At 33.9% G+C, this 72,089-nt stretch overlaps 6 protein-coding genes across 7 annotated transcripts; 4 read left to right on the top strand and 2 right to left on the bottom strand.

Moving 5' to 3' along the window:
• Positions 1 to 12,116: 12,116 nt before the first annotated feature.
• LOC127790123 (uncharacterized) lies at positions 12,117 to 31,048 on the top strand. Of its 2 annotated transcripts, none has more exons than XM_052319415.1 (5): positions 12,117 to 12,931; positions 15,686 to 15,770; positions 15,873 to 16,042; positions 16,714 to 16,988; positions 30,698 to 31,048. In XM_052319415.1, the coding sequence occupies exons 1-5, from the start codon at positions 12,556 to 12,558 to the stop codon at positions 30,872 to 30,874; spliced, it is 1,083 nt and encodes a 360-aa protein (XP_052175375.1). In that variant the 5' UTR covers positions 12,117 to 12,555; the 3' UTR covers positions 30,875 to 31,048. The 2 variants fall into 2 exon arrangements, with proteins under 2 accessions (XP_052175375.1, XP_052175374.1); XM_052319414.1 differs by lacking the exon at positions 30,698 to 31,048 and adding an exon at positions 19,498 to 19,848 and having other exon boundaries at positions 12,118 to 12,931.
• LOC127790124 (polygalacturonase inhibitor-like) lies at positions 24,467 to 25,836 on the top strand. Its single transcript, XM_052319416.1, has one exon. The coding sequence runs from the start codon at positions 24,516 to 24,518 to the stop codon at positions 25,497 to 25,499; it is 984 nt and encodes a 327-aa protein (XP_052175376.1). The 5' UTR covers positions 24,467 to 24,515; the 3' UTR covers positions 25,500 to 25,836.
• Positions 31,049 to 34,560: 3,512 nt separating the features above from the next.
• Positions 34,561 to 35,927, top strand: LOC127790826 (polygalacturonase inhibitor-like). Its single transcript, XM_052320526.1, has one exon. It carries the CDS (start codon positions 34,607 to 34,609, stop codon positions 35,588 to 35,590), a length of 984 nt encoding a protein of 327 aa, XP_052176486.1. The 5' UTR covers positions 34,561 to 34,606; the 3' UTR covers positions 35,591 to 35,927.
• Positions 35,928 to 38,164: 2,237 nt separating this feature from the next.
• On the top strand, positions 38,165 to 39,517 carry LOC127789537 (polygalacturonase inhibitor-like). Its single transcript, XM_052318429.1, has one exon. It carries the CDS (start codon positions 38,281 to 38,283, stop codon positions 39,259 to 39,261), a length of 981 nt encoding a protein of 326 aa, XP_052174389.1. The 5' UTR covers positions 38,165 to 38,280; the 3' UTR covers positions 39,262 to 39,517.
• A 20,618-nt stretch (positions 39,518 to 60,135) lies between these two features.
• On the bottom strand, positions 60,136 to 62,516 carry LOC127790613 (60S ribosomal protein L6-like). Its single transcript, XM_052320191.1, has 4 exons — positions 62,195 to 62,516; positions 61,953 to 62,059; positions 60,598 to 60,779; positions 60,136 to 60,492 (listed from the first exon to the last, which is right to left on the bottom strand). The coding sequence occupies exons 1-4, from the start codon at positions 62,449 to 62,451 to the stop codon at positions 60,337 to 60,339; spliced, it is 702 nt and encodes a 233-aa protein (XP_052176151.1). The 5' UTR covers positions 62,452 to 62,516; the 3' UTR covers positions 60,136 to 60,336.
• Positions 62,517 to 65,293: 2,777 nt separating this feature from the next.
• On the bottom strand, positions 65,294 to 71,102 carry LOC127790612 (bZIP transcription factor TGA10-like). The gene is made up of 11 exons (XM_052320190.1): positions 70,437 to 71,102; positions 70,139 to 70,239; positions 69,470 to 69,546; positions 69,240 to 69,365; positions 69,010 to 69,084; positions 68,819 to 68,878; positions 68,489 to 68,566; positions 68,294 to 68,366; positions 67,928 to 68,199; positions 67,100 to 67,342; positions 65,294 to 65,681 (listed from the first exon to the last, which is right to left on the bottom strand). Exons 1-11 carry the CDS (start codon positions 70,664 to 70,666, stop codon positions 65,532 to 65,534), a joined length of 1,485 nt encoding a protein of 494 aa, XP_052176150.1. The 5' UTR covers positions 70,667 to 71,102; the 3' UTR covers positions 65,294 to 65,531.
• Positions 71,103 to 72,089: the final 987 nt, after the last annotated feature.

Here is a 72,089-nt window from a genome sequence, read left to right as displayed (position 1 = left end):
TCACCAGGAAGGATTGAACAAAAGATTATGTATTTAGCTTTATGATCCATTTGGTGTTTTTTAATATATTCTTCGGTTCATTTATCTTCTTTAGTTGAAGTTGTGATAAAACCATCTCTAAGTATTTTCCACAAATAATAGTTTATTGAAAATAAATATGACTCCATCATCATTTTTCAATAAGCAAAATTTGTGCCATCAAAGAATGGTGGTCTGGAAAGTGAGAGTCCTTCGGCTATAGGTTGGTTGGTGAATGCAGCCATCTACATCTCTTCTAAATTAAAGTAAAAACTAAGGGTTTAACTATTTTAAAAGCCTACTCTGATACCAATTGTTGGTCCTTAAGGTATAACTACTCAAGAGGGGAAGTGAATTGAGTGTTTAAAATTTTTCTCCATTTTGATAAATACTATTGATTAATTATTTTTTTTAAGAATATATAAATTATTTTCTTTTAATTAAATTATTATTATTTAATTTTAAATAAATTAAGATTTTATAACTATGTATACGTGAATTTGAGATTAATAAATTACAAATCACGAGATATAGTAAGAATAAATAAATGAGGTACAAGACAATTTATAGTGGTTCAGTATCTCCACACACACCTACTCCATTCTCTCAAGGTCTCAACCACTCTTGAGGTTTCACTAATTTTACCAAGGTTTTTACACTAACTCACATTGGAAACTAGATACACTCCTAGATTACAATGGGTTCTAAGAAAACCACAAACACTAAGGTTTTCTCCCTACCTTACCTTGAAAACTAGATTCACCTAGATTTTAACGATTCTAGGAAACCTATACAATCTACAATAATAATTTAATTGTTCACAAATAATTATCCACACTTGGACACAAATAAGCAATTAAGCACAAAATATACAAGACAATAATATTTAAATAAATAAATAAACGGTGACCTCAGTATGAATGGAGAAGATCATATTCGGCTTTGCAATCTCTTTTTCTCCTTTGGACTTGTGACTCTTTAGTGGATGTGCAACGAATCTTTAAGAGTTTTAGAATTCTTGGAAATTAGGTTGAGAGGTTTTGGAAGCTTTTGAGTGCTTTGGATAGGCAATATGAGTAAAGAATGATCTCCAAAATGAATTTGGAGCTGTTTATAAGTATTCTGAAAATTACTGTAGTGGCATTGTAGCAACGGTCAAGTTCACTGTAGCAACGGTAATGTGTACTGTAGCAACGGTCAAAAGTCCAAAAGGCAGGCACTGTAGCAGTACTGTAGCAATAGTGAAAAATTATTTTTTTGGTTTAAATTTCTCAAAATTATTTTTTTATACATTATAGAAATATTTTGAAAAATAATTTTAATGGAAAATGACATTTTTGAAAATAAATACACTTATGAAAAAAATGTTTAATAAATTAAATTAAAAATATATTTTTAATAAAAAATAATATTTTTGGTAATACATATACTATGAAAAATATTTTATAAATTAATTTAAAAAATATTTGTAATAGAATTTAATAAAAATAGTCTTTTTATTAATCGCTAAAAATACTATATTTTGTATATTGAAAATTCTCTTTTTGTTAATCATCAAAATTTAATTAATATGAGCAAGTTTGCTCAACACTGAACACCTCCCCTTTCTCATTCCTTTCTTACTCATTTCTCTGCCTTTTTTCTTCTTTGGTCGACGCTCCGAATCCCAATGAGAGATAAATAGCAGTTTTGGACAATTGGGATAGAGCTTCAGAAAAGTAAGATGGATGCCTAAGATTAGATCGTGCAACACAATGAATATTTGCACGAAAGAGAACAATCAGGTGCTATTTGGATGCAAGGATGGTTGCCATGTGGCCCTCCATCAAGTGCCATGAGGCAACTCGAGGTTGTCGGAGGTTGTCGATCGTGACCTTCCACCTCCTTAGCTCAAAACGATATCGTTTGATGCTTCACCATTAACAGAGAACATTTTAATAGCAGTCAAATTCAAAATTATAATTAAGGTTAAATTAGGAATCTCAATCTTAGCTAGATTTAAATTCTCAGTTACAATTATAACAAAAATGAAAATCTAAAATTAATTACACATGTCAAAAGAAATGATTTTGCTATTTTTTCAGGATAATGCTATTTTTTTAGGAAATGATTTGGTTACTATTACAGTTGCAGTTTTTTTATTATAGTTTTGAATCAATTGCGGTTTTAGTCGTAACTTTTAGTTATGCTTCTAAATTGGTTATGGTTAATTTTTTTTTTATAATAATAACTATAATCGATAACTTTTTAATTGTTTTAACTGTAATTATGTTCGCATCTATTTTACTCAATATCAATCATAATCCCCAAATATAATTATGATTTAATCGATGTATGTTCATCGTAAATATTCTCAATACTTAGAAAAAAAAAAAATAGGGAGCTCTATCTTCTATACCTCAAGTTATAAAAGCGGGTCCAGATGGGGAAATTCCGTCAGACCCCATGTCTGATGTCTGTCCAGCCTGATGACTCCTAAATTTGTTGAAAAATTTTAGAAAGACTGATAGGGTTATCGATCGGGTTTGTTCTGCCCCTACTGCTCTTGTCTCCCCTGTCATGATCGTTGTCATCGTCTCGTCTCGCCTCGCCTCTTTGCCATCGCTGACAGTTGCTGTATCAATTGTCGACGAGGCAAGACGATGATGGCAGAGAGGCAACGAAGACGAGACGAGGCGACAGCAACGAGACACGGCGATGAGGCGACGGCAGTGGCCATGACAGGAGAGATGAGAGCAGCAAGGCGGGGGCAGTGGTCCGCTTTGCAAATTTACAAAGCGAGCGAGGGCAAAATCGTCTTTTTATCCCTTTTCTGTGAATCGTTCGATAGGCCCGTTGGGCCTTATAGAATGACTCAAATTTATTATATCTACATAATCGTAGGGCAGAGATACTTATAGGGTAGAAATAATGTCTTAAATTGATTATCATAATCAGTTATTTTTTAAAAAATATTATAATATTGAGTTAGTTAACTCTTTAATAATATATTTTTAATTTTTTTATTCTAACTTGTCCTCTCAAATTTCAATACTTGGTATTCATCACAATTGATTTGAAGCAAAAGGCGTTTTTCTACGTTGATAAGGATTTAGTGTGCACGTATTCACACGTTAATGTATCTTTAGCATCACGGGCGGAGTTAAGTGAGGCACAAGGGCCGGATCTTTTTAAAAATAAAAAAAAAAAGTTTTATATTATTTTTAATCCAATCTTAACTCCTAAAATCAACCCAAAATTATTATATTAAAACTTAGTCCAAATAAGCCGAATGGTCCAAATCCACTAATGTCTAAGTCCTAATCCATTTCATTTTCAAATTTATTCCATTTATTGCTTTATTTTCTAATTTCCACCTCTCTTTTTTTTTTCATTTCTTGCTTTCTTTTTTAATTCCCACATGATTTTCTTTCCTTCGGTTGCTATTATTATAGGTGTTCAAAAAAACTGGTGCATCGCGAAAACTAGCCAAATTGAACCGGTCGATTTTTTATTTTTACAGTCGAAAACGGTTTGGGCGCTGTACAAACCACGCGGTTCGAGATTTGTACAGTTGGCAATTCGATTTTAAACCAAACCGCCAAAGAAAATATAAAAAAATATATTATTATAAAATTCATAGGTTAATTTGATTGCATAATTTATAATTCATTGCTAAACAGGTTAATTTGATTACATAATTTATAATTCATTGTTAAACAGATTAATTTGATAATTTATTTATTTTGTAAACAGGTTATTTTTTGCTTTCAATATTAAAATGTTGTATGTTGAATTACACTGTTTTGTCTTTATTTTTTGCTCCTATTTATTTACCTTTGATTGTCTTTATTTACCAATATTTGTGTCTTTATTTACCATTTTTAAGTAGCATTTTTAATGATTTTTAATGAAAAAAATATATATAATAAAAAATATTAAAATTGATGATGTGAAAATAGAAGCCGCGGGCTCATTATGATGATGTGTGTACCAACCGAGTTGGAAGCTCAGGTTGAGACTCGTGGCCCAAGGATCGGGATATATGGTTATGGGCTTTAAAAGTGAAATTCAAAAGGCATGCATGGTTAACAAGTGTACTTGTCTAAGGATTGATGAGTATGGTCAAGGGTTTTAATTTTGAGATGCACGATGGCATTCTCAAGTTCGAATAGGATATACGTGCCAGAAGTCTTATGAATAAGAGATGATTATAGGCGGTATAGTTTATCTTGGGATATGTGATCGCCTGTGAAGAGCTACAACGAGTTATGAGGTATGTTCTTTCTTAGTTATTTAATCAATTAGGTACTAATTTCGAGAATAGAATTTTGAGATTTAGAAGATATGGAAAATTTCGAGGACCAAATTTTTGTAAGGAGTGGAGAATGTAATATCCCAAATTTTCTAAAGTTTTAACTTTGGTTATAGGTAAAATTATTAAAAGATTAATAACTTAAGTATAATTTTTTACAGTTATAAGTGTTGAATCGACTGTAGGGAATGCCTCGGATTGTAATTGTCTAAGAAAACAGATATGGTCTCGACGAGCATCTCGAGATTGGATTTATAGTATTAAAAGAAATCAGAATTGAGACGATTTTTGGTACAGCTAATGTAACAACCTGATTAATTGAAATCTAATGGCATTTTTGGATGAAAATGAGCAATTATTTTTTATTAATTGAGGAGGGAGAGGTCGCGAGATCGAACCCGTAGCCAAATAAGTTCAAAGCTGAGTTTATGTAAAAAAAAAAAAAAAAAAATTGGAGCAGCCCAGGTGCACACCCTCCACGTGGGTCATATGTGTGCGCCACATGGGCCGCATGCGCGGGGCCACGCAGGTCGCATGCAGGCCCCGCGCGACCCTGCCGCAGGCCCACATACTGCCTCCTACAACCACGTGTCCAGCCTATTTTTGGTCCCAAAAAAAAAATGTAAAATTTCTCCCATTTTCCCTACCACCTCTCCTACCCCCCGTGGCCTATAAATAGGCCATTGATGCTTGAGTGAAAGGGAGTTTGGGGGAGGGAGAGAAGGTAGATTCTTGTTGGTTTGGCTTCGGTTGAGTCACCAACGATCCCGGCACGCTGCAAAATTAAGGAAAATAATTAAAGTAAGTTCTCTTCCTAGTTTTTGCAAGTTCTCTTCCTAGTTTTTGCAAGTTCTTATTCCTATCTTGCAAGTTCAGTTTCTCCCTCTTCTCAAGTTCATGTTTTTAATTTGCAAGTTCTTATTCCTATTAAGGCAAGTTCTTCTTCCTCTTTGTTCCACTTAAGAGGCAAGATCTCAGTCTTTCTATTAATGAGCAAGTTCTTATCCCTATCTTGCACGTTATTTTCTTATTTTACAAATTATTTCCATTTGCTAGTAAATTATTCCATGATTTACATTTATACCTATTGAATCTCAAATAGGGTTTTGTATCACCCTATCTTTCCTTGGGAATGATAATTTATTGTGGACATACAAGGGTTTGATGTTGTCTTACATAAATGTTGTCCTACTGTGCATATTGCTTCGTTAATTACATGTCAATTATATATGAGAAGTTATTACGAATATGCATATTATGATAATACATGAAGCATATACATGAAAATGGTTTTTAAAAATATGTAAAGGCATTATGATGCGCGCAGCGGACAAGTCCACAAGATATATCCGCAGAGAAAGTGTTGAGCTCAAAGTAGGACTTCGATCCTAAGTTTATGTTATGGACTTCGGTCCTAAGTTTATGTTATGGATTTCGGTCTCAAGTTTACGTCATGGACTTAGGTCCCAAGGTTTCAAACTTCGGTCCCATGTTTATAGTTCTAAAAAGTAATGCATATGAGCATGGATGCATGTATCATCATTTTATCATGTGAAAGTACCTTAAATGGCATTCATATCTCTTTTGCTTCTTAATACCCATGACTCTTATGCTCCCTTTTTTCCAGCTATACTTGTTGGGCCTTGTGGCTCATATTTGCTTGCATCATTCTAGGTAAGGGTAAAGATAAAGTAGAGGACGAGCCAAGTGAATCAGGATCCATGGGGGTAGCAATGTGTACAGAGCCGTCTCAATCAAAGGTCCTTGGGGTGTGTTTTGTGGTGTGTAATATTAAGTTATGTTTGTTTATGTTTTAGATTATACCCCTAAAGGGATATGGTGGGTTGTGGACCCTAATAAGGTGTGTAATATTAAGTTACGTTATGAATATGTGGACCCGAATGTATTTGTCTATGAGTAAGAATGTATGAGTGTGGTTTCCGTTGTCAATATCAATGAGGATGTGTAATGTTTCTAATTGGTTTAGCAATTATGTCATCTTGTTGTGGGTCCCTAGTTTGGGGTGCCTACAGCTAAAATACAGCTTCTATTAAGGCTGAAAAATGGAATCATCGTAGGGGACTTTCGGGAAATCAACGAAACCCTAAAGGGGGCCCGATTTTTTGTAAAAATCAACACTGAAGTGGTTTCGGGACGAAACAAAGGTCCGATAATGACGCATGGACGAAATTGTCCTTATCGAGTAAGTTTGGAATTATTAATTTTGGATTTATTGTATCGTAATGCAAATTAATTGGACATTAGAGGGTGTATTTGTAATTTGAGAAATTACCAAGTGTAATTAAGATAAATTATGGGGATCAAATGTGTGAAATATATATATTAAAATATATGCATTTGGGGTTGGCTTTTTAATTGAATATTTTGTCTAAGAAATTTCAAAAGCATTAGTGAGCAATTTTCACCGAAAGGATGCGAACAAATTAATTTTCGTCGAAAGATTGCAGAGAGATCGAGAGTTTGGTCGGGGTGGTTGGCCAAAGCAGTCTTGAGGCTATTGTGGGCTCTCTATAAATAAAGGGGAAGAAATTAGAAGGAGAGCAAGCAGTAACAAGTTGTATAGAAAGAGCTCGTAAGAGCTAGGGCAGAGAGCTTGAGGGAGGCCGAGAGTTTGCCACAAAGAGAGAGGGGGAGAGAGAGAAAGCTTGCTTGAGTGAGAAAAGGCCGAAATGGTGGCCGGAGACGACCAAAATGGGCCCATCACGAGCTGGAGGTAGCTATGGCAGCGAGCTCAGCAGCTGACGCGAGGCAGGGTAGGCTGCCGCATGTGGCGGCGGTGGCCTAACGTGGCTGAGGAGGCAAGTAGAGGGTCAGGTGGAGGGCAGCAGTGGGCCAAGCAGTAGTGGGCGCATGGTTGTGCTTGCAGGAGCAATTGGAGGAAGAAGATGAATAAGAGAAGGAGAAAAGAAAAAAAAAAGAAAATAGAAAAAATATAGGAAAAATTCCAAAAATTTTTGAAAAATTCTAGAAAAACAGGAAATGGAGATTTATTAATATTTTGGAGATTTTGGCAAGAAAATGGTTCAGGCAAGCATTTCGAGGTTGGGCAAGAAAATCGAGGCAGAGCACAAAAATCAAGATGGTGCACGAGAATTGAGGCAGTGCACAAGAATCAAGGTAGTGCGCGAGAATCAAGGTGGTGGCGAGAAACGAGAATTTGCACGTATTTTGAGGATATGACACGCATACTGAGGAAGCCTAAGAGGCTAAGTTAACTTAAGTAAAATTTCATAGAAAATTCTAGAAATTCAAATTTGTTATTTTATAGATTATCATAGTGGAATATTTAGTTTGGATTTATTGAGGAAAAATAGAAAGAAATAGGGAGAAAAATAAGGAAAATGCAAGAAATTATGGAAAAATAGATTTTAATACTTATTTAAATAAATATGATGATTATGGTATTTTGAAACTTAAGTTGAAGTGACGTGTATGAATTTTGAAGTTGGCACGCAAATCGAGACGATGCACATATTTTTTGGCAATGTGCAAATATCGAAGTAGCCCGATAAACTTGAGAAGGTAAGTGGTTCGATCCCAAAACTTGATTTTATGTAAATGATTTTATCATGTTATCATGCCTTGATGTGAATATATCATATAAATTGCATTTACATACTATGATGAAATATGCATATGTACACGATGATATTATTGATCATACATCGCATAAGGGTTTGGGATTATGGTCTGACACCGCTGTTTTACCAAGGGTGCACCCATACACCTTGGCCTGGTAAGGAGACTATAAAAATGAGGAGCAGCATTTGGATGCGATTTATTCAAACTAAGATAAGGAATAAGACATTTTACATAATTGCATCCATGCACGAGATATGTTTTTTGTTCTCTTACTTAGATGATTCTTCATCTAACTTGAGCTTTACCCCTAAAATATTCAAACATTCCAGATAGAGATTATAACAGAAATGATGATGAATGATGTATGAAATGGTACTTAGCAAAGTGCATGATAAATTGAATGTATGTTATGTAGTTCATGTAATTAAATTTTGCTATTTTAAATTCTAAACGTTTTGAGAAATGATGATGTATAATCTCATTTATGGTTAATGATGATATATAACTTTATTTGTGAATAATGTTAAGATATTAGGTTCGATTCTAGTTTCCGCATTTGATGTTTATAATGATTCTCTTTCGAGATACATGTATGGAAGTTTTTGGATGGATATGAGGAATTATATGGTTTAGTCGTAGTTTTAAATAGAAAAAAAATTATTATTTCAGAATTATCCCAATTTATAACACGCTCGAGAATGTGGGGTGTTACAGCAAATGCAGTGCGATTTGGTCGCAACCAAATCAGACTGCAGTCTGGTTTGGTGGAAAATCCGTACTAGCAGTTTGGCATGCTGAAAATGATTCAGATTGATCCAATTGCACCGCGCACACCCCTACTACTATTATAGTAGAAAGAATATTTTTTATAATAAATATTATAAAGAATCAATTGCGTAATAGCATTGAAGACTAATGGATGAATGATAACTTAATTGTATATGTTGAAAATGATTTATTTAATAAAATTAATAATGAGATTATTAGATGGCGTTATCAAAGTATGAAAAGCCATAATGAATAATTATAAAAAAATTATATTTTAATATTATTATTATCTTATTTTTAAAACTAGCGGTGAACCCGTATGATACACGGAAGAGTTTAATTTAAAAATAAAAAAATAAATTTGTTATTTTAAATAATTTTAACATAATTAATAATTATAATTTTTTAATCTTTAATTATTTAGCAAAATTTAAGTTTAATTAATTATTCGCTATTCAATATATTAATGGAGAACACTTTTAATTTAATGTACTGTCATTTAGTGTGTTAAAGAATAATTAATACATTAAATAGGTCACTTGATAAGATATTTATAAAAAAAAATTATTCATTATATTATATTTATTTATAAATAAATATTATAAAATCTATAATATATCCACTCAAAGACGATCATTATTTTCTATTTATTATATTATAATTATAAATATAAATTAAAACTCTTAAATATGAATAAGAATAAGTTTTTTTAATAATAACAAAATTTTAAAAATATAAATTTTGATTTCTTCCATAGTCTTAAAAATGTGATATTTTAAATATTAATTAGCATTGAAAAACCCTAGCATTTGACAACCTTAGATAATTTTTTATGAATTTGTTAAAATATCACATTTTTAAGACTATAATATAATTATTAAAGTAATTAATAATTAATTAATCACTACCTTTGATTTAATGCAAGTTTTTGAGGAAAAAAATTCACCATTGATTGACACTTGACAAAATACTTTGTTTGGCTATCATATTTTAATATTATATAAATATATATAGAATAAAGATATAAAGATAATATTTTAAATAAATTGACAAATTTCTATAATTTAATTAATAGTTTAAGTTGTCTATTAATATGTTTCATAAAACTCATGCAAATTTAATACAAATTTTAAAGTCAAAAAATAGTTTGGCAGATTTTTGGAGGAAACAAAAATTTGCAAACTATTATACTTTAAAATAATATATTATATATTATTATATTATACAAAGATAAGATTTTATTTAATGGATAATTTTCTGTAACTTAGTTAATACTTTAAGTGTCTATTCATATTTTTTCATAAATAGTATTTATTTTTAATTGATTGACGAATTAATTGATGAGAAGATGTAACAGAAAATATTTATTTTGATTAATTAATAGTATTGAAAAATTCATGCAAGTTTAATATAAATTTTAGATGTAAAAAATAGTTTGACAGATTTTTGGAGGGAATAAATATTTGGATACTATTCTACTATATATTATTATATTATATTATAAAAAATTTATATAAATAAATAATTTTCTGTAACTTAATTAATAGTTTAAGTGTCTATTCATATTTCTCATAAATAATATTTATTTTTGATTGATTGACGGATTAATTAAATACTTAATATTCATATAAAAATGTATTGGAAATTCCATAATTAGCATTAAAAAACTCGTGTATTTAAAATTTATTATTAATTTTACAATAATTAGTACATATTATTTCAAAACAATTGAAAGATTTAAATTATTAATATAAATTACAAAATATAAATTATTAATACAATAAGTACTAAATGGAAATCATTAATACAAGTTTTGAGGGAAAAATTTTATTATTATTTATTATTTCAAAGTAATTAAAGATTTAAATTATTAATGTAAATTACAAATTGTAAATTATTAATGCAATAAGTATTAATTACAAATCATTAATACTTTTAGATGTAAAAAATAGTTTGGCAGATTTTTGGAGGGAATAAATATTTGCATACTATTCTATTATATATTATTATATTATATTATAAAAAAATTTATATAAATAAATAATTTTCTGTGACTTAATTAATAGTTTAAGTGTCTATTCATATTTCTCATAAATAATATTTATTTTTAATTGATTGACGGATTAATTAAATATTTAATATTCACATAAGAATGTATTGGAAATTCCATAATTAGCATTGAAAAATTCGTGTATTTAAAATTTATTATTAATTTTACAATAATTAGTACATATTATTTCAAAACAATTGAAAGATTTAAATTATTAATATAAATTATAAAATGTAAATTATTAATACAATAAGTACTAAATGGAAATCATTAATACAAGTTTTGAGGGAAAAATTTTATTACTACTTATTATTTCAAAGTAATTAAAAGATTTAAATTATTAATGTAAATTACAAATTATAAATTATTAATACAATAAGTATTAATTGCAAATCATTAATACTTTTAGATGTAAAAAATAGTTTGACAGATTTTTGGAGGGAATAAATATTTGCATACTATTCTATTATATATTATTATATTATATTATAAAAAAATTTATATAAATAAATAATTTTCTGTGACTTAATTAATAGTTTAAGTGTCTATTCATATTTCTCATAAATAATATTTATTTTTAATTGATTGACGGATTAATTAAATATTTAATATTCACATAAGAATGTATTGGAAATTCCATAATTAGCATTGAAAAATTCGTGTATTTAAAATTTATTATTAATTTTACAATAATTAGTACATATTATTTCAAAACAATTGAAAGATTTAAATTATTAATATAAATTATAAAATGTAAATTATTAATACAATAAGTACTAAATGGAAATCATTAATACAAGTTTTGAGGGAAAAATTTTATTACTACTTATTATTTCAAAGTAATTAAAAGATTTAAATTATTAATGTAAATTATAAATTATTAATACAATAAGTATTAATTGCAAATCATTAATACAAGTTTTGGAGAAAAATTTATTTTTTCATGACTATCCTACTTTTATATATATAAAGATTATATTTTTAATATTTAAGTTCTCCCCCACTAAATTAAAATTCTAACTCCACTCCTAATTAGCATATGATTTTAAGTCGTTGATTTAATATAAAATTTACGAAACTATAAGACATTTTGGAGGAGGTATATTTACAGCATGTCAGCAGTCAATCCTTCTCCCCAGCCTCAGGCAATCCCAAAAATATTGGCAATTTCTTCTACTTATTCAAACATAAAACGATTAAATATTTATTCTCGTTTACAATATCAAAAACTTAAAACCCAAATGGCCACGTAATTGCTTATTAGTAAGCACGTTTGAAATTGCATAGCTGTCAAGTGTCGATCGATCTTATCCTCTACTTCTACGGGACCGCAGGAATCTTTGTACTTAAAAAAAAAAAAAAAACAGAATAAACTGATAGTGGGGTTTGCAAATCCACGGTGTCAATGCTGTTTCTGAAAATTTCTTCTCCGCCCATAGTTTTTTGTTTCAGCGTCACATTGTTTTTTCTCTACGCTTTCTCTTAAATCACCGACTCCCTCGATCTTCACACCTAATCTTCTCTTACCCCTATTTGTGATTTCTGCATTATATGAATGTCACTCGGTGCAGTATTGATTTAACAGATCTATGGTTATCAAATTCCTCTTGGCCGGTCTCGATTTATTAATCTCGTTCAACTAACTCCTCTTTTGGGCGTAAATCAGGATTTTTTCATGGAAGCATTGCGAAAATAGAGACTTAATTGGAGTTTCGCTCGGTATGTTTCTATCTGGGTATGTTTCAATTCGATAGAAATCGATTGAAAATCAAAGGTTTCTTTATTATTCTCGGCTGATTGGATAACTGGGTTTCTCTCAAGTATGGTTACCGTCAATCTTGGGATGCTTCATTATGTATTGGACCATGTGTATGGGGCATTTGTTCACAGGACAAAGATAAGCCCTCCATTTTTTTCTAGAGGATGGGGAGGCAAAAAGCTTGATCTTCTGGAGGGATTGATCAAGCAGCTGTTCCCTGAGGTTGAAGGCCAGAATTGGCCTCCTAGTTTGGTGCAACCCATATGGAGAACGGTTTGGGAAACTCAGACTACTTGTTTGAGGCAAGGGGTTTTCAAGACTCCCTGTGATGAGCAGATTTTAAGTGCATTGCCTCCTGAAAGTCACTATGCAAGGGTTGCTTTCCTAACCCCAAAATCCGTGCCTCCACAAAAGATGGCCTGTGTCGTTCATCTTGCAGGTAATTTGTTGATTGTGCTTGGATCTAGAAAGTTTTGGTGAACTGTAGGTCAACTGATAAATATTCAAATTTGAGACCCTTATTGTCAAATAGCCACTTGTTTTGGTTGCTTGTATGTCTTATGCTTCACGTATGCCTGAACTTGATGGTGAGCTTTTACTTGCGTAAGCTTCTAATGATTCTTCTGTTATCTTTCAGAGTCGTTAAATTGTAGTTCTTTTTGTTGAGCGTTTTATTTTCAATGGTAGCTTTCGAGTGCAGTATTATATGAGAACTGAAAGGGATTCTTATTTTTGTTCTGTTCTTTCTCTCTGTTCTATTTCTTGCTTATTGTAGAGCATTGTGAAGAATATGGCTGCTGATAGAGATGATTGGACATCTAGAATTCGTATAGCTGGCTCCACCTAGTGGGATTAAGGCTTGCAATTGATGTTGTTGTCGCAGAGTTTTGTGTGATCATGCCACTTGCAACTATAAGTCAATAGTTTCCACATGGTCAACAATTTGCTTGAAATTGGTTCAGACGTTTGGTTGTAATCATAAAGATTGAGCTTTCAGCCTATTTGCAAGTTTTGAAATGCTAACCATATAGGTACTACCTAATTTTTATATATCCTTTCTTTCTTTGTTTGAGAGTTGGGATTTCAGATTGATTGGATTGTCACTCAGTTGAACTTCAGTTCTATTTTCATATGGCTCAAAGATCTCAACTTACCTTTGTCTAAATGACAATTTGTGTCAGTTGTTTGCCTATTTGCCTAAAAAAAGTCTAGTTTTGACACTCCAGGACTGCCCATATATTTAGCTTGTAGGACAGCAATTTTTTAGTTGCCTCATTGAAGTCTTCTTGTTGGGTTGATCAGTTATTGGTAGAAATATAGAGTTTAGTTACATTATACTTGAAAAGTTCACATCATTCCAATTTTCTTTTCCAGTTGAAAATGAGTTGTTCCTTTCAAATATACTAATTTTCCACCAAAAAAAAATTATTTTGGCAAATAATACACCGTTGACAGTTGTAAATTTGATGATCTCACAGACATCATACTTCCTTCTTTTCTTTCATCATTATTTTTATTATTTCAGTGTGTGTGTGGAGCTTGGGGTGGTGGGGGGTTGGCGCGGCCGCCCCGCCGAGGGGGGGGGGGGGGGGGGGGGGGGGACTGATTGGTTTGAAACTTTATTCCCATCAATAACATGTTATCCTGCCTAGTAATAACATGTTATCCTGCCTAGTCAGCAGTTTTCTAGTATGTTATCCCCTAAACTCTGCCTCTTCCACGGTTAGTGACATTTCTCACCTGGTCCCAAGCCAAGGGAAAGGCGGAAAGTAAATGCAGTTAGATCTCATGAATTTTTAATCATCATAGTTATTTATCTTCTTAGTAATGTCATAGACGCACCCCAACTTCATTTATTCTTTCTGATTTGGGAAGGACTCCCAGGAGAATAAAATGTTTCCTCTTAAGAGTCCTGGGTTTGGATATGTGTCAAAGTGTGTTCATCAGATTTCTTGTGTCCCAAGATATGGGGGTGCAACTAAGTGTGCCTATTTTTTAAAATACTCCTTGCCTTGAGCACAAGCCATTACAGAGCTTTTTTGGGATAGGATATTTCTTATATACATATTTTCAAGAGAACTATTATTGTTGAACATATTCTCAGTTGCATGTTGAACCAGACATTTCAAGCGGATATCTCACATTCTATCCCAAAGTGTTTGAAACAGATAAAAAGTGCATATAAAATAGGTTTAGCAGCATGTGTGACTTCCTTTTGGTTTGTCTGGGAAATTTATTGTCCAGAGTGATTGTACCATGTATGTTTTATACTTTCCAAATTCTTGTACCATGCATATAATTTCAGATTTCTGAAATGATTATTGTACTTCCATCTTTTTATCTTTAGCAATGATAACTGCTGCTTTCTTCCTCTTAAACTACCGTTGATATCTATATATATAAGAAGCTGAGACACTTGGTGTCATGCCTTTGTGTTATCATCATCACAAGCCTTGATCCCAATAGGCGAGGTCAGCTTCATGTGTCCTCCTAGCTCTTCAATCATCTTTATCCATGGTCATATCTTCTATAAGGTGATGTCTATCCAACCATGTCATGTTATTTTAATTTATTTAGAACCAGACACTACAGGATACATGTTCCTATTGTAGTAATGAACATGTTTATTGCCCAATACATGCATGAAATACAATATACTGTAATTAGAATTTGGTGGTGTAGCGGAGTGGTAGTGAACAACTCATTAAGTCATCTTCCTTAGACTAATTAATAATTCAATATGAAGATTTATAAAATTGAAACTTCTAATTTACTTATAAACGGAGGAAAACAGATTATGATTCTTCTGTTATCATTGATATAATATGAATTGGTTTTGGGGATAAAATATTAGAAAATGTTAGTGCTTTTATGCATACATATAAAAGTATTTATCTATCTTTTGTCATCTGCCCACTTTCAGGTCCTGATTTTCTTGAAAATTATCACTTGGATATATGTCCATGTCATGTTTTATCTTTGTCAAGCATCAGCATATATTTGTCTTAGATATAACATGAAATATTTATTGTTTATCCTATTCTTTCTCATTTCTAAATTATTTTGGATGGTTATAATAGAGATTTCTACATTCACCACTTAATAAATGTCTCTGCATGATCATAGAAATCTATTTTCAAGATGAGTGGTTGGGCACAAACAGTTTTTAGTAATTGTTTACCTCGCATTGCAGGCACTGGGGACCATACTTTTGAACGAAGGTTGCGTCTTGGGGGACCTTTGTTAAAGAAAAACATAGCAACTATGGTGCTTGAGAGGTGAGACAATTCTGCAACATGAATCTGCTTTGTGGAAGCACAAGTTTGCTGATTACTTATTGGATCTTAGTGGTTTTTTTTCATTTTAACACTATTTTGCAGTCCCTTCTATGGACAAAGGCGGCCGGTGCTTCAGCGTGGTGCAAAACTCTTGTGTGTGAGTGACTTACTCCTACTAGGAAGAGTCACCATTGAAGAGGCCCGCAGTCTCTTATATTGGTTAGACTCCGAAGCTGGGTTCGGCAAGATGGGTGTTTGTGGACTTAGCATGGGTAAACTGTTGCTTATCCTTGATTGTGAATTAGTTTTTACGCACTACACCCTTAATTTATTTGTTAGAAAATGAATTGTAGCTTGACAAAAATAAGTGAAGAGGGGAAAGAGAACAAAAGATGGCTGTTTGTGTTCTGCAGTTGCTGTCCTTTCAATAAGAAACATCTTAGACACTTCTTTGGACACTAAGGGCTTTCATGGCAAGCACAACATTAAAACTGTAGCAGTTACTGTGCAAGTATAAGTTCCTTTTCACTATTGACTTAAATAATTTCAATCTCAAAGATGAGTTTATGGACCTTAATGGACGTCTATACTTGTGCTTAAATCAGTTAACCACCGCTCCTGTTCTGTAACCACTTTTGGCCAATATAGTGGAGGAGCTATGAAGAAAGAGCTCTTTTGCTTTTGTATTCTTTGTGCAGCAAACTTGAAATGAATACATCACAGTGTTGTAGCTCTCATGTTTCACTTGAATCTGAATTGCATTTCACCATGTGTTGTTTCTTTTAATAGGGAATTCTATGTTCATTTAAGAAAAATATAGAAGAAATGTGGAAACAAAATAGACATTTTGTCACTGTAAAATCAAGCAAGGATGTATGCAGACCAGTTCTGGTTGCTTTTTCTTCTCCTTTTGTTTTTTATTTTGCACTTATATGGTTTTTAGGAGGAGTACATGCTGCTATGGTTGGATCATTGCACCCTATACCTATTGCTACACTCCCATTTCTCTCTCCGCATTCTGCTGTTGTGGCATTCTGTGAAGGGATATTAAAGCATGCCACTGCATGGGAGGCACTGAGAGAAGATCTTGCCATGCAGAAAGCTGCACTGACGCTTGAGGAAGTGAGAGAGCGAATGAGGAATGTATTGTCTCTTACAGATGTCACACGCTTTCCAATCCCCAAAAATCCCAATGCTGTTATATTTGTTGCTGCCACTGTAAGTGCTGGATTCTTATCTACTGATATTTTACTAAAGAGGTCGGGCAGTTATCTATAATTCCATATTGTACAAAGCCATTTAAGTAAGCTTGGTTTTCATGATTATTTTTACATCCTTGAATTCACAATTGGGCTTTTTGTTCTTTTCTCCAGCATTGAATATTTAAACGTAAAGTGTCATAAACTTGCATATCAAGACATGCCATATACAACCAGCTTTTAGTCCTAGTGTTACAGGCCTGGTGCTTGCGATTCAACCCAAAACAATTGTTATTACACGCTGTTACCTACCCCCATAACCCAGGATCACTCACACCTTTGAAATAGGATTAACACAGTTCCCATAATAAGCTCCTTGCTTTCCCGGGGTCGTGCAGTGCCCCTCAACCTTATGATAGCATCCCTGAGTAGCTCTGATACCATTTTTTACAGCCAGGTGCTTACCATCTTGTGACACTAGGCTCTTGTGTTATCTCATGCTTATGCTTCATGCCTCTTGGTATTTATCAACTTTGTATCCTGCTGGTGCAAATGTATTTTATTTCCTGTCATCTGTTTATGATGGTGCTGAACTGCTTTTTTGCGTCTAGGACTTAACTCTCAACTTGACTCAAACATGGGGGTGTTTATGTATGCCATGTTTAGCATGATGTTTGCAGTTAGGTCTGCAAATAAGCAAACCAGAAGCACAGCTTCAAGTTGTTTGGACTTCTGCTGTCTTGACGGGTGTTTATGAAGTTGGTTTATGTTCATGATGAGCCCAATCCCTGCTGATGCTTGACTTAGATTTTTACTAGATATGAAGGGAAATTACGAAGGGGCTACCAATGTCTGGAAGAAGAAAAAGCACATGAAATATGCCAAGCAAGCACAAGCCACCTGTTGTCACATAAAACCTAGCAAACTTTCTAGATGGTGATAATCCAAAAATATGGCTTCTAGGCATGTAATCACTTTCCTTCAGACTTAATGCACCCACACCAAATACTAATTAGTGTATATCGGGGGATTCTAAAGTAGCCTTTAGGATACAAAGAAACCTGTGTTTCAATGTGTCCTGCACAAAATGCATTCAGACCTCCAGCACAACTCTTAAATAAAGGGGGTAGTTAAGTTGGTTAATTAACTAATAACTAGTAATTACTCAAGTGACTATTCATATAGTTACAACTCTTTATCAAAGGAGTAGTTTACTTGGTGCCTATGCAAATAATCGTATATTTGCATTGAAAGGCACCACAAGATGGGAAATTAACTACTCAAAGTAGTTAATGTATTGACTATTCAAAAAGTTGCAACTTCTCCAAAAGTATTATGAGTTCTATTAGAAAAGGTCTGATGTAGCTCAAAATAGTTTTTTTAAATGTCTGATTTAGGTCAAAATAATTTTGCTATCACTGGTAAAAAAAAAAAAACTTAAGGTTTAAATACTTTTTGTGTGGAACGCATTCGAACAGAGGCTTTGGGGTACCCCGGTACACATCAATTTAGTATTTGGGGTGGGGTTGAGGGGCCTCGGGGAACTGAGTCTTTAGGAAAATGATTGCATGCGGATGCCTAGAATCCACCTGATATTCCATTCAAGATGTTGCCTCTTACGGTGTAATCGTCATTGTCCCCTTTTTGCCTCAAACAAGTCTCCTTCACAGTCTCATTGACTTGCTCCAAGAGCTTGGGTGCGCTTTTCATTAATAGATGTGACTATTTGGAAAGTGCTAGCAACTTTCATTATTTGAAAATGTTCTAACACCACCTGAGGGGTTTAAGCAAAGAGGGTTTTTTGGGAGCCACCCACTGTCGGACCTCCTGGCTTATCTGCAAGTGCAACGAGGCAGAGGTGGCATTTTCTTTTCTTGGTCCGCCATGTTCAAGACCAGATTAAATTTTTTCACTAAAAACAATATCCTGCTACCTCGATCATAAAGCTTAATAATTTCACTAAAAAAAATCATAAAGCTTAATCTGAAGCATTTGCAACAAGAGTTTTAGAAGCATTTAAGGCGTACTCTTTGAGTCTTGATTGTGCACATTATCATCGACAGGATCATTGTTGAAACTTCTCAAGATGTTGGGGTCATGCATGTTGTGGTTTAAGGAGAGACTTATCCAGAGTGATCAAGAAAACTGTCACGAATAGTGATAATGATGCTACAGAGTTATCTGCATTATTTGCAGCTGTTCATGTGTTGTTCTCCCATTCTGTTCCTTTATTTTACTTCCTCTGATGTCTTGCTTTTATTTGCATAAACTCTGCTGAACATGCATTCATCATACAAGATCTCATATATTGCCTTATATTTTCTTGAGCTGCCCAATGAGTAAATGATTGTTCAAGCCTGGGTGGTTTGGCTAATGAAATCAAGAACGAATGGAGAAGATCAGGCTCTATAAGAGCCCAAGGCTGAGATTTTCGTGAACTCCTCAGTTAATTTGCAGCCTATGGTTAGTGAAGGGTTTCCATGTGTCTTTAACCAATTGAAATCCGATACTATTGCTGTACGCTGCAGGATGATGGTTACATACCAAAGCACTCTGTGTTGGAGCTTCAAAGAGCTTGGCCCGGCTCAGAAGTAAGGTGGGTTACTGGGGGGCATGTCTCCTCCTTCCTCCTTCATAACGACGAGTTTCGTAAAGCAATTGTCGATGGACTCGACAGAGTACAGTGGAAGGAGTCGTCTTCATGACACCATCGGGCAAATGTGAAGAGGTGATGGCTACAATTTATCGGGTGTTTCCCTCACCTCGAACTTGTAAAGTTACATTCTTCATTACAATTAATGGAACAAACTGCTCTGATTTTCCACAGAGAATGTGAAACAACTTGAGTAATCAATAAATTGCTCGAGTTTCTAATGACATCGATCTCTTGTGCTTCTGCTCTAATATTTACCAATCAATTTGTTGCTGTGTTTCCTTCGGGTGAACATACAGTTTGGAGATATTGGAAATTTGTCTTGTTACATGAATTTCAGCTTATTAATCTCTTTTATTTTTTATCTTATCTTTTATAGAGCATTTATAACTATATTATATCTAATTGGCTTCTGCAAAAACCTTTTTCTTTATTTTTACTTCTTTTGTTAGATATTTATTCTATTCTTTCTATTGTGAACATTGTAACTATACAAGACATGTAGGTATCGTTTGTTAAAATGAGCAAGATAAGATTACGTAACGATAAGATTGAATTGTTTTTCAAACTAAGATATGGAATAATTAAGATAAGGATATAAAGTATTTTAAAATTTTTATTAAATTATTTAGAATGTATTACATGATTGATAAATTTTTTTTTCTTATTTATAAGATTTAAAATAAATTTATTTAAAAAAAATAAATTTGAAAAATTTTATATAAGAAGAGACGTTACTTTTGTACGTAATAATTTTTATATTTCATTTTTTTCAGCATATGTTTTGTTTGTTAACAAATACTACCTTGGAAAAAAATATTATTAGAAATTATTCACAATAATATCATTAGCTCTTTTGTTCTAAAATTTGGAATGAATTTTTATGACAAATGATCATTCAAATAATTATGTGACATGAGACTTGAACTTGAAACTTTAATAAGTTGTTTCAAGTTTGAGAAATAACTCGCAATTTAAGTGATTATTATTAATCACATTGCATGCTCCTTGAGGAAATATTTAGTTTACAAATGTTAGCGTGACTAAATGTAATATGCATGCGTTGGGCATTTACATAAGCGTGGACAGGGAACATACATTAACATGAGGTGACAACAATATGCAACAACATTTTACATATGGATTGGACATTGCTATAATACATAGAATAGTAGCACTCGATTAAACCCCGAATGAAATTGGATCGTACCAGCCCAAATCAAGTCTAACCCAGTTCAGCTCCATCTTGGCCCGTTGTCCAATCTCAACCACATCTCGACCCATGACCCGATCTTGACCTCACGCTAATTTGCAGCGGCCATCATTACCACTGCATGCTGGATATTCCTACACCCGTTTTAGATTTCATTCTCATTAATGACGATCTCATTCTCATTAATGGCAGATTCTATTTGTATTTAATAAAGGTCCCATTGACACTATGCCACCATCAGAGAGCCCCGTCCGCATTGGATACCCAATCCCAACACCTTACAATGGCCGATGCAAGCATGCATATAGGAGAACCTTTCTTCCTTCTATATAAATCAGTTATATCAAGAGGCAAAGTATATTCTTTTCGACTCTATTGATACTCTATCATTTTCATCTCTTACTTAATTGATTGTCTGAATACTTGTAAGTGTCAGCCATCCATGTCGAAATAATTACGTGCTAGTTGAAATTATTGTGTCTAATTTATTTTTATTATTTTTTGTATCAAAATTTTCTTCTAGAGCTAGTGAAAATCAAAACTGAAATTGTTATTTGAAGTTGTGAAGAGAAACTTTTGAACTCGATATATGTATCGAATTGCAATTAAACAAACAACTTGGTCCATGATTCCGGCTACAAGCTAACTAAAGAATTAATGAAAAGCCATTAGATATTTGTTTGCCGTGACAATGTTTTTATCCGGCAAAAACAAGTTTAACAACAAAGAGATAAGGTCCAAAATTGCAAATGTAATTTGATATTTAAATATTTAACAATAATATTTGATGTGATATTTTCTATTAATTTATTATATTTTTATATTAATTAAATAAATAACATAATAAAATAACTCTTTTAAACCATGAAGGAACATTTTCATTTAAAATTTACATAATCAGTGGGTCCAAAATGTTCATGCGTGCCATGCTATCACATAAAATTCTAGCAGCTTCACAGCACAGACCATGATACCTGAAAATTTACCACTGTACTTTTATATTTTTTTATAATTATTTAAAATTTTTATTATTTTAATTATATTTTAAAATTAATTTAACTCTTATATTTTATTTTTTAATAATAATTTAAATTTTTATTATTTTAATTATACTTATATACTTAAATTTTTAAATCAATTTAATTCTTATATTTTCATATATAAAAAATAAAATAAAATAATAAAATACCCATTATACTCAGATTAAATAAACTCAAAAATATAAATTTATGAGTGTAATTGAAATAATAAAAAGTTAGATTTAAATTAAAATATAAGAATTGAATTAATTTAAAAATATAATAGAAGCAAAACAAATTAAATAATTATAAAAAAAAACATAAAAATAAAAGAGAAAAATATATGTCCGGGCAAAATCTACAGCGGCGTCGTAAAGAAAGACAATTGCATCACATGAGTGACAAATGAAAGTCAAAATCCAGAGAGAATGAATGGATAAAAAAAATCGATAAATCTATTTGGATAGAATCTATATTAATAGGAAGATATTTAATACTTGTTTTATATTATTTTATAATATTTTAATTATATTAAATAAAATAAAAAGATAATTTTAATCTTATAAAAATTCTATGTCTTCGCTCGTATGCTTCTTTCCTAAAACTCTCGCCTAAAATTACTACCCAACACATTAAAGCTGCACATTTTCAAAATAAAAAAAAAAAATAGTTATGAAAATGAATAATGACAGTCATGACACTTAGGTGGCAACACACCATTGGCTGTAATCAATGTATTCTTTTTGTATTCTCCTTCTATTTTATTTCATTCATGGATTATTTTATTTTGCCCGAATTAATTGACGCACGGGATGACTAAAGACAACAAATAATAAAAATTCCCATCTTAAAATTGCCACCTTGCCTCAAACTAAACGAACGGACTACATCTGGCGAACTGCATACTACATCTAAGATGTAGTCCATGCTGGCGAACTGCATCTTAGATGCAGCCCGCTAGGATGCAGTCCGCTGGCGGGCTGCATCTAAGATGTAATCTGCCAGAAATTGGGGTTGCTTGAATTGTTGGGCAGGTTTCATCATTGATATTTTTATTATTTGATGTCTTTAGTGATCTCGTGCGTCAACTAATTCGAGCAAAGTAAAATAATCTGTATTTAAAGTCATTGTGACTCTTAGAATTTTAAAAATTTATTAAATCAGGTGAGAGATTAAAATTTAAATTTAACAAAGAAAAGAGAGAATGAAATTTTGAATTGTGACTGGAGAGGATATTATTGGTAAATAAAATGTTAAATGACATAATTATTTAAATGACAAAAAAAATAATTCTATCTGAATAGATTTTATCCAAATAATAAGGTCCAAAAAAAATTAAGAGACGGGTGATGTGAGGCCCGATGGATAACAGCCAAGCAAATTCATTGATTGAATTTTGAAACACGTGCATGCTTCAATCAAGCGAGTGCGATTTTGTTCACCTCCTTTAACGAGGGTGAACGTAACCCCGTCAGTGGGTTTAAAAAAATAACTTTTTTGAAAAAATAATATTTTATTTTTATGTTAGAAATTATAAAAATTAATTATATTTTAAAAAAATATATATTTTTAACCACTTTTCTGAAAAAAATTGTTTTCAACTACTCAAACAAACTAATTACTAAAAACAACTATTTTTCAGTTTTGACTCAGTTTTAATTCTGTCAATTATTTTTGTAAATCTATTATTTTTTTATAAGTTTTAATCCATCTAGTTTTGATCCTTTCACATTTTCAGTTAAGTTCTAAAAATAATTTTTTTAAAATATAATTAATTTTTACAATTTCTAACAGGATAAAATATTATTTTTTTTAAAAAAAATTATTTTTTTAATCCCCACTGACGGGGTTACGTTCACCCCGTTAAAGGGGGTGAACAAAATCGCGCTTCCAATCAAGCGGGGTCAACTCTATCCCATCGCCCTACTCCTAGTCAATAATGACTCCAAGGACGAGCCGCCACGCCGGTCCCAACTTCTGATTTTGGCCTAATCTGCCTCCTCTACTCAAATATCAGACTCCTCCGCCGTCGGCCATACAATATTTTTTTAGTACCTTAGAATGCTGGTATTGTGTTGTTTAATTGACATAATATTACAGGTTAAATATATATATATATATATTTTAAGTATTATTTATTAATGAATATATAAATTAAAAAATAAGATAAGTAAATATTTATTTAATTATTTTTATAAAAAAATACACGTGACTTATTATTTATATTTTTTAGATATATTTATTTTTTTCTTAAAATAAGTATATTTTAAATTTTATAAATTAAAATAAATGCATATGTTTTTTTAATATATTTTTAAAAATTTAATAATTTGTTTATAATATTTCTTAATTTTATTTTAATCATTTAATATATTAATTTAAAAAATATTTTAATTTTATTTTGATTATTTAATGTAATTTGTGTCGGTCGATCGATTGAGTGCACACAAATCTTTTTTTTTTTTTTTTCATTTTCAATAAAGCTATGGGCTGCTTTCCATTTCCTCGAAGGCATCTTTTCAGTCAAATATGATTATTCACAAATTTTATTTAATACTATATTATCATGTACCCATCCCCCCTTTTTCTTTCTATAAATTGGAGCCACCAAGTATCAATCCATTTATATTTAAGGCATTTGCACCGTCTCTCCCTGAAACAATGGCTTCCCTCTCTCTCCTTCTCTTTCTTGCTCTAACTTTTCTTTCTGTCTCACGATCCGCCTCAGTGCGCTGCAACCCGAAAGACCAAAAAGTACTCTTCCAAATCAAAGAAGCCCTCGGCAATCCCTACCACCTGGCCTCCTGGGTCCCAGAACACGACTGCTGCGACTGGTACTGCGTCGACTGTGACTCCACCAACCGGACCTTCTCCCTCACCATCTTTTCCGGCAACATCTCCGGCCAAATCCCCCCCGCCGTCGGCGACCTGCCTTACCTTGAAACCCTCGTCTTCCGCAAGCTCACCAACCTCACCGGAACCATCCCGCCGGCCATCGCCAAACTCACACGCCTCAAGATGCTCCGTCTCAGCTGGACCAACCTCTCCGGCCCCGTCCCTTCTTTCCTCAGCGGCCTCAAAAACCTCAACTTCCTAGACCTCTCTTTCAACGAGCTCACCGGCTCGATTCCTCCCTCCCTTTCCCAGCTCCCCAACCTCGACGCCCTCCACTTGGACCGGAACAAGCTCACCGGGTCAATCCCGGAATCCTTCGGCAAGTTCGCCGGAAAAGTCCCCGCTCTTTATCTCTCCCACAATCAGCTCACGGGCCCGATACCCACATCCCTGGGTGATCTCAACTTCACCGACATTGATGTCTCGCGGAACAAGCTTTCCGGCGACGTATCGTTCCTGTTTGGCCCCAAAAGCGTCTTGCAGTCCGCTGATTTCTCGAGGAACATGTTCGAGTTTAATCTCACGAAGGTGGTCTTTCCGGCGAGCTTGACGTGGTTGGATTTAAACCATAACAAGATATATGGGAGCCTCCCGCAAAGTTTGGCTGACCTGCAGTTGCAGCACTTGAACGTGAGCTACAACCGGCTCTGTGGTCAGATTCCGGTCGGCGGGAAGCTGCAGAGTTTCGGGGTGACGGAGTATTTCCATAACCGATGCTTGTGTGGGGCTCCACTGCCAGCCTGCAAGTAGAGAAGAGCACTTGCCGGCGTACGGAGTCGCCGGAAAGCTCGTGCTTTTCTGTAATAAGTGATTCCAGTTTGAAGTGTTAGCCTATCTACAACGCTCCCTATTCTGCTCCCTGTTATATTACAACCGGCTCTGTGGTCAGATTCCGGTCGGCGGGAAGCTGCAGAGTTTCGGGGTGGCGGAGAATTTCCATAACCCCGATGCTTGTGTGGGTCTCCCCTGCCAGCCTGCAAGTAGAGAAGAGCAGTGGCCGGCGTACGGTGTCGCTGGAAAGCTCGTGCTTGTCTTTAATAAGTGATTCTAGTTTGAATGTTATAAATAAATTCACTTCCTATTTTAATTTTATTTTAAAAAATTATTTTATCTACTTATAATTTTTACTATTCTAAAAATTTATTATTTATTTTATAATTTAACAATAAATATTACAGTATTAAATTTTAATAATATTTAATATATTTTTAAATCAATTAACTAATATTTTTAAATACAATTATTTAATAAAATTATTTAAAATAATTTTATAATAATTATATACACAAATTAATAATCAAATACACAAAATAATAAGATACACATACACAAAATCAATAATCAAATATATAAATACACTCGTCCAATACAAAAATAAATAAAAAACTTCTCAAAATTACCAACCCATATTTGTGCTCAATTTGCTCCTAGCTAGAAAAGATGTTGTCATTGTTCTACTCATTGTTGTCATCGCGATCGCCACCACCCCTGTTGCTCGTCGTTGCTATCGCTTCTATTGGTTGTTGCTTGGATTTGCTTGTCATTGTCGCCCGCTTTCGCTATCTACAACTTGTCTTCTTTGAATTTGCTCGTCGCAGCGTTTGCAACTCCAAATTTGATCGAGTTCATCTTTCGTTGTATCTGGTCAAGTCTCTTTTGACATTGAGATTGCTGTGGAGGAGAGATGGCAAGGGTGGCTTAGTTAAAATCGCTCGCCAAATCTATCGAGGGAATTGGGTTTCGCCAAAATTATGGCGAGCCAATTTGACAATAATGAGCAACGTTGGAGAAGGGTAGCTTTTGTTAGCTCGCAATTATTTGGCTTGGTAAGCAATTTAGCTATTACGTTGGAGATAGCCTTAATTGTTTTCTAGGACGAAGTAAAAGATCAATTTGTTTTGTTAAGAATTAATTAAGCAACAAATGGGGTTAAATTTATTAATGAAATTAATAAATATTGTGGGTGACTTAAAAAGATATTAATTATAATGGTTAACTTGATCTGAAATTTGAAAATTTAGTGGGTTGTTTAATTTTTTTTAAAGTATAATAATTAAATTACTATAATTTATTTAATATTTTATTTTTTGAGTGTGTTTCAAATAATTAAGTACATGAATCAGTAATGAAATCCTAAATAACAAATAATTAATTTAAATTAAAAAAAACCAATATCAAAAACATTAACACTCCATTTGTTTGGGAGTAAACCATTTGAAAAATATTTCTTAATTTAAAATATTTTACATGAAAAATTATTTGTACAATGAGAATGGTAAAATCTTATCATTGCCTCATATCCAAAATATCCCTTGTCAATATATAAGACTTTTTATTTGAAATGAAAAACTTCTAATTTCTTTTCAATAATTATCTCTGCATGATCGACTAAATGCTTACTCTCAGTTGACTAATTTCAAATTTTTAAACATGTCTTTTAAATTTTCTTCTGTGTACTTTATTAATGTTGTGTAATCAACCAACTTCAGACAATAAGTATCAATTGTTGGTTTTAATTTGTGTGTCGACTATTAAATAAAGATAGTCAATCAAAGGAAGATAATGTACGTATTTTTTAAGGTTCTTTTTATATCTAATTTAGTCAACTTTTAAAAATGAATAGTTAATAAAACGATGTTAAAATCAAAAGCACAAATACCATATCTCTGTCTAATTGACAACATGAGTAGGTTAGTTGAGAAAAAGAAAACAAAATACATTTTAACCATCGTCCAACACCTACTTTAATTAAATTTGAAGGTAAAAATTTTAACCAAATATGAAACATAATTGATATTATTTATAAGCAAAGACACAATTGTCCACGAAAATTATTCACCTAATGAAATCATCATGGAATATGGGAATCACAATAAACTTAGTTATCAATAATGGTGCATCACGGCTAACAATTGCATGTGATCATGGAAAGATTTTTACATTGTTAAGATCGGGCAGATGGAAACGACCAATGAGAGACCATGATTTAGAATCAGTGGACTAGACTAGCTCAACTAAACAAAACCCACTAGCTAGCTTCTATCATAAATTGATTCGAGCGGGGACAATAATAATAATTAATAAAGGGTTACTTTTATGTCAATTATACACTATAAGAAAAACGAGATTTAGCAATTGATTTTTAGCGACGGACATTTCCGTCGCTATTTTGCGACGGAATAGAGACGGAATTGTGATGGATTAAATTTTTTTTTTTTTTTGAGAATTAGTAATGGATTTTAGCGACGGAAAAAAATTCCATCTCTAAAAAAATAAAAAAATAAAAAAAATTATTTTTTTAGCGACGAAAAAATAATCCGTCGCGAATTTTAGCGACGGAAATAATTTTCTGTCACTAAATTTTAATTATAATAAAAAAAATAAACAAAAAAATTATATAGCGACGGAATTTATTTCTGTCACTAATTTTAGAGACGGAAAATAAATTTCGTCGCAAAATTTAAAAATAAAAAATTAATTTTAATATTAATTTAAATAATTAAAATAAAATTTTAAATTTAAATTTTTTATTATTAAAATTTAGCGATGGAAATGTATTTTCGTCACTAAATTTTATAATAAAAAATTAATTTATAAAATTTAAATAAATATATTAATATTAAAAATCATAATATTACTAAATTCTAACTATATCAATTAATATATTTCATATGTATAAAATAAAAAATATATTAAATGTATAATAATTAATTATTTGTAATATTTATTAAATATGTACAAAATATAAACAAACACTACATTTGAAAAATAAATAAAAAGTTTAAAAATCATAATATTATTGAAATTTTCTTTATTTTAAATTTTAAAAATCATAAAAATAAAACAATATTGAGGGATTATATTATATAAAAAGGTGTCTATGAGCTATTTGTCAAATTCTTTTTTTTTTTATAAATAGGAGAATTTTTTGCTAAACTAAAAAGTTTAAAACCATAATATATGGATGACATTGTGTACAAAACCGTCATATTTATTAAATGTGTACAAAATGTAAACAAACACTACATTTGAAAAATAAATAAAAAGTTTAAAATCATAATATTATTGAAATTTTCTTTATTTTAAATTTTAGAAATCATAAAAATAAAATAATATTGAGGGATTACATTATATAAGAAGGTGTCTAGGAGCTATTTGTCAATATATTTTTCTTTATAAATAGGAGAATTAATTGCTAAACTAAAAAGTTTAAAACCATAATATATGGATGACATTGTGTCTTATACTTATAACAATATCATATGTCACTATCTAATATATAGACATTGTAACACAATTAAATATACAATTAAGTTATTCATAATAAACAATTAGGGAAGTGAAATGTTTTGATTAGGATAACAGAGTATCAAGATAAGTCTGGAATAATTTTTGGACGAAGATATGGAATGGTTTTTCCCCTTAATAATTATATTATAAAAAAATTATAGGGGTTAATTTTTATTTTTAAACTTTAAGTATTATGTATAAAATATTAATGTTGATAAAAAAAATAAATATATCTCTTTATTATTTGTACTCTTTAACTTTGTATCTAAATTATAGATGAAATTCAGCAATTTAAAATTCATTTAGTATAATTTTTATTTATAGAAAAAAAATTAATTTTTTAAGATAACAAATTATTTATAAATAATTCAATATATAAAATTAATTTATTATAATTATTCAATTTATAATATAATTAAATTTTTAGATAATTACAATAAGATTTTATTTAAATTATTTAATAATAAAATTTTATTTAAATTACATTATTTTTATCAATTAAATAATTATTTCTATTATTTTTATAAATTATATTATTTTTTATTTAATTAATAAATATTAAAAAAAATCTAAGAGGCGGGAAACTCCCCACCTCTTTCTTAACCAAATCCCCCCTCCCCCTCGCTCCTTTCCTCCCAAAAAACCCTAAATCCCTCCTCCCCCAAATCTCTAACCCTCTTTGTCTCTCATCTCGCCTTCGCCCTCTCATCTCGCCCTCGCCCTCGCCCCCACTTTCGCTCATTGCCTCGCCTTCCCCCCGCTCTCGCTCGCTAATTCGCCCTCGCTCGCGGCCTTGCCCTCGCTATCTCGCCATCGCTCGCGGCCTCGCCCTCGCTATCTCGCCATCGCTCTCTCGCTCTCGCTCTCGGTCGCTGCTTCGCCCTCGCTCGCTGTCTCGCCATCACTCTCGCTCTCCCTCGCTGCTTCGCCCTCGCTCGATCTCGCCTCTCGCTCGCGGCCTCGCCCTCGCTCTCTCGCTCTCGCTTGCTACATCGCCTTCGTCTCTCGCTGCTCGCCCTCGTTCTCTCACTCTCGCTTGCTGCATTGCCCTCGCCTCTCTCTCGCCCTAGCTCGCTCATAAAGCTTAATAATTTCACTAAAAAAATCATAAAGCTTAATCTGAAGCATTTGCAACAAGAGTTTTAGAAACATTTAAGGCATACTCTTTGAGTCTTGATTGTGCACGTTATCATCAACAGGATCATTGTTGAAACTTCTCGAGGTGTTGGGTTCATGCATGTTGTGGTTTAAGGAGAGACTTATCCAGAGTGATCAAGAAAACTGTCACGAATAGTGATAATGATGCTACAGAGTTATCTGCATTATTTGCAGCTGTTCATTTCTCCCATTCTGTTCCTTTATTTTACTTCCTCTGATGTCTTGCTTTTATTTGCATAAACTCTGCTGAACATGCATTCATCATACAAGATCTCATATATTGCCTTATATTTTCTTGAGCTGCCCTATGAGTAAATGATTGTTCAAGCCTGGGTGGTTTGGCTAATGAAATCAAGAACGAATGGAGAAGATCAGGCTCTATAAGAGCCCAAGGCTGAGATTTTCGTGAACTCCTCAGTTCATTTGCAGCCTATGGTTAGTGAAGGGTTTCCATGTGTCTTTAACCAATTGAAATCCGATACTATTGCTGTACGCTGCAGGATGATGGTTACATACCAAAGCACTCTGTGTTGGAGCTTCAAAGAGCTTGGCCCGGCTCAGAAGTAAGGTGGGTTACTGGGGGGCATGTCTCCTCCTTCCTCCTTCATAACGACGAGTTTCGTAAAGCAATTGTCGATGGACTCGACAGAGTACAGTGGAAGGAGTCGTCTTCATGACACCATCGGGCAAATGTGAAGAGGTGATGGCTACAATTTATCGGGTGTTTCCCTCACCTCGAACTTGTAAAGTTACATTCTTCATTACAATTAATGGAACAAACTGCTCTGATTTTCCACAGAGAATGTGAAACAACTTGAGTAATCAATAAATTGCTCGAGTTTCTAATGACATCGATCTCTTGTGCTTCTGCTCTAATATTTACCAATCAATTTGTTGCTGTGTTTCCTTCGGGTGAACATACAGTTTGGAGATATTGGAAATTTGTCTTGTTACATGAATTTCAGCTTATTAATCTCTTTTATTTTTTATCTTATCTTTTATAGAGCATTTATAACTATATTATATCTAATTGGCTTCTGCAAAAACCTTTTTCTTTATTTTTACTTCTTTTGTTAGATATTTATTCTATTCTTTCTATTGTGAACATTGTAACTATACAAGACATGTAGGTATCGTTTGTTAAAATGAGCAAGATAAGATTACGTAACGATAAGATTGAAATGTTTTTCAAACTAAGATATGGAATAATTAAGATAAGGATATAAAGTATTTTAAAATTTTTATTAAATTATTTAGAATGTATTACAGGATTGATAAATTTTTTTTTCTTATTTATAAGATTTAAAATAAATTTATTTAAAAAAAATAAATTTGAAAAATTTTATATAAGAAGAGACGTTACTTTTGTACGTAATAATTTTTATATTTCATTTTTTTCAGCATATGTTTTGTTTGTTAACAAATACTACCTTGGAAAAAAATATTATTAGAAATTATTCACAATAATATCATTAGCTCTTTTGTTCTAAAATTTGGAATGAATTTTTATGACAAATGATCATTCAAATAATTATGTGACATGAGACTTGAACTTGAAACTTTAATAAGTTGTTTCAAGTTTGAGAAATAACTCTCGGAATTTAAGTGATTATTATTAATCACATTGCATGCTCCTTGAGGAAATATTTAGTTTACAAATGTTAGCGTGACTAAATGTAATATGCATGCGTTGGGCATTTACATAAGCGTGGACAGGGAACATACATTAACATGAGGTGACAACAATATGCAACAACATTTTACATATGGATTGGACATTGCTATAATACATAGAATAGTAGCACTCGATTAAACCCCGAATGAAATTGGATCGTACCAGCCCAAATCAAGTCTAACCCAGTTCAGCTCCATCTTGGCCCGTTGTCCAATCTCAACCACATCTCGACCCATGACCCGATCTTGACCTCACGCTAATTTGCAGCGGCCATCATTACCACTGCATGCTGGATATTCCTACACCCGTTTTAGATTTCATTCTCATTAATGACGATCTCATTCTCATTAATGGCAGATTCTATTTGCATTTAATAAAGGTCCCATTGACACTATGCCACCATCATAGAGCCCCGTCCGCATTGGATACCCAGTCCCAACACCTTACAATGGCCGATGCAAGCATGCATATAGGAGAACCTTTCTTCCTTCTATATAAATCAGTTATATCAAGAGGCAAAGTATATTCTTTTCGACTCTATTGATACTCTATCATTTTCATCTCTTACTTAATTGATTGTCTGAATACTTGTAAGTGTCAGCCATCCATGTTGAAATAATTACGTGCTAGTTGAAATTATTGTGTCTAATTTATTTTTATTATTTTTTGTATCAAAATTTTCTTCTAGAGCTAGTGAAAATCAAAACTGAAATTGTTATTTGAAGTTGTGAAGAGAAACTTTTGAACTCGATATATGTATCGAATTGCAATTAAACAAACAACTTGGTCCATGATTCCGGCTACAAGCTAACTAAAGAATTAATGAAAAGCCATTAGATATTTGTTTGCCGTGACAATGTTTTTATCCGGCAAAAACAAGTTTAACAACAAAGAGATAAGGTCCAAAATTGCAAATGTAATTTGATATTTAAATATTTAACAATAATATTTGATGTGATATTTTCTATTAATTTATTATATTTTTATATTAATTAAATAAATAACATAATAAAATAACACTTTTAAACCATGAAGGAACATTTTCATTTAAAATTTACATAATCAGTGGGTCCAAAATGTTCCTGAATATGCCATGCTCGTAGACGGATATCACATAAAATTCTAGCAGCTTCACAGCGCAGACCATGATACCTGAAAATTTACCACTGTACTTTTATATTTTTTTTATTAATTTAATTATATTTTAAAATTAATTTAACTCTTATATTTTATTTTTTAATAATAATTTAAATTTTTATTATTTTAATTATACTTATATACTTAAATTTTTAAGTCAATTTAATCCTTATATTTTTATATATAAGAAATAAAATAAAATAATAAAATATCCATTATACTCAAATTAAATAAACTCAAAAATATAAATTTATGAGTGTTATTGAAATAATAAAACTTAGATTTAAGTTAAAATATAAGAATTGAATTAATTTAAAAATATAATTGAAGAAAAAAAAAATTAATAATTATAAAAAAACATAAAAATAAAAGAGAAAAATATATGTGTGGGCAAAATCTACAGCGGCGTCGTAAAGAAAGACAATTACATCACGTGGGTGCCAAATGAGGGTCAAAATCAAGAGAATGAATGGATAAAAAAAAATAAAGAGACGGGTGATGTGAGGCCCGATGGATAACAGCCAGGCAAATTCATTGATTGAATTTTGAAACACGTGCATGTTTCAATCAAGCCGGATCAACTCTATCCTATCGCCCTACTCCCAGTCAATAATGACTCCAAGGACGAGCCGCCACGCCCCTCCCAACTTCTGATTTTGGCCTAATCTGCCTCCTCTACTCAAATATCAGACTCCTCCGCCATCGGCCCTATAATTTTTATTTTATTTTTTTTTTATAATCAGGTATCAGTGCTCATGTTTTCTTAATTCCAGACCTATGTCTCCCAAAAAATTATAGGCAAATAAATCCAAATTTGATTACAGTCAATAAAATTAGTATTACCTCCAACCATGCACCGTTCAACAAGAATTAAACACTTGCATCCAAGCTGCTTCTTTCCACTCGAATATATGACATCTTTATCACTAGTTTCCTCTTTCACCATTGAGCTATCACTTGGGGGTTACAATATTTTTTTAGTACCTTAGAATGCTGGTAATGTGTTGTTTAATTGACATAATATTACAGGTTAAATATATATATATATATTAAGTATTATTTATTAATTAATATATAAATTACAAAAGATAAGATAGGTAAATATTTATATTTTTATCATATTTATTTAGTTATTTTTTATAAAAAAATCACTGACTTATCATTTATATTTTTAGATATATTTATTTTTTCTCAAAATAAGTATATTTTAAATTTTATAAATTAAAAAATAACATGTCTTTTAATAAATAATTTAATAATTTTCTTATAATATTTCTTAATTTTATTTTAATCATTTAATATATTAATTTAAAAAATATTTTAATTTTATTTTAGTTATTTAATGTAATTTGTGTCGGTCGATCGATTGAGTGCACACAAATCTCTTTTTTTTTTTTTTTTTCATTTTCAATAAAGCTATGGGCTGCTTTCCATTTCCTCGAAGGCATCTTTTCAGTCAAATATGATTATTACCAAATTTTATTTAATACTACATATTATCATGTACCCATCCCCCCTTTTTCTTTCTATAAATTGGAGCCACCAAGTATCAATACATACATTTAAGGCATTTGCAGCACCGTCTCTCCCTGAAACAATGGCTTCCCTCTCTCTCCTTCTCTTTCTTGCTCTAACTTTTCTTTCTGTCTCACGATCCGCCTCAGTGCGCTGCAACCCGAAAGACAAAAAAGTACTCTTCCAAATCAAAGAAGCCCTCGGCAATCCCTACCACCTGGCCTCCTGGGTCCCAGAACACGACTGCTGCGACTGGTACTGCGTCGACTGTGACTCCAACAACCGGACCTTCTCCCTCACCATCTTTTCCGGCAACATCTCCGGCCAAATCCCCCCCGCCGTCGGCGACCTGCCTTACCTTGAAACCCTCGTCTTCCGCAAGCTCACCAACCTCACCGGAACCATCCCGCCGGCCATCGCCAAACTCACACGCCTCAAGATGCTCCGTCTCAGCTGGACCAACCTCTCCGGCCCCGTCCCTTCTTTCCTCAGCGGCCTCAAAAACCTCAACTTCCTAGACCTCTCTTTCAACGACCTCACCGGCTCGATTCCTCCCTCCCTTTCCCAGCTCCCCAACCTCGACGCCCTCCACTTGGACCGGAACAAGCTCACCGGGTCAATCCCGGAATCCTTCGGCAAGTTCGCCGGAAAAGTCCCCGCTCTTTATCTCTCCCACAATCAGCTCACGGGCCCGATACCCACATCCCTGGGTGATCTCAACTTCACCGACATTGATGTCTCGCGGAACAAGCTTTCCGGCAACGTATCGTTCCTGTTTGGCCCCAAAAGCGTCTTGCAGTCCGCTGATTTCTCGAGGAACATGTTCGAGTTTGATCTCACGAAGGTGGTCTTTCCGGCGAGCTTGACGTGGTTGGATTTAAACCATAACAAGATATATGGGAGCCTCCCGCAAAGTTTGGCTGACCTGCAGTTGCAGCACTTGAACGTGAGCTACAACCGGCTCTGTGGTCAGATTCCGGTCGGCGGGAAGCTGCAGAGTTTCGGGGTGACGGAGTATTTCCATAACCGATGCTTGTGTGGGGCTCCACTGCCAGCCTGCAAGTAGAGAAGAGCACTTGCCGGCGTACGGAGTCGCCGGAAAGCTCGTGCTTTTCTGTAATAAGTGATTCCAGTTTGAAGTGTTAGCCTATCTACAACGCTCCCTATTCTGCTCCCTGTTATATTACAACCGGCTCTGTGGTCAGATTCCGGTCAGCGGGAAGCTGCAGAGTTTCGGGGTGGCGGAGAATTTCCATAACCCCGATGCTTGTGTGGGTCTCCCCTGCCAGCCTGCAAGTAGAGAAGAGCAGTGGCCGGCGTACGGTGTCGCTGGAAAGCTCGTGCTTGTCTTTAATAAGTGATTCTAGTTTGAATGTTATAAATAAATTCACTTCCTATTTTAATTTTATTTTAAAAAATTATTTTATCTACTTATAATTTTTACTATTATAAAAATTTATTATTTATTTTATAATTTAACAATAAATATTACAGTATTAAATTTTAGTAATATTTAATATATTGTTTAATCAATTAACTAATATTTTTAAATACAATTATTTAATAAAATTATTTAAAATAATTTTATAATAATCAAATATATAAATTAATAATTAAATACACAAAATAATGAGATACATATATACAAAATCAATAATCAAATAGACAAATACACTCATCCAATACAAAAATAAATAAAAAATTTCTCAAAATTACCAACCCACATTTGTGCTCAATTTGCTCCTAGCTGGAAAAGATGTTGTCGCTGTTCTACTCATTGTTGCCATCTCGATCGCTGCCACCATTGTTGCTCGTCGTTGCTATCGCTTTTGTTGGTTGTTACTTGGATCTGCTTGTCACTGTTGCCTGCTTTCGCTATCTACAACTTGTCTTCTTTGAATTTGCTCGTCACAGCATTTGCAACTCCAAATTCGATTCAGTTCATCTTTTGTTGTATCTGGTCAAGTCTCTTTTGACATTGAAATTGCTGTGGAGGAGAGATGGCAAGGGTGACTTAGTTAAAATCGCTCACCAAATCTATCGAGAGAATTGGGTTTCGCCAAAATTATGGCAAGCCAATTTGACAAGAATAAGCAACGTTGGAGGTGGGTAGCTTTTGTTAGCTCGCAATTATTTGGCTTGGCAAGCAATTTAGCTATTATGTTGGAGATAGCCTTAATTGTTTTCTAGGACGAAGTAAAAGATCACTTTGTTTTGTTAAGAGTTAATTAAGTAACAAGTGGGGTTAAATTTATTAATAAAATTAAAAAATATTGTGGGTGACTTAAAAAGATATTAATTATAATGGTAAACTTGATCCGAAATTTGAAAATTTAATGGCTTATTTCACATTTTTCTAAATACAATGTCTAAATTGGTTCTAAATTTGAAAATTTAGTGGGTTGTTTAATTTTTTTTAAAGTATAATAATTAAATTAATATAATTTATTAAAGAATCATTTATTTAATAATTTATTTTTTTAGTGTGTTTCAAATAATTAAGTACACGAATCAGTAATGAAATCCTAAATAACAAATAATTAATTTAAATTAAAAAAAACAATATAAAAAACATTAACACTCCATTTGCTTGGCTGTAAACCATTTGAAAAATATTTTACATAAGAAATTATTTGTATAATGAGAATGGTAAAATCTTATCATTGCCTCATATCCAAAATATCCCTTGTCAATATATAAGACTTTTTGTTCAAAATGAAAAACTTCTAATTTCTTTTTAACAATTAGCTCTGCATGATCGACTAAATGCTTACTCTCAGTTAACTAATTTCAAATTTTTAAACATGTCTTTTAAATTTTCTTCTTGTAGTTGATTAATGTTGTGTACGTAATCAACTAATTTCAGACAATAAGTATCAATTGTTGGTTTTAATTTGTGTGTCGATTATTAAATAAAGATCGTCAATCAAAGGAAGATAATGCATTTTTTAAGGTTCTTTTAACATCTAATTTAGTCGACTTCTAAAAATGAACAGTTAATAAAATGATCTTAAAATCAAAAGCACAAATACCATATCTCTGTCTAATTGACGACATAAATAGGTTAGTTGAGAAAAAGAAAACAAATTAAATACATTTTAACCATCGTCCAACACCAACTTTAATTAAATTTGAAGGAAAAAATTTTAACCAAATATGAAACAAATACAATTGATATTATTTATAAGCAAAGACACAATTGTCCACGAAAATTATATATTCACCTAATGAAATCAGCATGGCATATGGGAATTACAATAAACTTAATTAGTTATCAATAATGGTGCATCACGGCTAACAATTGCATGTTATCTTCCTTGTCATGGAAAGATTTTTACATTGTTAAGATCGGGCAGATGGAAACGACCAATGAGAGACCATGATTTAGAATCAGTGGACTAGACTAGCTCAACTAAACAAAACCCACTAGCTAGCTTCTATCATAAATAAATTGATTCGAGCGGGGACAATAATAATAATTAATAAAGGGTTACTTTTATGTCAATTATATATAATGCTCCGCCCACTTAATAAGTTAAATTGTCCCATATTTTTCTTTTTTTATTTTTTTGGAGAAGATATTATCGACTCGAAATAAATCATATTTATTTCATGTAAAAATTGGATTCTAATACGTTCATCACCCCCTTCGCCCTTGATCATCCTCATCCATCTATCTATATGGACCACACCACCCCCCCAAGTCCCCGCGCACTTGCAGACTGAATTTTCATCGGAAGCAGTAAAGATTCGATAATGGCTTCCCTCTCTCTCTTCTTTTTCCTCCTCTTTTCTCTCTCAGCCTCGGCCTCGGAGCGCTGCAACCCAAATGATAAAAAAGCCCTCCTCCAGTTCAAAGAATCCCTGGGCAATCCATACGACTTGATCTCCTGGACCCCCGACCAAGACTGCTGCAACTGGTTCTGCTGCGTCGAGTGCCACCCCACCACCCACCGCATCGTCTCCCTCGACGTCTCCTACGCCAACGTCTCCGGCCACATCCCCCCCAGCGTCGGCGACCTCCCCTACCTCGAAACCCTCATCCTCCGCAAGCTCCCCAAACTCACCGGACCCATCCCCCCGGCCATCACCAAGCTCACCCGCCTCAAGATGCTCTGGCTCAACTGGAACAATCTCTCCGGCCCCGTCCCTCCCTTCCTCGCCACCCTCAGAAACCTCGACTACATCAACCTGTCCTTCAACAACCTCACCGGCTCCATCCCGCCCTCCCTTTCCCAGCTCCCCAACCTCGGATACCTTCGCTTGGACCGCAACAAGCTCACCGGAACCATCCCGAAATCCTTCGGCAAGTTCGCCGGAACTGTCCCCGGTCTTTATCTCTCCCACAATCAGCTCACGGGCCCGATACCCAAATCCCTGGGTGATCTCAACTTCACCGACATTGATGTCTCGCGGAACAAGCTTTCGGGCGACGTATCGTTCCTGTTTGGCCCCAAAAGCGTCTTGCAGTTCGCTGATTTCTCGAGGAACATGTTCGAGTTTGATCTCACGAAGGTGGTTTTCCCGGCGAGCTTGACGAGGTTGGATTTGAACCATAACAAGATATATGGGAGCCTCCCGAAAGGGCTGGCCGCCCTGGAATTGCAGTTGCTGAACGTGAGCTACAACCGGCTGTGTGGTCCGATTCCGGTAGGCGGGAGGATGCAGCGTTTCGAGGCGACGGAGTATTTCCATAACCGATGCTTGTGTGGGGCTCCACTGCCAGCCTGCAAGTAGAGAAGGAGCTAGCACTTGCCGGCGTACGGATTCGTTCGCCGGCCGGAAAGCTCATGCTTGTATCTGTAACTGATGCTGGCTGGTTCGAAGTGTTATGTTCTTAAACCTCAAGCATCGTTAATTAACGCAAGCAAATAATAATAACAATAATACGAATGTTTTGGCTGGGGTGAGATCGAATGTATGCGTGTGTGTGTGTGAATCAATGACATCTAACTCTTTTTAAGTATTAATAAATTGTCAGATTACGAAATAATTTATGGAGACAAGCACGTTCCGAAACAGTTTAGGGTTCGATCAGACCATTAATAATGTATGCCGACGGGTTTTCGTTATCACACTCACCAATGAGTGATCTACGTACATAAATACGGACATTAACACATTATTCTTGTTGTGTGGTGTCCCAGCCGCTCATAGCTTGGGATTATGGAAAATGGTAATAATAATGTCGGCAGGGGGACCAATCTTTTTAAAAAGTCAGGAATTAGATTTTTTTTGTTGAAACTTTAAAGTTAAAAAGAAAAAAAAATAATATTGAGGGCTTAAAATATTATATTCTACTACTCTCAAACTGTAAAAACAAATTAAAGATAGATTTTTAACCATGTCCTAATCCTAAATTCCTGAACGAAATTCGCGCAAGCATAACCATCTCCGGCATTCATCTGCCTTATCCAACATTCATATTTGGCGTCGTTGCCACTCACCACCATCTGCCAATCCGATCGCCGGCCAAATGAAGAAAAAGAAGCAACAACAGTACTGAAATGAGGATATTGATGAAGAGCAGCAACAATATGTCCCTCTCAATCTCTCTCTATATGAGTTTCAGTTCACCAGAATATATATATCTATTAATGTAGCAACGTCGGGTTCTTGCGATTTGGAACCCACCTCGATCGTCAGCAGTTCCAGTCGGAATCTTTAGTTCCATCAGCGATGGGTTCCGTTAGCCATTGGATCAAGATCTCTCTCTCTCTCTCTCAGCATATCTAGTGGACCAGCCATCACCCACATTTTATGAAATACAATTATATAATATATAATTTATAATAGATAAATCTTTTCATTAACCATAGATTCAAAGCATAATATTAATATATGTTATACTGTAGGGTATAATTAATTATACCTTTTTATTATAATTGTTTTTAATTAATTTATTTACACAAATAGTGATATGTTCATTTAATTAATTTGGTTATTTTACAAGTTTTCTTTTACCAAATACATAAAAGAAACTTAAAACTCTAATTAAGGCTATGTTTAGTACAATATTTAATTTTTACTATTTTATTCCACAATCTTTGTGAAGAGTTTCTCCTTTGCCACTTGCCTCCGTTTTTCTGTGGTCGTAGGCCTCCGTTTCTCGTTGTCAGTTGCTACCACACTATGAAATCAAGAAAACCCACTCATTGCCCGTATGAGCAGCTCAGTTGATCAAGAAGGGGTATAAAGTATCTTCTGTGGTGAATTTTGGATCAAGATTAAGGATCGAGTGTTACAAGCGACAGTGTGAGGTATTTCTCTCCAAAGTGAGGGGGGCTCCTTGTGCGTGGTGAGACCGAGTCTAGTCATTGCGTTCGACTGGGTCACCATGATTAACCTCTCTCACATTCTGTCGGGTCGGGTGTGGGGGCGCTTGAGGTGAACGATTTCACTTTTTGACCAAGAAAACCCACTCATTCCACAACCCAACCCCTCTGTCGCCAGCCATCACATCTATTAGGAAATTGAAATCAAATAGTATACGAAAACTGTAAATAATTGAAATGAGACTAATTACCTAATTTCACATAATAGAATTGAGTCAGAACTTCGTAGGTTGAATTATTAGTTCAAAAATGAAATCACTAAAGCGGAAATCGTATGTGTGCCACAGCTTAAAAGTCACTAAAAAATCTACTTTGAGAGTTTTGTTTCTTTCTACACAAGTCGAAAGACAACACGTGAACACTTCCTCCATATGTCACACACATATATACTTGCATGCATGAGCATGTTTTTGCCATTTCCATGCTTCTTTTACACTTGAAAGAAGTGGCCTCAATTATTAAATGATAGTTGTCCTCTCAGCAATTGCACACAGTGATTGTAGATCCAAATATGAATATGAATCTGAATCTAGAATCTAGATCCAGAGCCCATCATGGGAAGACCAATTCGAGCACATAATCCAGATTTACTATATGCGATCAGCATACTTTTTTTCTTCGAGAGCTCATTACCATACAAATGTTAAGTATATATAGTAGTTCTATTATCTAAGTAGAGTATGTATACTATACACCAAAACTATCAATCACATTTATATCTCAATTTGATTCATCACTTGTTCAACAAACTTTGTATTTTCAAGTATGATTTAATAAATGATTATAATTAGTTGACCTGTAAATACATTCCATCACTTGTTCAACAAACTTTATATTTTCAAGTATGATTTAATAAATGATTATAATTAGTTGACCTATAAATACATTCAAATGTAACACTCAAATAGATCTTTCTTTTTTCCTAAAATCTTTCAATCATAATTCAATCATTTTTCCATATATGTTTCATATCTAGAAGAATCATACATGGTCTCTGGTAGCATTCCAAGATAGTTACATCGAATTATAACTTCTAGAAATAATTAAAGGTTAAAGGGTGTTTTATTAGATCCTTGTGACCTCGAGAGTCTTACACAATTAAAAGAAGAGATCATCCATATCTTTTGTTATCCTATTTTGGTCAAATTTTACACACATTGTATGAAACATATGCTATAGTATTATTCTTTATTTCCCATGGAGCATATGTCTTTTGTTATATAAATATAGTATAGGTGATAGTTCAAATATACTTAGTATCTAACTTGAGTCTACAACTTTACTTTACACATATTTGTTAAACAGGACTTCTACCTAGCATGCTTACACAAATATGGTGAGAAGGGGGATCTTCATCTTTCGGCTACCTTTTATAGCCTCATCTTGATAACTCATCAATGTAATTTTGTTTTAAACTTGAACTCTCATTAGCTTTCCTTTGTGATATGTTTAAAACTATATTTCATCTATGCACCATTTAGTCATAGATGTGATTATTTGTGTGAGAAAGCCAACTATCTATCCAACATATCTTTAATTCATGCACTTAGCATTATACGCAAAGCATTGCACTTAGTATTATGCATGAAGCATTGTATATATATATATGTAGGAATTAACTAATTTGTCTATTGAAACACAATTGGCATTAATAAAAAAAAAAAAAAAACATGAATCATTTATTAACGTAAATTGGGAAAATAATATTACACATCATTGTTCACAAAAATACATTTAACATTTACACGTTCCCAATGATTTAACAGGACTCTGGAATAAATCTCAAATGGGTTTTGTGAACGAATTTGATATCATTTTGTGTGTAGAGATATATTCGAAGCACACCTCTTTTTGTGCAACAATATCCCCCACAAAATTCTATCTTGTGTCAATTTGTTTTGTCTTTGAATGATATTTTGGGATCCTTAGTAAATGTTATTGCAATTTAACTATCATAATTCATTATAATAAAATTCGAAGAGTCATTCACAACTCCCAAGTGGTTCAAAAACCTCTTTAACCAAATAGTTTCTTATACTGCTACTGATAATACTACAAACTCAGCTGCCATGGTAGACAAAGCTACGCAACCTTGTTCCTTACTACTCCAAGAGATAGCTCCATTGTGAAGTAAAAAAGTATATACAAAGGTAGATTTTCTCTCATCTAAATCTCCTCCCCATTCAGTATCAGTATATCCCTCAAGGCGCGGATCTTTTTTTTTTTTTTTTATAACAGATGGAATAATTCGTTGTACCCTTCATGTACTTCATTATTCTTTTCATGGCTTTCAAATGCAATTGGCCTGGAATTGACTGATATCTACTCACCATGTTAATTGCATAGCAAATATCAGGTCTTGTGCACATTATAATATATATACATAAGACTTCCCACAGCATTGGAAATTCTAGCCATTTGTTTCTTTTAATGTGGAGTTTCTAGGCACACCGATCTTTCTACTAAAGCCTTTGCCTTTAGCAATTGAAGTATTTATAAGCTTGTAATTTTGCATATAAAATCGTTCAAAAATCTTTCAAATATATGGCTCTTGAGAAAGAGTTAATAATCTCTTTGAACAATCTCTCTTGATTTTAACACTAAGAATAAATCTTGCTTTGCCTAAATCTTTCATCTTGAAATTGGAGGATTACCATTCTTTGATAGTCAAAAGATATTCCTTATTATTCCCAATCAAAAGTATGTCATCTACATAAAGTGATAAGAACACAAACTTATCATTAGATCGTTTGACATATACACAGTGGTCTTTATCAATCATTTGAAAATCAAAAGACATAATCGATTGATAAAACCTTAAACATCACTGTTTGGAAGATTATTTTAACCCATAAATAGATCTCATGGGTCTACACACCTTGTGCTCTTGATCATTTTCTATAAAACCTATGGGTTCTTCTATATAAATTTCTTCTTTCAATTCACCATTTTGAAATGTTTTTTTATATTCATTTGGTATAATTTCAAATTTAAAATGGCTACTATTGCTAGGATAAGGTGTATGGAGATAAATCTTACAACAAAAGAAAAAGTTTCTTTGTAATCAATTCATTCCTGCTAAGTATAGCTACTAAACGTGTCTTATATCTCTTAATGGATCCATCAGTCTTTCACTTGATTTTAAGAATCCATTTATTTCCAATAGCCTTGTATCCTTTGGAAGGTTAACCAATGTTAATTTCAATTTCTTCTTCCATTGTCTTTTTTCATTTTTCTTTAGTAGGTCCAGAAAAAGGCTCTTAGACAAAGTTTATTCCTCATCTTATAGGGCAATTAGAAAAGTTTCATCTTCAACATCAAAACAACGTCGAATTATATGTCAACGACTATTTTTTCTAATTTGAAATTCATGTGAAATAGATTCAAAAACTCTCATCGCTTCTATTCAAATTAGATTCCCTAGATACATTTTCAGGTAAATGTACTAAACAATTTCAAACAATAGAATCATCATGATCCTCAATTTTATAAAGGGACAAATTCTGATTTATCTCTCCCATACTAGAAAACTCATTTTTCAATAAAAATGTACCCCAGAATTCAAACTCGGTAACACTCCCACTTGTCTAATCCCCAATAAAGGTATATTCTTTTGAGTATGCTGAGTATCTTACAAATATATTATTTTTGCCTCTCGGACCCAACTTTCCATGTTTATGAAAAGGATTATAAACATAAGTTGCACAACCCCAAGTTCTCAAATGAGTTAAATCATGTTTCCTTCTTGTTCATAATTCATATAGGGTAGAAGGTATTGATTTGTAGGGTACTAAATTGAGTAGATAGACAGCCGTCAATAATACATCACCCCCAAAAGGTGATTGACAACTTTGCCATTTATGTTTATTTACCTATCAATTCCCTTTTCATCGCATAGTAATTTGAATTGTTCAGAAAAGAACTCGCAACCTCTATTGGTTCTTAATACTTTAATTTTTCTATCGAATTGATTCTTTAAGTTCAAATATCTTTTGAAACATTTTAAAGCTTTTGACTTGTGAAAAATCAAATAGACAAAGATAAAACAAGTAAAATCATCAATAAAAGTGATGAAATAAACACCTCCATGTTTGACCTTAACATTCATTAGACTGCATATATTCAAAGCGAATTAATTGCAATGGAGTTTTAGCTTTAATCGCTTTGCCAAATAGTTTTATTGTCATTTTTCCAACCAAACAACTTTCACAAGTTGATAGATCTGCCTTTACAATTTGGCCCAAAAAGTATTCTTTTGTTAATCTATACAATTTATGTTGTCATATATAGCTTAATCTCACATGCCATATATTCACATCTTCATGCAGATTTCTAGTAGTGAGGAAAAAATTAGTACTTTGTAGGTTGCTACTGAAGCATAATCTACATCAAGTACTCAAAAATACAAATCAAATCCACAACAGAGAAGAACAAGTATAGAGATAAGATTTCATTGAATTTTTGGAGCAAACAATACATTATGTAGGTACAAGTTTGACCACCACACATGCACAACTTGCAGGTGTCAATACCTTTAACTTCAACTCTTGTATTGTTTCCCACATAAATCCACTTAATTTCATTTGGTATTTGATGATACTCCACAAAGAAACTTCTGTCTCTTGGTACATAGTTTGTGGCTATTGAATCAAGAGTCCATGAAGAATTAGATTCAGTTAAGAGTACAAAACTCAAAACATAAATAGTATTTGAAAATGCATTTAGGACTTGTATCTCTCTATATTCACTGCAATCACATGCAAAATGCTCTTTCTCACCATAATTGTAGCATTTCACATTTGCTATATTCTTCTTTTTTGAGGGATTGTGAGTTGGTACCTAACCCTTTTCATGGTGAGACTCAATTTTCTCAAAATGAGCACTTTTAATTCTCATTTCGATCGACCTAAGTCATCCAATAAGCTAATGCCCAACATTAGTCGAAGAACCGATCAACCTAAGACAAGAAGCCAATATTCTAACTTACTTCAGTCGACCTAAGGCACAACATCGGTCAACCGAAATTGTCCAATAATCAAAGCCATAACTTTAGTTGAAGATTAGATCGACCTAAAACATGAGGCCAAACTCTCTGGCCGACTTCGATCGATTGAAACTAAATTTTAATCGACCTAATTAATGGCATACGATAATATTCAGACACTCCGTCTCACTTCAGTCGACTTAGGCTAGAATCTCAGTCAACCTAAGATACATAGACACGAAAAAATAAGATTTTTACTTCACGAGAGGCTAATAAAATATATTAATAAAAAATATTTTTATTATTATTAAAATTATATTTATTTACCCTTAACCCTTGCCTTTCTTCCATTGGATCTAACTACTGGGTTTCAGTCTTCTTTATGTAATTATTTTTATGTAAAAATGCATTAAAATTAATTATTTTTATATATATTCGATAATTATATAATTATTTATAATAAAGTATTTTTAGAATTTAAATGAATTTTTATTGATTATTTTTATGTAAAGAAGGCTAAAAATAATTGTTTAGTTATATATTCTATTATTTGGAATTAAATGTTATTTTTATAAAAAAAATATTTTATAATATAAAAGAATATTTTCGTCAACTAAATTAATTTGTACTATTCTGTTTCATCAAAAGAAAATACCAAGCATAATAATAAAATAAAATCGTAACGTGATTCAATTATAAGCCATTAATAAATTATGAAACAAATCCAACTCTGAGCCACCCACAGACAGAGTTGAATAAATACCGGAGGAGGAAGAGGAAGCCAACTTATAATAATAATTTATTAAAATCATAGTGTTATCTAATAAGAGATGTTGTTATTTAAGCAAGGAGGATAAGGAGGTGTAATCTGACCAATAAATAATAATAATAATAATAATAATAATAATAATAATAAGAATGTTACCTATTGTCCTCTAGTCTGATCTGGTGGAGGTGCTTTTCGCTTACTGGTTGGATAATAATAATATTCAAGTCTTCAAAGGCTGGCTGGCTGGCTGGCTGGCTGCTGATTTATATAGATAGATAGATACCCCAACCAGCAAGGAAGGCCTTATTTAAAATATTAAGAAAATATGTTTCCAGGGCCAAAAAACACTCAGTCCAACTTAGACCCCCCAAAAACCACGTCCCCCGGATTAGACTAAGCGACAAAAACGTAACATTATTATTATAAGGTTATCCTCTTTTCTTAGATAGAGCAAATAAATTATTATTATACGCTGGCTTCCTACTCCTCCTCCTCCTCCTCCGGTATTTATTCAACTCGGTCTCCGGGTGACTTATACTTGGATTTGTCTCATAATTAATTAGTGGCTTATAGTTGAATCGCGTTACTATTTTCTTTTGGCCAAAAACATTTTTTTTATTTTTTATTTTTTCTTGTGAAATTCTAAATTTTTTGTAATTTCAAATGTGTCCCTAAATCATATAAAATCATTCATTTAAATATCTAACTAACAACTGATACGTATGTGCGCTGGCGTGGTAATTTTTTTACACCTCCTCAACTTCTTTTTTTTTCCTGTAGCTTTGTCTTCACAACTCTCTTTCTCTCTCTCTTTTTAGCATCTCCTCAACTACCTTTCTTTCTCTAGAAACATCTCTTTTGATTGCGTCTCCTCTTGCTCCCCGACGTTGTCTCCTCATTTCCCTATCTCTATCTATCAAAGCTACAAAGATCTTACTCAAGCAACTCAAACAGTTAAGTGTAGAGGAAGAGTATCTAAAGAGGAAGAGGAAGAGTATCTAAAGAGGAAGAAAACCAAAGCCAAAGCTGCTCAAACTTTACACATGGTTGATTGTAAAGAATCATCTCAGAATCAAATGATAGCAAAAAGAAAAAAATGAGCTAAGGAGACACTAGAAAAAAAGATGAGGAGGAACTGAGGAGACGCAACCAAATAGAAAAAAAGAGATCAGAGATGTTGTCAGGTCTAAGGTGATAGAAAGAGAGAGAGAGAGAGAGAGTAGAAGGGAGTTAAAGAGACACTAGAGAAAGAAAAGAAATGCTGGAAGAGACAAAAGAGATGTCAAAAAGAGAGGAGACGTCAAATGAAATGTAGCTAGAGAGAGAAAGAGAATGAGTTGAGGAGACGCTGGAGAAAAAAAGGAAAAGACCGAAGACGCCATTGGATTTGAGGCAACGCAGCCAATCAGAGAGATATAACTGAGGAGATGCCAAAGAGAAAAAAGAGATGCCGGAGGGAGAGAGAGTTGAAGAGACATCGAGGAGATAAAGAGAACACTAAGGAAACATCGGAACATTACCACATTAGCGCGCATGCGTGTGACTTGTTAGTCAAGTATTAAAATGAGTGATTTTGTACAGTTTAAAAACACATTTAAAACTACGAAAAATTTAGAATTCCATAAAAAAAAATGTAAAAGTTCATGGATAAAAATACACTTTGACCATTTTATTTTATTATTATGCTTGGAATTTTATTTTGATGAACGGAGTACGAATTAATTAGTTGACGAAAATGATTTTTATATTATGAAAGTAAAAAAATTATGAAAATAATATTTGATTCCAAATAATTACACAATTATTGAATATATATAAAAACAATTATTTTTAGCGTTCTTTACATAAAATAATCAATAAAAATTAAGTAATAGAAGTATTAAAATTTCAAAAAAAAATATTTAATTCTAAATAATCATATAATGATTGAACACATTGAAAAAAATTAATTTTAATGCTTTTTTACATAAAAATAATTACATAAAAAGACTGAAACCGAATGGTTGGATCTGACAATGGAAAAGAGGCTAGGGTGGTGTGTTGGGTCTTTGGTAGATAGAGTGGCAAGCATCTATGGCAGGTGAGAAACCAATTTGTTCTTCAAGGGATGGTTTATTATATATGGTTTGAGCGCAACAATTATTATTCCCATGATTAGAAGTATTTGGCAAACTAATTGGCTCATCTAATCCAAAATGTTGTTTGGATAAACCTTTCCATTCTTTATTTTCCTGGGTGATTATGGGAGTTGGCCTTAGTCCACTTATGACACCTGATTTCGGGTCATCTTAGATAATCTAGTGCTTCCTTGGAGCTTCCATTGTTATTAAAATCGCAATTCAATGCGTCTAATTTTACGTGCCAAGGATTTTTAAACGATTCAAATCGTATATAAAATCAGAATTTAGATAAACTCAAAGTGAGTCATGATTCAAATCCATAAAATCGTTGAAATCATGAATTTGATGGCGAGTTTAACAATTTCACTTTTGACTCATGGAAATGTTAGAGATGGAAAGAATTTTGTCTCTAGCCAACACTGTATTAATCTTGATTCAAGGGTTACACTCTACCTGTAGTGGCTCACTACCGGATAGTCCCGCTAGTATAGGATATCCGAAAGGAGGTCATCACAAGTGTGATATAAAACAATAACATACAACACCATAATACTATCCTTAGATAAATTCAGCGGAAGCTAACATAAAGGTTTACAACATCTTAGACCATAGTCTAAACAAAAATGAAATACAAGGGCACTAACAAATTTTACAACATAAAATTTTCTCACACTTGCCCTCATCACAAATACTAACATAGACCATCTAGTTTGGAAGGTCTCTGCACACCTCTAACCTTGGGCTTTAGCCCCACTAGGCTTGCCCTCAACCACTGCTCTACTTGTACCTGGAATGACATGAGAGTAAATAAGGTGAGCCACAAGGCTCAGCAAGTGTATTTATAAAGCATGGAGATATAGAATCAAAGGCAGGGATAATCAAGATAGAATAAACAACTCTATGAGAAGATATTAGTATAACGCGACTCATAAGTTTTCCATTTACATTAATTTCTCATGCCGTGATTATTACATATTTTATGTACTCGTTCTCATGCTCATGCATATGCACCAATAGTAAGGAATTTTTTTCGCATAATTCTTGAGGCTCTCACGGCCAAGTAATAACAATTTGAGCCACGCCTACTGGGTTGATGGCCACCTCACCCGCGTCAAGCGCTCATAGGATATCCTTTCTCACCCACGGACTTCGCCGTCGCGCAAAATAATAGGTGCGCAAATCAGTATAATCATGCATCACATATGCATATCCCAATTTCATGTCAATCCTTAATGATTAAGAAAAATCTCAAATCATGCTTAACATGCACAATTACATAAATTAAAGTGTGCACTATCTTATGATCACATGGTAAATTTTAATACATTTATTTACTCATACTTATAGAAATGCCCAACCAATATTTACGGTATATTTTTACCCCAATAATAATCTCAAGGAATCAAAATTTATACATGCAAGAAACACCAAATCTTGCATGACAGTAGACCCTAATGAATAAATTTCATACCTTAAGAAATGTAGGGTGACACAAAAACCCTATTTAGATTTTAGCAATGTTCATCAAGAAAACGAATTAATATTGCAAGATTTATCGAAATAAGAAGAATAAAACCCTTTTATCCAAAAATGAGGGTTATCAAGAATAATTCAAAAAAAAATGGAAGAACTATACAAAAATCATAATTTTAAACGTAGGAATGATAGACTACATAGGAAGAGTTGAATAACAACATATTTCAGAAATTTCCAGATTTCAAGCATATTTTCAAAAATCCAATCCGGGCTCAATATTTGGTCAAATACCACAAACGATATACCAAATCAAAGCCTAATGAGTCTAGTTTCTGGAACATCAACTGGATTTGAAATCGGAAATAACCACAAGGAGATATTCCACAAAAACCGAAACAAGGCAGAATTTGTAACAGTAATTTACAGAATTCTACATAGAATTCAACAAGGTTGTTATGGGTACAAATCATAACCAAAAATTTCAAATCTTATACCGAATCGAAGCCCATGATGTCTATTTTATAGAAAAATAAATGGATCACAATTTGGATATAACCACAGAGCATTATACCCCAAAAACCGAAGCAAGAACAGATTATTCAAAAACAGAGCAGAAAATTTCCAGATTCTGGGCAAGAATTTACAAGGATACTGTAAGCTCAAAACGCAGCCAAAAATTATAAAAATTTTACCAAATGAAGATTATCAAGTCTAGTTTACACAGAAACAAACGGATCTTGAATCGGTTATAACCACAGAGAGTTATACCCTAAAGAGTACAACAAGGTCAGTTTACTCGAAAGCAGTAAAATTTCCAGATCTTAGCAGGGATTTACAAGGATATAACATGATCAAATCTTAGTCCAAAAATTCGATTCTTGTGTCTAAAATTAAGCTTAAGATGCCTAGTTTACAACCCAACAAACGGATCTCAATTTGGATATAAACACAAGGAGTTATAGACCAAGGAACATAACATGGTCAGTGAATCCGAGAATAAGAATTTAAGAGCAACAACTTAAAAATGAAGGAAACAAGCCTTCTAAGATGGAAACAAGGTTGAAGAACTTGCATTAAAAGATAAATAAGAGAAAAAGAACTTACACAATCATAAGGAGAAGAAGAAGAAGATCTTGCGTATGAAACAAGAAGGAAGGGAACTTGCCTTAGATGGTTGCTAAATCCAAAGAGATGAAGACACCCTTCAAATTGGAAATTCTCCACTTGAAGCTTTAATGAAGAAGAACAATGGAGGAAGAAGAGACAATCGGGAGAGGGAGAAGAAGAAGGGAACAAGAAAGTAAGAAGAAGAAAAGGAGGGAAAAAATGTGGGAGACTTGTCTCCCAACTCCTTTCAATCCATCTCCCTTTTAATTTTTCTCTAATTTGCCCCTCATACTAACACACAAAATTCACATATCTCTTACCCATTTTGGTCATTTTACCATTCTCTTAATTTATTTATTTTTTTAATTAAGATACCATTCTCTATGCCCATAGCCCAAGCCCAAGTCAAAATATATAGCCCAAGCCCAAGTCAAAATATATATATATAGCCCAATCCAACTAAGGCCCAATGGACTTTTCTTGAGATTTGGGTTCAACCCAATTCATTTACACTTAAGATTTAATTATTTATCAATGGTCTAATTCAAATAAGGCCCAAACCCATTTAGCCCACAACTTTGAGACTTTTTCACACCAAATATTATTTTTATTAATTTACCCCCATTACCAACTCATATAATATTTTTAACAATTAATTAATAAAGGCAACAACTCTAATGTGCAAACTAAAATACCCATAACACCTAGACCCACTAACGGGTCGTTACACTACCTCTGTGAATCCTTATCTCTCTCAAGCCTTACACACATTTCAGTCACAGTCTTCTATTGTTGTTCCCCCTTGCCACACGATTATTCAATGTCACCATTGATTCTGTAACACCCGAGAATAATTTTGAGGATAAAAATGATGTTTGATAAAGGGCATAATTGGAATTTTGGAAAAAATAAGACTATAGGGCACACTAACACAGCTTTGGACGACCGAATTAATCAGAGGGAGTACCTCGGACCCTAGATAGCCAAGGAAAATGGTATAGTATCGACGAACAATTAAAATTATGATTTTTAGTGATGAAAGAAATGAGATCGGGAACAGTTTTCGGTATAGCAAAAATACAACTGCCAATTAGGTCGTATTACCGAATTACTGTAAACGACATCCAAAAAGTCAATGGAGAGTGTCAAGAACTAGTATTCGATGTATAGAACAACCCTTAAGAGGTTTCAGATTGAATCGAGTGGATTTGAGGTCAAATAAATCAGTCGGGCCTAAGTGTAATTTTCTAAAAATGCCCGAGGGAGGTCAAAACGGTAAATTTTCAGAAATTTCAAGGGAGAAATGAGAAGTCCTAATCTTGAGGGTCTTAGTGAGGGTGCTAAAGAGATCAGGGGCTTGAGGGTAAGGGCCAAAATGCAAAAGAGAAATTTCAAAGGACCAAAGTGTAATTTTCAGAAAATTGTACAAGCATGGCCGATTTGGCCATAGATTTGGCCGGAAAATCCGGCCATTTGGCAGCCTAGGATCATCAGGGCATGGCCAAGGACTGTCCTGGTGGCGTGTAGGAGGAGTTTTGGCCGGAAATCGGCCACGTGGGGGTCGAATTTGGCTATAAATAGCCAAGGGTTTCGGCCGAAAATGAAACATCAAATTGCTCGGTTTTGAGAGTAAATAGAGGGAAACCAATAAGGGGCTTTTGATCCTTGAGGGAAGAGGATCATTTCTGGAGATTTTGGGAATTTTTGGGGTAGTATAGAGGGTGTTTTCGCATATATATACATTCGGCCGTATATATATATATATATATTTTGCATGAAATACCAAATCGGGTTGTAGAGTGATCGATCGAGCGATCTAATAAGGGGCTTTTGTTCATAAGGTGATGGGTAATTGATCTGGAAAGTTTCGTGCCAATCGGAGTTCGAATCGAGGGTCAATTTGATTCGCCGGAGTTCGGTGGCGGGATAGCTTCGACCGACTGTTTTTGGCCAAATCAGAAGGCTTCCAGTGGTTTTTTCCGAGCAAGATTGGTACCATTGGGATCTACTAAGAGAGAGGAACAGCCTGGTGTCGTCGCTTCAATTTTCCGGTGTACCGTCGCCAGAGAAGATGATCGGAGGTATTTTTTGTGTTTTTTTTAAATACTGAAAATATAGAAAATTTGATAAAAAATAGAATTAAAGGAGTTAAAATTCTGGAAAAATATCCAGAAATTCTAGAAAGATGAATAGTTTATTTTGATGAATTTTTATCTTGGAAATTTCTTGAGAAAATAATTATTTTTGATTTTTGAAAGGAAATATAAATAGAAAATAAATAGGAGGAATTTTTAGAAAATTATGGAAAAATTCCAGAAGTATAAGGAATTTATTTTATGAGTTTTGGTGATTTTGTTTTGAAGTATATTCGAAGTAAATCGATGAGAAATAAATTTTCTCAAGGAAAAGTAATTATGGAAATTTGAGAAAATAGGAGAACAATTTGGAAAATTTCCAGAAAATTCCAGAGGCTTATAAATATTTTTTTATGAATTATTATGTAAAAATATTTGAGAAAATAGTTGTGTAGATATTTATTTTGGATTCTTAGAGAAGAAAATGGGAGAAAAATAGGAAAATTGTGAGAAAATTAAGGAAAATTATAATTGTTGGATAAATGTGATGATTTGGGTGCCTTGAGGGTTGAGACGAAGTGACTCGTGCGAAGATCGAAGAAGGCACGCAAATCGAGGCATACCGAAATATCGCCAAAGGTGAGTGTTCGCCCCCAACTTTGTTTTAACTTATGAGTGGTTCTACCCGAAGGGACCTTGAGTGACATGTAAATGGTTCACTGTGAATGCTCATCCCTATGGCTTGGTGTATTATGGTTGTCCAAACAGTTATTTACACATGCATTGAATTTCGTACAGTAAATTGCATACATTGAGATGTTGATTTTTATGCATGTTATGATTTTTCGGCATTGGCTTGTTTTGTGTCGTCCATGTGGGACGTGGGTTGGTAACCTGTGACGTAGCCCAGAGTGACAACACTCGGGATGCGTACCTAGGATTAATGCTAGGTGACCCACTTGGGACGGGGCTGAGACGGACTTCACCCTACAGGACTCAAGTGGCCGGGCTGAGAGTGGACACCACCCCGGTTGTTGGCTCGAGTGGCGAGGCTGCGAGTGGACACCACCCCAGGTTCCTTTGAGCAATAGCATTAATGCCGAGGTGACGTCGATTCCGAGGATAGTGCTGATGTGACACTCTTGGGGCTAGGGTTGCGTTGGGTTTTGGAATGCTTTTGAGTTGAAGCGTAAAGCCTAACAATGACAATGGGGTGATTCCCGGATTCATATGTCGAGGTTGTCCCTCTTAAGCATGAACTCTCACTTAGATGATTCAGCATCTAATTTGGATTATGTCCCTGGAATATTCAAACGTTCTAGGTGAAAGTAGTGGCGCCAAAGGAAAGAATATCATCGAGATGTAGCAGCTATGTTTAGTTTTCGTAGGTTTTGTCCATGATTACGATGTTCAGAGGTTATGTAATATTTTGATATTTTCATGTGAAACATCAATTTGGTTATTGTAAAGGAATTGTCGGTTATATATCATTGAGGTTTCGATCTTGCTTCCGCTGATGCGATTGTTAATGTCTGTCTTAGTTTATTTATTATTAAATTTTGATATGCTAAGAAGGTACGATCGGGATTGACAGGAAATGATTATGATGAAGGTATATGTATTGAGAGAGTTATGTTGTGTGTTTGATGTTGAAGAAAAAAATTTTCCCGAAATCTCGAGTTAACGCTCGTTGTGGGAAAACGGGGCGTTACAGATTCACAACTCTAATTGCTTGGTGTCGTCGTCAAATCACAAACACAAACACAAACTGTTGGTGTTATGGGTATTTTTCGGACTACCTTTCTTATGGGCTGAACTTGACCCAATAGGCATGCCCAACCCCCTGAAACCCAACCGGCCCAAGGCCGAGGTCGTCAGACTAAGGTCACATCGCAGAGACCCGAGCCCAAACCGCCGAACCAAGCGAGCTCTCAGCAATGCTTCCAGCTCGCTGGTCTAACCGTTCAGCTCGCATAACAACAAGATCGTTGAATAAATGGAGACGGGGCCTACCTACCTTACTTGAGGCAAACCAAATCTGTGGTAATGTGGAATCTACTCCCGATTTTATGGAATTGATAAGGACATCTTGTCTCCATAATATTATCCTATTATTTTGGATTTTATTAAAATTATAAATACTAGGGTCAAAAACCATTGTAGAAGAGAGGATGAACGATAATGATATATTGTTACTCTGCCGGAATAACCAGAGAACAGTCGTAGACTAGGTATCATTCTAGCCGAACCACATAAAAACTTTAATGTGTGTGACTTATTATTTGTTTTCATTTGTTCTTTCTTTTTGTATTTGTGTTTATTTTTCTCATTGCGAGTCTACGAATCACGTTGACTAACTCCGAACGTCAATAGTTGGGCTATTAGTTTGGCTGAGCAACTGTGAGTTGTGACTAGGGTTGGCAATGGTTCGATTTGGTTTCGATTTTTGCCAAAACCATAACCAAACCAAACTTAAATTACTAAAACCAAAATCAAACCATTACCCATTTGGTTTTAAAAATTTAAAACCATAACCAAACCATTCGGTTTCGGTTTAACCATGATTTTTTTAGTTTAATCCATATCAACAAACAAAGACAAATAGCATTCATAAATTTTTTTGATAATTTCACAACAAATAAAGATAAATTCTAATAAAGTTACCTTATTCTTGCATAAAGTTACAAAACTTATTGGATATAAAATCACATTTCCAAACCTACAATTGTTAAGATCAATAAATTAATATGTGCATAATTAAATTGTAATTTAAGCTAAAAAAAATTAGCTACGAAAGTCAATACCTTCATGATTAGTGGTTAATTTTGTAAAAATTTTGTTATAATTATACCCTTCTTTCGATCTTAAATATGGTTTAAATTAGATATTAATATATATTTTATGGTTATATGTAAATTTAAATTGAAAGATGAATGAAATGAAGTTCTAAAGTAAATAATAATAATATATAAAATTATATATAATACATATATATCATTATATGCATGCATTTAATATATATATAATATAATCTAATATATATATGTGCCATGTGTAATACATATATATAATATATAATTTATTAATAACATTAAATTATTTTTATTTTTTTAGGCATGAAGAATTCAAGCCCATGAAGACTTAAAGTCCATGAAGAATTCAAGTCCATGAAGAAATCAAACCCATGGAAAAATAAAGTCCATGAAGAATTCAATTCCATGAAGAAATCAAGCCCATGAAAAATTAAAGTCCATGAAGAATTCAAGCCCATGAAGAATTAAGGCCCAATTTGAGCAACCCATGGAAGATATTATTTGGAGAAGGCCCAAGGATTATTTTTAATCCTAATGAAGATTAAAAATCAATTTATAGAAATCTATTTTTATTTTTTTTGTGAGAGCTTTATTAGGTGTGTTTTTTAGCTAAAATCCACTTAACTATTAGGTGGATATTAGAGCTAAAATCCATTTAACTTTATGAATGCTTTATTAGGTATGTATTTTAGCTAAAATCCATTTAATATTAGGTGTGTATTATAGCTAAAATCCATTTAACTTTAAGTGTGTGAGTGCCCATTAGATATAATTATGTCTAGTTGAATAATTGAAATTGTGTGGTTTGTATTGCATCTTGTGGCCTATAAATAGATCACTTGATTGCATTTGTAAGTGTGATTATTATTCTTGAATCAAAGTTTAGTTGTTTCCTTATAATTCTCTCTTTGAGAATTGTTCTTGTTCTTTCCCCTTTTCTTTAGTATTCTCTCTTGTGATCTTACTTCCTTCCTTTCTTCTTTTAAATTCTTATGTCATTTATTATTACTTTATTATTCACCGCCTAAATGGCCGGTTAATTTGTGCCTTTAAATTTCTGCAATTTTAATTCTTGTCATTTAATTATTCACCGCCTAAATGGCCGGTTAGTTTATGCCTTTAAATTTCTGTAATTTTAATTCTTGTCATTTAATTATCCACCGCCTAAATGGCCGGTTAGTTTATGCCTTTAAATTTCTTGTCATTTAAATTCTGTTATTTAAATTACATCATTTAAATTTATGTCAATTAACTTTCAAATAAAAATGAGTAGTTAAATCTAATCTTGGGTTAAGGCAAGGACAGTGTCCAACGCCAATTATTCCCAAAGAAAGCTGCGCTTTAAATAAGTAACATTAATTTAAATTTCAGTATGAGTGTGTATTAATTATTAAAAAATCACTAGGTTTGGATTGGAGCGTAAGCCTAACTTAGAGCTTTCATGCCATGTATGAGAGTTACTAGAACTGGAAACGCTATCATACCCAAATCCGGATGATTAATTTAGTTGTTTTGTATATTAATTGTAATTGAATTTATGGTAGTTGCTTAAATTAGAATCCCGCATATCATGTATGGGGATTGCTTAACCTAGAACTATCATCATCTCTAATTGCATTTAATAACAAATCCTCATATCTGAAATTAAATTAATGTTGCTAATCTTTTATGCTAAAATTTGGGAATCAACGGGTTGGTACTGAAATTGTCTTAACTCAAGCACTATCCAAATTCATATTTTTACGTTTAATGTTTATTTCAATTTTTGCCTTACTTTATTTTCTAGTATCTGTTGTCTAAAAACAAAACCATAAAAAATCTTGTTGTCAATTTGTCCAAATGCGTGTGCGTGTGTGTGACATTCTTTTTCTTTTGCCATAAATAAATCTCTCGGTGGACGACCTGGATTCATCCAGAAAATATAAATATAAATTTGGACTACAACTGCACTCGTACACTGGCGAGTATAAACCTCTCACTAAAATAAAAAAAATATAAAAGTTTTATTATGATTTGTTTTTATTGTGTTTTAATTGCAGGGTGAGAGTGCAGTCACTTCATCAACAACATTAATATATTCTTCGTAAATTGATGCATATCCATCTGAAATGAATGAGCCAACTCCATCTAACAAAATTATAAATATAAAAAATAAATTAATATGAAGAGAGATGAGGCAGAGAGCGAGAGGCAGCAAGGGTGAGAGAGATCGAGGGCGAGCGAGAGCAAGAGGGGCCAAGCCCTAGCGAGAGCAAGAGAGATGCAGAGAGCGAGGGCGATTGGCGAGTTCGCACGGAGGAGCAAGAGAAATGAGGCAGAAAATGTGAGAGAGATTGAGGGCAAGCGAGAGCAGAGGCAGAGCCCTAGCAAGAGCAAGAGAGATCCAGCAAGGGCGAGCGAGAGCAAAAGACATGCAGAGAGCAAGGGCGAGGGCGGGCAGACGAGCGAGAGGCAGTGAGGGTGAGAGAGAGTGAAAGTGAGGTTGAGAGAGGAAGGAGAAGAGAATGGGAGAAGGGTTTGCAAGCAAGGCAATTGGGCTGGGGTGGGCTAGCCTTAGGTGGGCTGGGCTCAGGTGGGCGGGGTTATATATAATATATATTATATATACATATTATACATATTATATTATATATATATTCGGTTCGGTTCGGTTACCCACCATTCGGTTCGGTTTCGATTCGAGTTTTGGTTTGATTTTAGTGAAAACCATAACTAAATCATACCCGTTGAAACAGTGTTCTGTTTTTTCCCGAACCAAACCATTATCCAGTCAAACGGTTTTTAACTGCGTTGACCGGTTTGGTTTCGATTCGATTCCCTACGATTTCGATTACAATTGACATCCCTAGTTGTGACGCCATCCAATTCACACACACACACAAATTGAATCAAATCAACATTTGCCTACTCAATGCTACCATTCCTCTCCATGCAACATGAATTGATTCAGCACAGTCACAGCTTCGATTACTTGATGTTGTGACTGTCGCCGTCAATTCAACTTAAGAGACTGTATCGACCCTATTTATAGAAATTTTATATTATTTAAAAATTTTATATTATTTAATATTTTTAAAATTGATAGATGAAATTATTTTGAAATAGTACATGCATCTTATTCATAAAAAAGAATAAATCTTTAATAATTATGTTATTAATTAATATTAATTTATTTTTATAAAATTATGTTATTATAAATATATATTTATATAAATCAAAAAATATTTTTAATTAATTTTAAAATAATTTTACAAACTAAATTTACAATTTGATTTTATAAACTCTCCCCTTATTTCATCTAAAATTTCGATTTTAACAACCTTCCAAGCTTTTATACCTATCTATGTTTTTCCTTAGTGTTGTTTTTATTGTTTTTTTGAAGTATGAACTAGGGGTACTTGCGTACAATTTTTTTTTCTATTTTATAAATTTCTCAATTACAAAAAAAAAAATATTACATATAATGCAACTCGTACTATTAATTGCAACCATTCGAAGCCAACCCAGTCAATTCAGTTCACAAAACCAACCAAATGCAAGTACTTAAAACCTACCCACTTTTCCGTCCATGAAAAGAATAGGTAAGAGGCTACGAGAAATTATACCCGTATAAGATTTGATACCAAACATATCATAAAATTGATAAAAATGCTTATAAACCTCACCATTCGGTCTATAAAAATTATTGTTGATGAATGAATGTACCCTCTCATGCCATTTCTGACATTATAAGTGGTCGGCTGAGTTGTAGACCAGCCCTTCAAGTTCCTTTTTTTTTGGTTAAATCTCATTTATTTATGGAACAAGAATAAATATTCTCGTACTCTTTTTCATTCAATTTTTTTTTTTTTTTTAAGAAAACGGTGATTTCAAAACCAAGAACCAATTTTCAGAACCATAACCAAAGGACCCACGAGGGTGTCACTAAATCATGCAACAAAAACAAATCCACCCCGCCTATAATAATAAGATCACTAGATAATCATAAAATTAACAGAAGGAATTTCTATGGGTAACTCCATAAACAGCACAGCAAAATTAAGGTTCTGCATGGTAAACTATAGAAAATGCATCCACTACTGTCGCATAATAGATGAGATGGAAGGGGTTCTGCAACAAGGAGGAGCTTCCCTCTAGAAGACCAGTTCATGAGGTTTCATGCCTGACTTGAGCGAAAACCTTGCAGCCAGGTAGGTCTTCAGGTCTGGGACTCCCTCGATGGATTTCACCAACGCCGCATCCACGGTTTTCTGGTCATCTTTCTTCTCCTGTGGAAGTGTCTTCTTTTCCTGCAATTTGAGGCGGTGAAGTACATAAAATTGGATTTCACCTGAGCAAAACCTACTATTTCCTTAGGCAGATGATGATGCAAGAGAATTAAGGGTAAAACAAACCTCGTTTTCTGCCTCAAAAAATTCGCCCTCTCCTTTCTTCGTCTTCTTTTCTACCGCCTTTGCAAAGTACTTGTCATCAAACTTTTCCACGTTTACCCCAGAAATGTTGATCTTGGTTGAAGTTGCAATGACATAAGATTGGTTCACACGTCTGAGAGGAACGCCATTAATATTAAATGGACCTGTTGTGACATGGGGATTCAATCATTTAGAGCAGAATTCAGGAAAATAAGGTAAAAACAGAGAGGTTGAGGCAACTAAATATTACTTAATACACATGTTTAGCAGGCAAGTACAATCTCGATAAGTCTCACCTTGTGCACACAAGAATATGATAGGAATGAAATAATGGTATGGCAAACTCAAATTTTAAGAGGAAAACGTTAGAGAAATTAACTCATTATTCCAAAAGGAAAGAATCTGTAACGGGCCTTCAAGAATTGTATGGCTCTAATGACTCATAGAGTTAATAAATGTAACATTAGAAACCAAATGAATTGCAATCTTTGCTAATTGACTGATACCTAATCAGTAACATTTGCAAAGCTATTCTATGCATAGCTTTTGCTCCTACTCATTGTTCTGTTGGTATTCTCCTCTTCAAGATAGCGGGCCTGCTAGCTTCTCCAGATGGCTTCAAGCGCTTTAATTTGACTCTCAAAGTGAACTTTCTACTGACAGTTCATCTTTCTCTCCCTCTAACCAGTCCGTACTCTTCAAACTATTCTTTGCCCTCCTTTGTTCTGCCACTCAGTCCCACAGTTTATTTGAAAGGAGTTTCCTTCCTAAATGATTTATGTAAAGCATACATGAATTGCAATGTGATTTCAAATGTCTCCTAGGTTTCAAGAGAAGCATAACAACGTTTTTATAGATTATATTCAGATCAAGACCTATAAGTCATTCATTAAGTTAATGTCGCTTTAGAATCTAGATTGCAAAAACTATTGTATACCCTAAGATGGCGTTAGCTAACCATAATGAATACCTTCAAATCAAGGGCATAAATCAGGAAACCGTTTATCATTTATTGCATTATGTAACTCTAAAAGATGTCTTTCATTTTGAACAATATATTAAACATGAATGATTGTTACCACCATTAACACAATAAAGCTAATATAGAAGGCAAATATCATATGACAGACATATAAAAACAAGAATGATAACAATGAAGCTTTTACATTTGTTAGAAACTCTGCATCTTGCTTGCTCCATAATTTCGACCACAACAACATGATAACACAATTCTCACCAAGAAGAAACAACAGAAGCAATTAGACAGCCCACATCATTATTATTTCAGTACAATTTCATCCTAAAAGCCATAAATTTAATGAAACAACAAAACTCACCAGTAATCAGAAGCAACCCAGATGGCAGCTGTTTCAGAAAAACAACTCTCTTCCCCTTAAACCTCCCGGCCAATATGATCAAAACAGTCCCAGGTGTAATGCGTGCCCTAACCTCATAAAACAAAGATAATCAAATCAAAAACACAAAAGAAAAATGCATCGGAAAAAAATACTTAAAAGATCTACGAGCAAAGAACAAGAGAAAAAAACATAACAAAATATATAAATGCGTATATGAGGACCTGAGCTTGGTGGGCTTGGGCTTCCGCTTGTTCACCAACGGCTTCTTGACGTCGTCAGCCGGGTAAAACTTCGGCGGCTTCTCGGACGGCAGAGGAGCAGCCGGCTTGGGGTCGTGCTTGGGGAAAACACCGCCGTTTTTGGCCTTGATTGCCCAGAGCCCACGCTTGTGGTACATTTTAGACCTGGAGAACTTTCCGATGCCGCGAATGAGATCTGGGTTACGGCTGGTTTTCCGCTTTCCTGCCTTGGGAGCCATTGATGGAAGCTATGGAGTTCTGCTTCTGCAGTCGGCCTTCGGCTTCAGATGAAAACACAGAATCTGAAGGTGGAATGCGATTAAAACCCTAGCGCCGCTCGATGTCGGGCCGGGCCGGGCCTGGCCTGCCACCCCCTTTCTGCATAATAATTAAAATAAAATAATTAGTTTTTATAAATTGTTGTACAGAAAATAAATAAATTTTCATATATTTAAATTGTATATCTTCTGTAATTTTTTACTTGAAATTTGTATATTTTTTATTTATTAAATTTAGAAAGAAAAAGTATGCCTGTCAGGTCCACCAGACCTAGTCTGTGGGCTGGCCCACATGTTTGTCAGGTACCTATAGGCCTTGCTGCCTAACCCTCCTTGGGCCGGCATGACATGGATCGACCCACATAACGGATGCTTTGATAGCAAAAGAAGAAGACGAATGTTTTTGCCACCAATATAATCAACAACTAGTATATCATTGAAATATATGCTTGGTAGAGAAAGGATTCTACCAAGCGGTAGAATCCCTTTTTCCATGTATATATATATATATATATATATACACGTGCATATACACATACATACACACACATATATAGATGTAAACTAATTTTTAAAAATATTTTACAATACAAATAAATATTAAAAAATAAACTAAAAAAATAATTCTGTGAAATGTTTTATATTAAAAAAATTAATTTCCAATGTAAAATAATAAACATCCAAACAAAATTTGATAAATAGTTGAGTTGAGGTAAACTAAAAATAATAAAATAATTGAAAGATGAAGAATAATATATTATTTTTAATTATATTTAAAAAAATTAAATTTAAAATTAAAAGTCAGGGCCATTCCCGCATTTGAGACAATTGAAGTGTAAAATTTGAATTAAAGTATAATTATTATATGTATCTACTTAATTAATGGAGTTAATGTATAAATATAGTTATATGTATTTACATATATTAGCAGACTTAATAAAATATAATGTTGACGGTAAAATTAAAATAAAAAAAATTCTATTTCTTTACTTTTACGAAATTATTACATTTATTTTTCTTTTTTTAGTATAAGATATTGAGAACTATTCTTATAAAACTTATACGTAAATTCTAAATGTGACGTATGAAATTATAGTGTATTTAATTTTAAAAAAAATCTTGAAAGGTAGAGGGTGCCATGGCCCCCGCCTCACTGGGGCGGGGCTGTAGCTATTATAAGCTCAAACATACGGGCCAAACCCGTCTACGGTCTTCACCCTGAATCTCATTTGAACATACGGGCTTCTGTTCTGGGTCCTAAAAATATGGAGTGCTTGTCGTATAGATGGGCCAGCCAGAGGGTTTTGGGCCAAGCCCGCGTTAAAATTAAAAGATTATCTCCCAGTGGAGCTTGCAATGCAAATTAAAAAGAAACAGCTCATCTAAACTTAATTCCGAATAAATTACACTGATGATCACTAATTTAATAAAATTTAAGGTAAGACTCACTGAGATGTCAAGCCAATTACATTACATACCACTGTCAAATTTGTTCGACTAACTCTGCTCTCCCCAATCATCTCAAACCGGAGAATCCCGTGACTTGCGGCCAATTTTTTCTCTCCTGCACAAATGATATCTTTACCACCATGGCATCCCAGTTGGTGTATAATGTCAATACTTATATGTTTATATATTAAAAATGGAATATAAGTAGACGCCAATGGTCTATTTTTTATGTTATAGAAAAAAGAAATGTTGTGTGTTTTTAATTATATGCGTCTATTTATTTTTATTTTTTTTAATTTTCTAGTGTTGTTGGATAAACATAGAAGGAAAGAATAGTGGTGGAGAAGTGTAATTGATCAGAAACGAAGATGACAGGCCTACTTCTTATATGTGTGTTTTCTGTTAGTTGTTTCTATGCTTGCAGGAGTACTCTCTTCGTTTCCTTTGCTTTATGGTTCATGGGATATGATTTTGTGTTTAGGGCTTTGTTATGTTTCCATTATATTGTGCAGCCTGGCCTCTTTAGTTTCTCTTCACTTGGCTATTGGAAAAACATGTAAAGCGGTTTTCATAGTCGTCTTAATTAATTATTAAGGTCCACGACCCTCTTCGGGTCATTTAGTCCTTTACTCAGACAGCTCCTTTGCCGATGGCTTCAACTTATGTTAGTTGTAACCTAATCCCATGTTTTGTTTCTGCTGCAAATTGGTTGGCTTATATCTCTTTGGGTCTAGCCTGCCTTGCCTGCCCAACTCCTTTTTTCCTTTCGTTGGTTTTTGGAATGAATTTTCTGTTTAACAAAACAAAAGATAAAAGAAAAGAAAAAGATGATTTGTAGAACTAGCTAATTGCAAGCTATCTTATATTCACTAGCATATGAACACGATGTTATTTTCCTTTATCATACATTTAAAAAATATCTAAACTTGAAGTCAAACAACTAGAAGTTACCATTAGAAATATAATTAAGAGAAGAATAATTAAGTAGAAGATGGAGGAGGCGAGGAAGGAGAAGAAAGATATCTCTGTTGAACTTAAGAATTTAGAATATTTAGAGCCCTGACCAGTACCAACCGCAGAAGAAAGAGATAACATTACCTAACCAATTTTTACTCATATTTAAATATTTTGTATTCCTAATAATATTAGTCAATCTCAGCTTGTTAATTAGCAAGAATAACCCTTGAACCTTGCTTTTCTTCCTCAAAGCTGTCTTCTCCCAGCTTAATTGATAATTAGCAACCTGCAATAACTCTATTTAATCTCCAAGTCAGAAATGGCTGCGAAATGAAATCATTCCTTTCCAAAATTAGTTAATTCAAAGAAGAAATTAAATTAATTAACCAGCAGAGTATTAAGAAAGATTAATTAGCTCTAGGTTATATATATGTTCTGGTTCTATCTCAATTTTGTGATCTATACATTTATCACGAAAACGAACTGGAAAATATAAGAGAACTTAACCACATATAATAGTAATAATAATAATATAATATGTCTAAGGAAGCATACTAGCTAAAGATACTAATAAGGTACATAATTAACTAGCACTGTCTTTTGTTTTAGTTCTTCTATTTAGTTTTCCTTCTTAATTATTCCTGACGGGGGCGCGACAGCCAGAGGGAGCTGAGGGCACGGAGACGATGGAAGTACTCAGCAATTGCCAGAAAACACCTTGCGGCCTGGCGGGTCGTCAGGACATGGATGAGCCGATGAACCGTTTGCTGCCTCAGATTATCTGCCTACAAGTGCATGCAAATCAAAAGACAATACATATTGGAGAGATCGATGTTATACAAAGTCACCAAGGAAACTTGTAACAAACGTACATAGAAGTGAAATATATATAATTTGAGGGGCATTCCTGTCATTTAACTATTATATGGTTTGATGGCGATATGGAAGGATAGAGGGGATTGATGAAATCGACTCAACTTTGTGAAATTAAGTTGTCTGCGGTAGCAAGTAGTTAAATTGTCAAATGGGGTAAAAGAATTTTAAGGATCATGAAAGTGAAATGTGTAGTCTCTTTTCTTCACTCTGGTTGATAGTTGTGGGGACCATTTTGTTGTTCTAGAATTTAAACATGAGAATGATATTTATTGAAAATTTTTGTACAAGAATTTATTTCATAAGAATAATGTAATATGATGAATAAAATTTTAATTAATTATCCATACTTAATTTGTCTATTCGAAAGTTTCTATGTGGAATTGTATAACGTGAAAAATAGGGGCAAATCGATGAATTGATTCGGTCATATGGTCTTCATTCTACATTAATGTTTTGACATGAAATTGAGAAGAAATAATGATGACAATAGGGATAGAAGTTTGACAATAACGCAGGGCTAATGGGCAAGATTTTCAACTTTGAGCATGGACAAAATCAATAAGGACAAGCAAGTTAACATGAAGTCATGAACCCGGCCCAAGCTAAACAAAACCAATGAAGCTTAGTACAATTAGACGATAACTTAGCTATATATATATATATATATATTCTATGTGGTAAGTCAACAGATGACAGCATAAGTCATCTATGCTTCACATTCACACTAGCTGTAGCTACTGGTGGGATGGTCTCATGTTGGCTCTAAGGTCAAATGGCCGTGACCATAACATCAAGAGCCAAACGTGAGCTTGAGATCTCTATGATGTAGATATCAATGGGGTCCATCTATCTCTCTAGATGTTTATGCACTAGGTGCTTAATTCCTATGCCTCTAACTTGGTTACTTGAATTTAAGAGTTATCTTTCACTAACACTTTCGGAAGAGTACCTATGATAATTTCAATGGCCGGTCCCGACTAGGCTATTGAAGTGGGAGTGCTAATCCCAGTTTAAGGGGCAGTTTCAATGCATTTGGTGCATAAGAGACCTTATGAGCTGGGGGAGTAGGTCATCGGTTGGAGTAGGTTTCCCAACCTGGTCAGTATCAGATTCTTGCACTGTTCGTGGGCCCATCAGTCCAAACCACACTACATATATACTATATATAATAGTACACTCATATATATATATATGTGTGTATATCATCTTCCTATTAAGATATATTAATGACCTGTATGAATCGGTATGCTTGTTTCATTTTCTTGCATGATCATAAGCAGCCACAGAAGAAATAAAAAGAAGGAAGAACAAAATTAAGAATAAGTACCTGTCTGACAAAACCTTCAAGGGTGGAGAGCTTGTTCATGGCAACAGCCATCTGGCCCATGTAGTTGGCCATGTTGGGAGGGCAGCTCATCAGTGATTCGGAAGCAATGGTGTCCGAGAGAGACTGGTTCAGAGTTTCAAGCCCTTGGGACAGAGCTTCCTCAGCTTCCTGAGTCGACTGCTGTAGCCCGCAGATTTCCAGCAGCTGTTGCTCCGACAACGGCTCGATTTGATTCACAATGATCTTGCCCAAACAGACACCATGCACCATTCAAATGTTATACACACATATATATATATATGTCTCCTTGATGAACACAAGGAGAGTTTGTCTGTCTTGTGAATGAAGCAACGAGAGAGAGAGAGAGAGAGATAAAAGACACAGGAGGAAAATAGAGAGCCGTGCAAGAAAATACTCTCTCTCTCTCTCTCTCTCTCTCTCTCTCTATTATATATATATATATATATATATTATTTCCCAAAATTTGCAGTACCAGACATGGCTTTATGTCTGGGTTTGGAATAATACCTAATTCTAGACCATATAATGGAACCCCATATCCAATATATTTCGTCAGCCATTGATGTTTATTTGGAGATCATCTTCTTTCCCATCGCACACTCAACTTCCACATTGCACTATTAACTGTTTCATATATGTGGTTATGTGAACCTCGTGCAGTATCTCAACAAATCTCTACCCATCTCATCAATTTTATCCTTTTCTTGCTCCAACACTTATCCTAGTAGCTTGGGCTTGAAAACTTTTCTTGTATGGTTCACATGATTGAATTGATATGTTAACTAGGGTTTGGAAGATTAAAGATACCTTGATGAGCTCAGATGGCCGAAAGCCTCCCATCCACATGAAGCACCGCTCAGCCGGAGTCTTCCACATGCCAGAGACGAGATGGAAGACGTCGGACTTGGCCACCATGCCCTTGAGGCTTATAAACTCATCAAAGTGGGCTAGGCAGTTTTCAACGAAGATCCGAAGCTCATTCTCCGGCATATGCTCTTGCATCGCTGCTCGGAGCTCGCATATAAGCCGGTTGTGTTCATCCAGCCACCTCGTGTACTCCATGTCAAAGACAGCAGCATCTAAAACATGTACAAATTAATAAACATACCGAATACTGTGACGCCAACAACTTGCAGTCGATGATAATTAATGGATTCGTTACATCTATGATACCTGCACTTATGTTGTTGACGACAGGAAAGGCCTGGTCACCACCCAGCAGAGCGCCTCCCCCAACATAAACACCCTGAAGGAGAAATCAAGTTTTAAAATTAAGCTTAATTAGCTTGCTTGGCATGTAACGAAGATACAGTAGCCATCACCTAGTTGAAGAAGAAACATTCAGTTTATGAGCAGTGTAGTTCTCACTTGAGTTCTAGCCCTTTGGATTTCTTGTTCGAGTTGAGTAAGCCTGATCCTGCTTGACTCCAGCTGCTGAACATAAGCCTACAATTACAGAACATGCAGAGCTATATATGAATGTCATCGTTAATTTGGAGGGAGAAGATCAGTGATACATGTTGAGTATTTATAACTGCTAGAGTTGTACGTAGCCCAGTGGGAGATGATAGCATAGGTAAGCTCGAGATATCGAGTTTGCGTCTTGTGAAGGTCACTTATTCTCTCACTATATCTCTGGTATAATCCACTTCCCAAAAATGTATATATACACATATATACATATATATGTGGACTGACCTTCTTTCTGAGCCTGCTTTTCCTAGCTGCCTCTCTATTCTGAGCAAGCCTCCTCAGTGTCTGCACAGAAATGATCGCGACAGATTTCAGATCAAGAAGGAGATGGAGGAAAGGAATATATATATATATATATATATATATATAAGCTTATGAGTGTATAGATTACTAAATAAAGAGAAGTAAGAAGCAACCTTGGGGTCTGGTGTTTTGGGTACTTCCTGCTCTGCCGAATTACCTGAAGTTGTGCCTTTGCGATTGCCTTCTCGCTGCCACGGCAATGAAAGCAACAGGAATGAGTTCAAAACATTTTAATAACAAGTAAAAAAAAACACTACAGATCTCAGTGGATTAGGAGAAGCTATCTACTGAAATTCAAATAGATATGTGTGTGTGTGTGTGTATAAACAACTTGTTTAATTACCTTGGTGGCTTTATTTGGTGGTTCATGGCCAGGGGTGACATTTTCTTTTGGAATGGACAACTCCATGGACGGCTCAGATGGCCTCTTTGAACCAGACATTGCTGGAGAAACTAACCCAACATTTGCCTACCAAATACGGAATAAACCATTAAAAAAGTTTATATAGTAATGACATAATTAGTTAAGATTAGCAATCAATCAATTAAGTATTATCATAGACTGTTAGTTACCTTGACTGCTGATGGCTCTACATGCATCGGCTGAGAAGGGAAAATGTTCAAAGTTTCAGGCCTCATCCCAGAATTCTCTGCACAAAAGAATCCTCGTAAAGCAGTCATGATCAGAGAGAGAGAGAGTGGTTCAACAGACGAAATAGTTATTATTCTGAGAGAGAGAGAGAGAGTTGTTCAACAGACGAAATAGTTATTATTCTGAGAGAGAGGGGGGGGGGGGGGGGGGGGTATGGGAGAAGAAAGAAAGAATCTTTGGATTGGTCATGCGTTTGTAGCGCTCTGCAAAACCAGACAGGAAAAAGGAAGAACCGAATCGGAAAGGCTGAAAAACACGAATCTCGATTTGTATCATTTTCAGTACAATCAGAAATTCATGAGCAGGGTTTGTTAGATGTCACGGTCTAGTACTCTCAACTCCAAAGAACAGCAAACAATTGAATCAAAAAGGACCCAGGAACAATTTCTTGAAATTAAAGTTTAAAAAGCTTTCTGTGCAAGGATCTGGTCAAAGAAGGCACATCTCTGCAGATTTAATCCGTTCGACATACTTTTCTCATGACCTAAACACCTTTTTTCCCAGAAAGAATTCCAACCAAAATTAGCATAAAATCAAAAGAAAAAAAACTCTCGTCTTGCAGAGAGAGAGAGAGAGAGAGAGAGACTCACGCCTTGGCTCTTGCAAACCAGATGGATCTTGTCCATCAAGATATAGAAAGAGGGCTTGATCTAACTCACCCAAATCATAATTCCCTGCAGGATCTTTGCTTCTGCTCGAAAAAGCAAACGAAAAATCAAAAGCAAAATCAAATTGACAAGGGAGAAGAAGAAGAAGAAGACTACTTAGCAAAAAAGAAGAAAAAAAAAAAGAGGAAGGAGAACAAATTAATTTTGATAGAACAGTCAATCAAAAGCAAGCCGAAATGGGAATCTGTTGGCTCGCTTTAGATTGTGCGAAAAACATTACGCGAAGTTGCCAGGAATGGCGGATGATGATGAAGCCGATTGCATCACTCCATAAGAAACGTGATGCTGGAGATGATGATGCTCCTGAACTTGCTGTTGCTGCTCAACAAGGACCACCTGGGCAGCCGCCTGGGCACTCACTTTCTCGGAAGAAGCCATGAAATTAGCCGAACCCAGAAGAAGGCTGCTCTCTTCCTCGGCCGCTTCAACAACAGCTCTCGAGAACGCCATTAGTACTACTGCCGCTGCCGCTGCCGGAACTGCCTTATATTTTGAGCTCTAAGGATCATCGTCTGATCATCGTCTGGATCATGATCATATAGGGGGGATGATCCGGGGTGAGTCGGTCGGAATGGGAGGGGCGCTGCTAGGTGGAGCAAAACTGAGAGGAGAGAGAAAGCGAATTGAATGCAAAAAAGGCAAAAAGACAAAGCTTTTTTAAGCTCCCGGAGGACTTTCCTTCTGTAAACCAAGTATATTCAGATAAAGCGGTCTTAAGATATCCACTTCAACTCATCTTCTCTTTCTCTCCAAACGGCGAAACCGCTCTAGACCTGCTGGAAGCTGTTTTCTAACCGAGAAAACCGCTTGTTATCTTTGTGAAGCTGGCCTCTCCTCTGGCTTCTTCCTCAATTCCTTGTCTAAGTTGCCTATTCTTTGCTCCTTAAATGACCTTCATGTCCTCGCAACTCTGGTTTTTTTACCTTACCTTTGGATAACGGAGTTGATATATATATATATATATATATATGTATACACACACAAACCCAAACCTTAATCAAACCAATATATGTACTTTGCTATGAGTTGGAAGAGTAAAAATAAAAATACAAAAATATGATCTAACTCAAGTTAAGTTACACGTACGTACGGGGGAGGGGGGGGGGGGACGTCCTTAAAAGTTGTGTGCTGTGATGGCGGTAGCATATGTTTGATGGATTTGAGTTCATTACAATATTGTTTGTATTGTTGTTCATCATCGATCATCACTGTCGCAATTGGATCATGGGATCGATGCACGTACGATATATAGTCGATCGAGCAATAATTTCCGCGGCCAATGGAATTCAACACATCTACGAGATAACTCTCTTGAATTGATTGAGCTTTTCATTACCTTTCATAAAACGACATATATACTTGTTTTGGCTACTAATTACCTTCCTCCTTAATTTCTCCTTAATAATTACACTACATGCATATTATTCTAAGGCCTAGCTAACACATCATTTCAGGCCTATTAAAATAAACTATATATGATGGGCATATAACATGGAATCTACGTTGTTAATTTACATTATATATTAAAAATTTAAATATTTACTTCTCTTTTATTTCTTAACTATTTCTTTATATAAAATTTCTATACACAAATTTGGACAATGAAAAAATTATAAAAATATATACATCAATTTTTTGTTTTATATAATCGAAGCCAAAATTTTCCCTTTTATACATTTTTGTTCAAAACTATATATTGTAAAGTGGTGTTTGTATAAAAATTTTCTTGTTTAATTTACCCACAAAAATTGACCCTGGCAAAGTTTAATTTTGTCGGTATAAATATATTTATTTAAATAAAAAAATAAAAGAGCATAGATACATATATTTACAATTAATTCTACATAAGTTTGAAAAAGACCATATATAAAAT

This window comes from Diospyros lotus, chromosome 14 (genome assembly GCF_014633365.1).
Source record: "Diospyros lotus cultivar Yz01 chromosome 14, ASM1463336v1, whole genome shotgun sequence".
NCBI classification, from domain to species: Eukaryota; Viridiplantae; Streptophyta; class Magnoliopsida; order Ericales; family Ebenaceae; genus Diospyros; species Diospyros lotus.
This window is presented reverse-complemented; position numbering and strand designations above follow the sequence as displayed.

What these genes read in the sequence shown, in the direction of transcription:
- LOC127790123 (XM_052319415.1), top strand. Translation starts at nt 12,556, where the DNA reads ATGGTTACCGTCAATCTTGGGATGCTTCATTATGTATTGGACCATGTG. An exon ending in CTGTGTCGTTCATCTTGCAG is followed by an intron (nt 12,932 to 15,685) that starts GTAATTTGTTGA and finishes CTCGCATTGCAG; the next exon opens with GCACTGGGGACCATACTTTT. An exon ending in TGTTTGTGGACTTAGCATGG is followed by an intron (nt 16,043 to 16,713) that starts GTAAACTGTTGC and finishes TATGGTTTTTAG; the next exon opens with GAGGAGTACATGCTGCTATG.
- LOC127790124 (XM_052319416.1), top strand. Translation starts at nt 24,516, where the DNA reads ATGGCTTCCCTCTCTCTCCTTCTCTTTCTTGCTCTAACTTTTCTTTCT.
- LOC127790826 (XM_052320526.1), top strand. Translation starts at nt 34,607, where the DNA reads ATGGCTTCCCTCTCTCTCCTTCTCTTTCTTGCTCTAACTTTTCTTTCT.
- LOC127789537 (XM_052318429.1), top strand. Translation starts at nt 38,281, where the DNA reads ATGGCTTCCCTCTCTCTCTTCTTTTTCCTCCTCTTTTCTCTCTCAGCC.
- LOC127790613 (XM_052320191.1), bottom strand. Translation starts at nt 62,451, where the DNA reads ATGGCTCCCAAGGCAGGAAAGCGGAAAACCAGCCGTAACCCAGATCTC. An exon ending in TGGGTTGCTTCTGATTACTG is followed by an intron (nt 60,780 to 61,952) that starts GTGAGTTTTGTT and finishes ATGTCACAACAG; the next exon opens with GTCCATTTAATATTAATGGC. An exon ending in TTTTTGAGGCAGAAAACGAG is followed by an intron (nt 60,493 to 60,597) that starts GTTTGTTTTACC and finishes CTCAAATTGCAG; the next exon opens with GAAAAGAAGACACTTCCACA.
- LOC127790612 (XM_052320190.1), bottom strand. Translation starts at nt 70,666, where the DNA reads ATGGCGTTCTCGAGAGCTGTTGTTGAAGCGGCCGAGGAAGAGAGCAGC. An exon ending in TGGTTTGCAAGAGCCAAGGC is followed by an intron (nt 69,547 to 70,138) that starts GTGAGTCTCTCT and finishes TCTTTTGTGCAG; the next exon opens with AGAATTCTGGGATGAGGCCT. An exon ending in AAAGCAGGCTCAGAAAGAAG is followed by an intron (nt 68,567 to 68,818) that starts GTCAGTCCACAT and finishes CTGTAATTGTAG; the next exon opens with GCTTATGTTCAGCAGCTGGA.